Source organism: Tenrec ecaudatus, chromosome 7 (assembly GCF_050624435.1).
Source record: "Tenrec ecaudatus isolate mTenEca1 chromosome 7, mTenEca1.hap1, whole genome shotgun sequence".
NCBI lineage: Eukaryota > Metazoa > Chordata > Mammalia > Afrosoricida > Tenrecidae > Tenrec > Tenrec ecaudatus.
Window position 1 is genome coordinate 8,834,687 of NC_134536.1, and position 71,173 is coordinate 8,905,859.

Below are 71,173 nucleotides of genomic sequence, written 5' to 3' on the forward strand. Positions count from 1 at the left end.
TAACACCATATATAAATATATTTACATATGTATATGTCTGTATTTAGACCTCTATAAATGCCATTTGCCTCCTAGTTCTTTCCTCTGTTTCCTTTTACTTTCCTCTTGTCCCACTATCATGCTCAGCCTTCTTTGGGTTTCAGTAATTCCTCTTGGCTACATTGACCTTGATCAAGCCCTACCAACCCTCCTCACTATCAATTTTAGATCACTTGTTGTTCCCTTGTCCCTGGGTTTGTTAACACTCACTTCCTTTCCCCGGCCTCCCCTTCTCCCATGTACTCCCACCTCCCCATTGTTGTTTTCTCCTCCAGACTGTTTATCCTGCTTACCTTATCTAGATAGACATGCAGAGACAATAAACACCAAACCAAAAAAAAAAATGACAGAGCAAATCAAAGCAACAAAATAAAACAATAATAACAACAACAAAAATAAATATGACAGAAAAAGAAAAGCCTATAAATAGTTCAAGGTCTGTTTGTTGACCCACGGGAGTGTTTTCCAGTCTGATAGAGTGCCACGCCCTGGTCCCACAGTCTATTTTTGTTATTCTTTTGGGACTTCATTGCTCTGCTCCCCTTGCTGTTCTGTTGCACATCCTAATGTTTTGCCTCGGTGTGGTGGAGTCAGATCGGGAGCAATTCCCACACTGTCCCTCCAGTGTTGTCCCTGTAGCACTATGGGTCAGCAAGGGACGTCGTGTCTCATGGTGGGGCTGGCCCTATGGTCCTACCTGTGCACTGACTGCTCTGAGTAGGACTATCGTCCTCAGGGTTTGGTGGGCCAGGATGTGTTCCACTCTCTCTTCTTCCCCCTTCATTTGCTCCTGTGTGCTCTGATCAGATGTGTCCCTCTCCCTGAGCTGTAGCGTCAGTCCTGTCCTCTGAATTTTTCTGTGGGGAAGGGAGCTGTCCACGTAGTTGGGATTGGGGCTGACCTCTCAGACCTCTTGATTGATACCCTGCTTCATGCGGATATGTTAAGACAGAGCAATTTCAGTGTTGTCATTTTTAGTAGCAAAATTTAAATAGAGGAACACCTTGAGAAAAGTCAATCTTTGGGGAAAGTATTTCAAAAGGCACTCAAACTCACCATCGTGGAGTCAGCGCCAACTCACACGACCCTGTAGGACAGAGTCGATCCGGTCCTGCGGCTTTCTGAGGCAGCAACTCTATGTAGGAGGAGAAAGTTTCACCTCTGCCATAGGAGTTGGCTGGTGGTTTCAAACTGCTGACCTGGCAGTTAGCAGCCATCACATAAACCACTATGCCCCCAAGACACAAGTAAGGATGAAGGATGAAGAGTCAATCTGCTTCCTGGAGGCTCCCAGACCAGGGTGTGCAGCTGCGCAAGCAACACCAGGGAGGGGGCGTTATTTCCCCTGGAAGAGTCTCCGGGAACCTTGTGAGAGGACCTGCAAATCCGAGGAAGGGTGGGATTTTGAAAGGCAAACGGGGCGAGCAGCATTGCAGGAGGCAGGACCAGCCTTATGAAGGATCCGGAGATCAGACGTGCATTTTGATTTCCTGCCTAAAACATCTGACACGCGGCGGGAGAGCTCGTATGACCCGAGAAAAGGCTGGATCCTTCTTTTCCAAAAGATCATCCCATCGGTTCATCATTAGGCAGCCAGGCTCACCTCCTGCTCGTCTGTTTGTCATCTTTGGTGACCTGCATGCTGCTGTGGTGGTGAAAGCCAGACCACCATGATTTCAAACCTTGGCACGGTCACCCATGACGGGTAGGCTTCAGTGGAGCTTCTCGACTTAGACTGGGGCAAAAAGCATGGCACCCTACTTCTGAAGGCGGCTGCTGCTATTGTTGGTGGTGGTGGCTGGCTCGGAGTTGATTCTGACTCAGAGCCATGAAAGCCATGGCTCAGAAGAGAGCACTGTCTGACTCACTCCGGACACATCAGGAGGCATCCATCACTGGGGGACATCAATAGATAACGTCATGACGATCGAAGAAAGGATTGACGTTGTCAAGCATTTTTGTCTCACGGGGATATACCAACAATGCTCAGGAAAGCCGAAATCAAGAAATCAAAAGAGGTTTTGCATTGGCTAAATCTGCTCTATGAGACTTCTTTAAAGTGTCCAAGAGCAAGATGTGGCATTGAGGCCTAAGACGCACCTGACCAAAGCCATCGTGTTTTCAATTGCCACATGCACAAATGGTGGTTGGGCATTGAATAAGGAAGCCAAAGGGAAAATGATGGATTTGAATTACGAGGCTGGCGAAGAACCTTGGCCACACATGGACTATCAGAAGAACGGACGAATCTGTCTTGGAAAAGGTGCCATCAGAATGCTCCTTAGAGGCAAGGATGGCACGACTTTGTCCCGCGTACTTCAGAGAGACGAGTTCTGGAGGAGGACCTCATGCTTGGTGAAGCGGAGGGGCAACGACAAAGAGGAAGACCCTCGAGGAGATGGGCTGATTCCGTGGCTGTAAACCACGGCCTCGAGCATAAGAACAATTGGGAAGACGGTGCAGGACCGGGCAGTGTTTCGTTCTGTCGTGCGCAGGTTCACTTTGACAACGGCGTCAACCATCAAATTTTACTGAAACCTTCAAGAAGTCTTAGAACTACGTACCACAAGGGTGATGGCCCTTTGCTCCCCAGCCACTTGCCGGTTCTGTTTCCCTGCCATCTGGCAATGACTGAGCTGGTGAGGAGAGGCGGTTTGTCCAGAGAGGAACTGAGAAGTCGTGGACTCATGTGACCACTAAAAGGTCCCAAGACAGAGAAGTGGAGGAAAGAGGTGAGGTGTCCCGGGCAGGGCCCTCGTGATCAAGCCTAGTAGGAAGTCACAGTGCAGCAGTTGGACGTGGCCAAGGAGGGGCTCCTCCTTGTCTCTCAGGCTTGTCCACATAATTGTAGTGAAGCAATTAGAAAGGGTGGCGAGATGCAGTATTAGACATGTCCCTGAATAAGAATTCCAATCGAAACTGGTTACGTACGAGGAGGCCTCAAAAAGTTCGTGGAACCGTGGGATTGAAAGATACTGGGATTTTCCCACAAACTTTTTGAAGCTCCCTCATAGATCAGGATGAAAATATCGGTAAATAGCGCATGACCAGGACGTGGAGTGTTCTCACAAGCAAAGATGTGTGGCAGGTAGGTCAGCAGCTCTCAAACATTTTGGTCTCAGGTGCATTTAAACTCTTATTTTTTTTAAATCGCATAAAGAGCTGAAGCTTGCACGCCTGCCTGCCATCGATATTTACCACATGAGAAATTAAAACTGAGAGCATCCTAAGCCCAAGAATACACAAGGTGCAGTCTGTAGGCAGCAGAGCATCATGGGAGCTTGAGAAAGCACTGTGCATGCTGAGAGAACAAAGCTAAGAAGGCTCGACTGGTGTCACTGGCTGGTGGGTCGTTCTGGCTCATGGTGAGCCCACAGACAAGGGAAGGAAATGCTACCCGGTCCAACGCCATCCTCACTGCCGTGAGAATGTTCAAGTCCATGATCACAGCCATTGTGTGTTTTGAATGTTGTCCATCCTGGAGAGGAGCCCCGGCGGTGTAGTGGTTATCTGGTGGGCTTCTAACTGCGAGGTCGGCTGTTCAAAACCACCAGCCACTCCACAAGGGAAAGGCTTTTCACTCCCATGAAGAGTGACAGTCTCAGAAACACCCAGGGGCAGTTCCACTCTGCCGGATAAGGTCCCTGAGTTTGAGTGCTGTTCTGTCCAGCCTCAGGGGTCATCTCCCAGCAGTCTTGAGAGCACTGCTCCGTTGTGACCTGTGAGGATCTCAGTGGCTGAATTTGGGAAGGAGACCGGCAGGCCATTCTTCCTAGTTCTCTCTTAGTCTGGAAGCTCTACCGAGACCTGTTGGCAACAGGTGCCCTTGCTGTAACACCAGCACCATAGCGGCATGCAAGGGGGCGCGCATGTCAACTGACAAGCTCGTGGTGGAGAAAAGCAATTGCACTCCCTGCCAGTGAGTCGATTCTGACTCATAGCGACTGTGGCGGAGTGATATTTCTTAACATGGCTCTTCCATCTAGGTTACTTTAAGGACTAAGATGCACCTGACCCAAGCGCTGGTATTTTTGCCTCATGTGCATGTGAAAGTTGGACACTGAATAAGAAAGATTGAAAAAGAATTGATGCATTTGAATTGTGGTGCTGGAGAATACTACAAATATTGTGGACTGCTAAAAGGACACGCCAATCTATACTGGGAAAGTACAGGCAGAGACAAGAATGGTGAGACTTCGTCTTACGTGCTTTGGATATGCCGTGAGGAGAAACCAGTCCCTGGAGAAGGACATCATGTTTGGTAAAGTCAAGGGGCAGCAACAAATAGGAGGGCCCTCAACGAGATGGATGGACACAATGGCCGCATAGGAACAATTGTGAGGATGGCACAGGACCGTGCGGTGTTCCGTTCTGTTGTGCTGTGGATCAGAACCACTATGGCACACAACGACAGCAGTATCCATTTCTCTGAGGCTACAAGGACGGGCTCAAACACAAGAACAACTGTGACGATGGCAGGACTGGGCAGTGCTTCTTTCTGTAGGCCATGGGGCCACTGTGAATTGGAAGCAACTCAATAGCATCTAAGAACAGCATCCGTATCTCTGTCACTCCCACCAAATGGCTGAATGAGACCATGCAAAGATGGTGTGTGAAACACTACCCGAGGGGGTTGGCTATAAGAATGAGGCATTTCAGAAACAGGAACAGAGGGAGCAAACCTGTGGCCACCAGCAAAGCACATTGGAGATCCCCGTCTTAAAGTGGTAGAGGCCAAGACCAGAGGCACCGGAGGCTGCTGCACAAAGACCATGAGACAGAGCAGAGGGCCTGCATCCCTGAGACCAGGCAGCAATCAGGCGGAGCGGCAGGCCAGCTCCTGGCCCACAGAGGCCAAAGCCAATGGACTTCATGGCTGAGAGTCTGATGTTCAGAGAGCGAGATCTGGCTGCTGGCTGAGAAGAGGCTGCGCTGTTGGCCAGTGACTGTGTCCTTGCTGAAGGATCCTACCTCGGGCCAACCTACTAACGTCCCTAATAAACCTCCACAATGGGTAGTTGTGTCTGGGAGCCTGGTGTGGCCACTGAAAGGAATTCTGGAACCCAGCAGAAAAATAGACTGCAATAGGAGGAGGGGTTGGTGTCAGAGCAGGACAAAAGAGAGATGGCGGACGAAGGCATGTCTGACCTCTGCCTGGGCTGGGGTGGACGGATTACCTTTCTCCCTGCCGTCTTTTCCCTAGCGACCCTCTTGCACAGAGCAGAACTGTCTCTCTGGGTTTCTGAGGCTTGTAAATCTTTGCAGGAGCAAAACGTCTCATCCTTCTCCAATTTCAACGGCTGACCTTGGGGTTCCCAGCCCAATGTGTGACCCACTATGCCTCCAGGGCCCCGGAAAGACAAATAGCAAGCTAGTATTATTACAAAAGCTATCTTGATTCGCTGGCCCCCTTAAAGAGTCTCAGGGATTCCCAGGCCTCTGAACATACTTGGAAAACCACTGCTGTCAACCAAATCTATGTGCGTTTAGACTTCCCAAGGACTCTCAACTTAGGCTGGTCAGGAGAAGAAGCAGAATGGTTTCTCCACCCTTCTTCCACCCGAGAACACATTTAACTATTTGGGCTTACATTTTGGGATATAGCTGTGCCTTGTTTTAGCCAACAAGTCTGTCTCAGAAGAAGTACTTACCAGAATGTTCCTGAGAGGCATGGATGGCAAGGCTTTGTCCCCCATATTTGGACCTGTTGCCGGGAGCGACCAGTTCTGAAGAAGGTAGGGCATCGTTCTTGGTAAAGCGGAGGGGCAGTGAAGAAAAGGAAGACCCTCGACACGATGGACTGACACTGTGGCTGCCACGATGGTCTCCAACATGAGGACCGTTGTGAGGATGTGCAGGACGGGGCAGTGCGTCATTCTCTCGTGCACACGGTCGCTAGGTCGATGGCACCGAACAACCATCACCACCTTGTTCCATCGCGCTTTGCGTCATGGTGATGGTTTGCTTTGGTTTGTTCTTTAGAAACTGAAGGTTTGCGTCCTCCCTGCGTGCAGTGCGTGCTCAGGGATCTCTCTGTGCCCCATCTTGCCCATTCTCCCCAAATTGCAACCTTTTCCAGGAGGCGATTGCACACAGAACAGGTGGCAGGATGATGTCACCACAATCTTGCTGTGCCCTGGCAGAGTAAAACAAGCCTTACACCCCTCGACGAGCAGACCCGCTTTACCTCTGTGGTCTGGACAAAACGCTCTCCATCGCTAAAGTGTGTTTAGTCTGGGATTCCGAGTTTATGTCCCTTTGCATCTAGAACCCCATGGGGAGGAGGAAGTTGTTTACATCACCGGTGTATTGGGTATCGTGCTAAGACAGGGACTTTCAGATAGAAGGTGGGAGACTAGGATCTTTCCTCACTCACCAGCTAGGCACCAAATAACCGGGGAAATGCTGCTTCCCAAAGAGCCTCTCATAAATCATGTCCGTCCTTAGAGAGACATCTATCCGTCTGAGAAAGTCTTGGAATTGAAGGTGCAGGATTAATGAATCCCGTGGAGGCACTTCCTAACTCCTTATCCAAACAAAACCTATTTGCAGATATGCATAGTAGCACCCAGATCAAGAAGCGGACAATGCACCCCAAGACCTCACGCTTGCCCTTCTAGCCTCCCCCTTAGGGTAACCAGGGTGCGGACACGGAAGGTGAGAATCCCACAGCTTCCCCCTGCAGGTTTTGTACTTCCTATCAGGGAGAGGAGCATACACGGCACACTCTTGGTGCCTGGTTTCTTGCTTTCAGCATCACACTGTGAGAGGCAGTCTTGCACTGCATGAGGCTGCTGAGCGCAGATGCTGACTTCTCCGTGCTCCGGGCTGTGCCGGCGTGTGAACCTAGCACAGTGTATCCATTCTCCACTGTTTGCATGGCAAAGGGTATCAAAATCTCTATTTGGATGGCAAGTGTAGTACAACATGTCTATTCTCTGTTTAGGTTGACGCACACGTTCGGGCCATTTAGCACATAGCCTTTTAGCCTTAGAGAAGAGCAGTGATTTTTATTTAGAAGGATCAGTGACATTCACCATCTCCTCCCTTCTTTAGGGAGCCCTGGTGGTGCTGTAGGATAGGCTTTGGGCTCCTAAAGCCACAAAGGTCAGCGGTTCAAGCCTGCCAGCCCCTCCATGGGAGAGAGGTGTGGCTACCTGCTCCTGGGAAGGTGCAGGATCTCAGACATCCTCAATAGGGTCACAGTGAGTTGGGATGCACTTGATGGCAGTGGGCTTGGCTTCCTTCTTTAAAGTTGTCGTTTTTTTCTTCTTTTCCCTCCGTGTCTGAACCAGAGATGACCTGACTCTAAGTAGGGAGAAAGATGAGGCTTTCTCCTCCCATAAAGAGCTACTGTCACGATGAAAAACACAACTTTCCTCCAGTTCCTAAATGCTTCCTCCCCCCACCAACCCCCACTATCATGATCCCAATTCTACCTTGCAAGTCTCACTAGACCAGAGGATAGACACTGGTGCAAATAAGAGCTGGAGGCACAGGGAATCCAGGGTGGATGACACCTTCAGGACCAGTGGTGTGAGTGGCGATATTGGGAGGATAGAGGGAGAGCGGGTTGGAAAGGGAACCAATTACAAGGATCTACATGTGACCTCCTCCCTGGGGGACGGACAACAGAAAAGTGGGTGAAGGGAGACGTTGGACAGGGAAGGATATGACAAAATAATTTATACATTATCAAGGGTTCATGAGGGAGGGGGTAGTGGGGAGGGAGGGGAAAAATGAGGACCTGATGCCAGGGGCTTAAATGGAGAGCAAATGTTTTGAGAATGATGAGGGCAATGAATGTACAGATGTGCTTTACACAATTGATGTATGTATGGATTGTGAGAAGAGTTGTATGAGCCCCTAATAAAACGATTAAGGAAAAAATAGTTGCTGTCTTGGAAATTCACAGGGGCTGTTCTGCTATGTCCTGTGGGGTTGCTATGAGTTAGCATTGACTCAATGGCATTGACTTTATTTGTTTGTTTGTTTGTCTGGCTTTTGGCATTGAGACTTTGGCCAAGAGTTTGGGGCACAAGGAGGGGCGAGTTCATATGTGCTTGTGTCAGGTCATTTCTTCCAGGAAGGGGCTGTGTGTTTCGTGCTGGGTCTCTGAGTGCCCTGGACCACAGGACCCATCCGAGTCTGGTGGCTCCCGGGCAGAGCAGATGGTGGGTGGACAAGGGAACAGCACCCAAGCAGGCTAAAAGTGGGGGAAAGTGACCATTTCAGAAAATAAAGTGTTGTTTACGTCACCTCAAAGGACACTGTTCGGTCTTCACACATCCCACCTGTGACATGAATCAGAGCCCTTACCTGAGGCCGTCATTTTTTCCAGCCCCAGAAATTCTTTTCCACCCCTTGTCTTTCACAGCCTTCTGACTTTGAAGTGGAAGACAGAGCAGAGAGAGAGAGAGAGAAATTGAAAAAGCCTGTTAGCTGCCCTAAAAGGAAAGAGGAAGTAAGGGCTCCCAGGGTCCCGTTGGCTGTTTGGGTGACAGCTGGTGACGCGCTTTCCGGGCTCTTTATAGTCTGTGTTTCCACCTGCCCCTCCTGCCTGTAAGGCATTCTGTCCACGTGAAGCCCACGGCCTCCCTGCACCCGACTCCACTCCAGCTCCCGCCCAGCCCTGTGTCATGCTGCTTCGCCGCCGGCCCACAGCTGGCAGGCAGTAGGAGTCCGCCCGGCCCCAGCGAGGGTGAGTACTGTAAACTGAAGTGCGTATTAGAAACTGCCTCTCAGATCACAGCCCAAGAAGCGCTTCTTCAATACAAAGGTGCTGTCAATGGAGTCGGGGGGCAGGAGAGGTCTGGCCGGGGCGTGGGGGGCCTGGAGATGTGGTCTTTGCTTTCTGTGAATTCTAAACAGTATCTTGGAAATACGTTCTGTTCTGTTTTTGTGAAGTCGATGAGAAAAACCCGTACTTCCCAAACCAAACAAAAAGCTAGTTGTCATTGTAACAGCTACTCAGATAAGCCCCTGACGGACGGCAAAGCGATACATGAATAACACATTTGGGACTAGGAACGAGATCGGGTCGAAATAATGATTCAGCAGCGAAGGTGCTCAGACTGAAGCCACCTGGCAGTCTCCCTGACTTGACTCGGGGTGCTTTCTAAGAGCTGGAGGGTTTGTGTTTGGACGAAATGATGCTGGAATTGACCGGCTTCTTTACTGAGGGCATCCTGACTCTCCCTTGCACTGATCTGTTGCAGACGAAGCCGAGGTCCCCGCCAAAGGACAGAGTGGAACGGAGCTCGCCGCCAGTCAGCCCGCCCGCCCGGCCTCTCATGAAGGTGACAAGCAGCTGCAACCTAGTGCGTGCCCTCGGCCCCCAAGGCAGTCCCACTTTCCAGAAGGAAGAGTCAAGGGCACTCGTCTAAGTATATCTTTTCTCTTTCAGTCCAAAACACTAAATGCCCAAGACATGGACACGGTCATCGGCTGTCAATCAGAGGTGAGAAAGCAATTGTGCAAACCTCTCTATGGGGCCTGGGACGGAGACCTTTTTACCTGCTGGGAAGCTGTTTTCCATCCTAATGGAAGCAGGGATTGTTTAATGATAAGAGGAGAAATTTTGCATCAGAAATGTAGCAGATTAAACATGGTCATTGGAATCTGATAGGATAACCATCGAGACTTAATATTAATCCTAGAGGCTAGGCGTGGGGGAATTTAATGTATCGCACTGCCTTGATCTTGGAAATGAATACGATGCTATTGGTGTTTCATGGACAAGCCTGCGGGTTCATTCCATTCTTGTTTTTAAGGAAATAAATGTATTTTCAGGGCAATATCAAGGAGCATCCTCTCCTGGCATCGTCTGAGAGCGAAGACAGTATTTGCCAGCTGATTGGTGAGTTTGGAAAACCTATCCATTGTTTATATAAGCGCCACCAGCCAGTGTTCTCGGTTGACAAAGCCCCGGTACATTACTGGGCTCTTCTTGGTCTTTTAACTCTGACGGGGCAGGCATACGCCTGCTTGCTCGCTCCAACTATGGAGTGAGCTGAGAGCAAAGAGACTGCGGTCAGTCTCCCAGCTCTCCGATGGCTTCTTTGTGTGACAAGAAAACTTCTGGCCACTTGGTGGATGACAATTAAAGTATGGCTGTGTAATATAAATACACAAATACTTTCTCAGGGGATCTTTCTTCCCTTACAAATGGAGCGTGTGTCTGAGAGACCACAAAGTACTTGTTGCTCATATCAGATGCCCAAGAACCTACCCTCTGCCCTGAATATTTGGATATCTATGTAATTCATTTCATCCCAAGGTACCCCTGACCCCGGTACCCCTGAAAGATAAGAACAAGCCGTTTCTTTCTCTGTCCTCTTCCCATTCGGCAGGGGTTGGCCTGGGAGCAGCCACTGGGGAAGCCTGGGCAGTGGGTGACTGCAGATGGAGGGAATGCTGGGCTTGCTCCCTCTAGGGGCTGGTTCGTGCCAGCGCGGTGGCAGAGGTGCCGGGGGCAAAGGGCCTCCAACGTGATCTTTCTTGCGCAAGTCACTTCCTCTCTTGCTGACCAGTGTCTCTTTCTTCAACTGCCCAAGGCAGAGGGGCAGGGGGCAGAGGGGAGCACTGACATGCTCTTCTCGCGGCAGAAAAGCCCACCTGCCTTAGAAAGGCCGGTGCGGCCATGGTGGTTAGTGTGCGGCCTGCACCCTTGGGTTTGGTAGCAGAGGAGAAATAACAGGAAAGGCGGAGGCTTTGAGGAACCTCCGTGTTGGTGTTTAGAGGCTGGTTGCCCTGGTAATGGTGGGGTTGTTGTTGGGTTTTTTGTTTTTTTTTTCAAATTGCTTTTAGATAAAGACTCACACCCTCTGCTTTCTCAGTTTTTCAAATGTTGGATTCCTCACCCCCCACCAATGACATGGAGGCTCCTGGTGGCGGCGTGGCTATGTGTTGGGCTGCTCCCCATAAGGTCAGCAGTTCGAATCCACCAGCTTCTCCACGAAAGAGTGAGAGAGACTGGGCTTTCTACTCTTCTGGTCACGGTCTCAGAAACTCACAGAGGCAGTTCGACCCTGTCCTACAAGCTTGCTAAGAGTTAGCATCGACTCAAGGGCAATGACTTTGTTTGGGTTTTTGTATCACGTAGGGAGAAAGGCCTGGGCTTTCTACTCCCATGAAGGGTTACAGTCTCAGAAAACCACAGGGGCAGCTCGACCCTGTCCTGTAGGGTCGCTGTGAGTCAGAACTGACTCGATGGCACTGAGTTTGGCCTTGGTTCTGAATAGCGCACGTGTAGCTGACGATAACCGTTTTCTTCTCTGGGTCGTGCCTGACTGACCTGCTCTTCTCATCCCTCTCTTTGTCCTGCCGGGGTGCCTGCAGAAGTCAAGAAGAGGAAGGTGCTGTCCTGGCCCTTTCTCATCAAGAGGCTGACATCTTTGTCAGACTTCACTGGGCCTTTGGAGCCAGAATCGAAAGCGACGTTGTTTGACCAGCCTTTGTCAGCTATCTGTGGCGAGGACCACACACTGCCCCAGCCCATTCAGGTAGGTGGACCTTCATGCAGCAACCAACTTCAGTGTTTTGTCGTTGTTGAAAATCCAAGACAAATCTTAATGTAATTCCAGACCCAACGTGTTAGGGTTGACCTTTGTTTTGTCTTCTGATTTTAGAAAGAATGTTCCCACTACAGAGACTAGCTAGCTGGCCTTTAGAAATGAGTTACATTTGCCACTGAGCTCAGGACAGTCCCTCCCAAGGAGCTCTTCCACATCCGGTTTCAGAGAGTCAGGACTACTGACAATGTATGGTTTCTGAAAAGCTAACAGACATACAGTCGATTCTTAGAAAGTCGGTGCTTCTGCAGAAGGACTTGAAGGGAGGAGAGGCTCAAGTCATTCTGGAATGAGAATTTCCCACAGACAGCTTTCACCGTGTGGCTCCTCACCAGAAAGTGCAGCGAGAGAGGGGGTGGGTCACACCCTGAAGACAGCAACATTGGCGTGCTGATTCTTGTTGGGGTTCTTAGTAAAGTGGAAAGTCAGCCTTGACGGGCAGGATACTTCATGACAGGGAAGTTGGCTACCCCTCCTGAACAGGACTCTCAGGCATAGTCTCCAAGCTAAATGTATGCATAGCAGTCAAGGGTGTGCCTCTAAGCCAAGGGTAACCATCTCCTGCCCCTATCCCTATGTCCTGTAGGAAATTCTCACTATTCTGTGCCGTAAGGGCCCTTCGACAGAAGGAATATTCCGGAAAGGGGCCAATGAGAAAGCCCGCAAAGAGCTCAAGGAGGAGCTAAACTCGGGAAGTGCGGTGGACTTGGAAGGCTGCCCTGTGCACCTGCTGGCTGCAGTCTTTAAGGTGAGTTCCCTGTGTTCCTTTCAAGAAATGGGGCATCGAGTTCCCCGCATTCCTTTCAGGAATAGCATTCTCAGGAAATAGGAAATGGACTTCTCTTCCCAGTGGTCAAAGTCTAACTTTTTCTTAATTAAGCCATTTATGTAGTTGTAATCAATTAAGCATGCATATAGAAGCTTTGTTGGCATTCAGGAACTAACTACAAGGTCAGCGGTGGTTCAAACCCACCAGCTGCCCCATGGAACAAAGATGAGGCTACTGGCTGCCCCAAAGGTTTCCAATCTCAGAAACCAAAACGGCAGTTCTACTCTGCCCTATAGGTAGGAATTGAGCTGCTAACCACAAGGTTAGTGGTTCAAACGCACCAGCAGCTCCTTGGTAGGAAGATGAGGCTTTCTGCTCCCATCATGATTGACAGCCTCCCAAACCCTAAATAGGGTTGCAATGTGTGTTATAAATTCATATATACACCTACATTGTTTATCATTTGCATACACCTGTAAATCTAGCTTATTTATCCTCTCTGTGAGCTGAGATTCCAACTGAAAGTGATGCTTTAAGCTGCCACACCCAAAAAATCGATGAGCAAAGGCAATTTGTCCTGTGCACTCCCTAGAACTCCCACACCAGGGAGAGTGTCCTTCTGCGCCTGTTGGTAGCAAGTTGCTGAAAGGCACTGGGGGAGGGTGCCATAGGGGTGACGAGGATTGATCTGTATCATGAGGGGGCCCCCGAGGTCCTGGGCCCGACAAAGGTCAGGGCCCGGGGTCCCACCAGCAGACTACACAGTGCTCTTCTCCCTCCCCGCCCTGCAGGACTTCCTGCGGAGCATACCCCAGAAGCTGCTCGACAGCGACCTGTTCGAAGACTGGATGGACGCCCTGGGCCGCCAGTGTGAGGAGGACAGAGTGGAGGCCCTCAAGCAGTAAGTGTCCGAGTGGCTCCCATTCTGTTTCCAACAGAACCCCATCCACAGGCCTTCCAACATGTACTCAAGGTTGGGGGTGCAGGATTCAATCCCTAACACTCCCAAAATCTATCTACGCATTATGATTGCCCCACGTGACTAAATAGCATCCGTGAGACACTGAGCGGATTGAAGCCATTGACGTGTCTCTCCCAAAATGAACATCCCAGATGATCCCCTAAATCTCTGACTGAAACCATGAAAGAAAGCTCTTCCTTCACCATCCCTTCCTAAAGGAAGTGGAAATGCACCATGGGCTCAAATGTGAGGATGGTGCCGGATGGGAGCTTCCTTCAGCTGTGCAGACGGAGGGAACTGACTGGCCCGCTGGCAACAGCAACTACAATGTCTCAGCATCACCAGTCCAGCTTTGGAAAGGGGGAGGCGGGAAAGCCGCCTCTGTCATTGTTAGCTAGTGTTGTCTGGGCCAGGTTTATGAATGTGTGTTTGTAAGCTGATTTATGCCCCTCTGCCAGCAGCTCAGCGGAGGGCTGGTGGAGCTGAGCAGTTAAGAGTTCAGCAGCTAATCAAATATGCCATCTTCCTTGGGTGGGGCAGGGAGCGGAGGGGGGCAGGGGTGGAGGGGCGGGTGCACAATTTCCAAACCACCAAGTGGTTGGAGTCTAAGAAAGCCAGACGACAGTCTTCCTAGCTGGGGGACAAACTCAGCAAAAGGATTTTCAAATGTTAGAGACAAGCCCGGGGGCTCGGTGCAGGTTCCACTGAGGGATTTGAGGTTGGTGTTGTAATGATACGGACCCATCTCTCGGGTTTTCCTAGCCTGTGGTCAACTCTTTTGGTGTCCGTTACAGCTGGAAGTGTCTGAAGGTCTGAACGTTGCACAATGTTCACTTCAGAAAAAGCGCCTTCCTCATTTGAAAGGAAGTCTGCTTTCAAGCAGGAACCACTGCCGTCCACGGCCTGAATGCCTCTTAAATTCACGGTCCCCCCTTTGTGCCAGGGTTGCAGATCAACTCCCCCGGGCCAACCTGGCGCTGCTCAAGCAGTTGGTCTACGTGCTCTTCCTGATCAGCAAGAACGCCGGCACCAACAAGATGGACTCGAGCAACCTGGCCATCTGCATCGGGCCCAATGTGCTGGCCCCGGACAGCGGCCAGAGCCTGTCGCTGGAAGCCCAGAGAGACTTGAACTATAAGGTTTGTTCTGGGCACTTTTAAAGAAACCCCCAACTTAGGGTCTCACCATCTGTGGGCAAAAACCAAGCAATGAAAGGCTTCTTTCTGAGTCTCCCCAACTGGAGAGAGAAAAGGGTGGAACACCGTGGTCAGAGTCCCACTTTCTTGCTGTGGAGCCAGCCACGCAATTCTGTGGCATGCCGCTCAGTCTCAAGCCCGCCCCAGGTTTGGTTTGGGATGGGCTCATTGGGTCGCATAGACTTCCATTGGCTGATTTCCTGAAGTAGTGCACCAGGCCTTTCTTCCTCGTCTGTCTTAGTCTGTGGCTCCACGGAAGCCCACTCAGCATCAGAGAAACACAAAGGCCTCCCTCGGCAGGGGATGGTGGCTGCGCCGGGGTGCTTTGGTCAGCAATGGACCCAAGCCTCCACGTGGACAATGGGAAGTCTACCAGTGGCCCACCACTGCCTGTCTCTGACCAGACACAATGACTCAGAAGCAACCTCAGCCCATGTCCTCTGTCATCCTACCAACAGGTGACAGGCTTACAGATTGTCACATCCCTCTGTCTCCCCAGCTAGAAAAGCATTTTTTATTTTTTTTCTTGTTTGTGCCTCATACTGTTACCACAACTATCACGTGTAGCACCCCCTAGGGGGGCAATGGACCAATCCAGGGGGTGGTGAAAGCAGGCACCGATCTATACTTCATCCTGCTTCATGGGTGACAGGAGGCAATGAGTAATATTTTTTCCCTGAAAGGGAGAGTTGGGGAACCAAGTAAGTTTGGGGACCCACAGAAACAATTTTCTAAATGAGAACTTGACAAATTTAAAGTAAAGTACTTTTTAAAAATATTTGGAGGGGGTGGGGAATGCATGTCCCAAGAAGAGTTTGTTTAAAAAAAGAAGAAGAAGAAACAATGACCTCTAATGTTTGCTTGTTTGTCTCTAGCAAACATCTGTATATTTCAAACTTGAGAAACGTGTCCACATCTCTCTTGGGCCTTTCCCTGAAAGCTGGCCCCACACGGTCCCATTCTTCACCCTGACCTTCCCAGAAAGAAGCAGGTCTCCAGACTGACGCTGCTCCTTTTCCTCACAGGTGAAGACACTGGTGGAATTCCTCATTGACCACTGCTTCCAGGTCTTCGGGGAGAACATTCCGGCACCTTCCAGCATCACCTCTGATGAGTCCCTGGAGCACACGGACAGTTCAGGTACGCCATGTGCCAGCGGTGCTTGGGATCTTGGAGGAGCGTTCCTGCCAGGGACGTAAAATAGCGCTGATATGAGAACCAGGAAGGGCCTTCACAAATCAACTCCGTGGGCATCCTCAGACACTGCCTGAGCATCCGTGGAACGCCTCCTGCAGCTGCAGGCTGGCTCTTTCCACTTTCCCTTCTGAATTGTGACTAATTGCTAAAAAAAATTTTTTAAGTACAATAAATCCAAACCTGTTGCCAAACCAATTCCAACTCAGAGCAACCGTTTAGGGTGGAGCAGCCTTCCGTGCCAATGTCCTGGAATATGGGTCAATAAAGGAGCCATCCAGGAATCTGCTGTCAATATTCAGATGTGTAAATGATCAGTGAGATCCTTGTTCTCCCTCTCTCTCACTCATCTTCCCTCTTTATACTTCTCTCCGTGTTAAAATCATGGATTTGGAAATAAATCCATTTCCACATGGCACATGTCTGATCAGAGCATTTCCGTCCTGGGTAAGAGGAGGGTCAGAGATTGTGAAGTGTATTTCTAAAATAAATGGGACCAAAAGTTCACCTCTTCCTTATCTCTCCCCAGATGGGTCAACCCTGCAGAACGACTCAGCCTATGACAGCACAGACCCGGATGTGGAGCCCAGCGGTATCACCTGCTCTCAGAGCGGGCAGCCCCAGGCGCCCACCAAGCGGCCCACCAGTGTGGGCAATGGCGGGCCACAGGACCTGTGTGAGCAGGGCCTAAAGCCCATTGCCAGCGTGGTGGCCAGGCTGAAAGGCTCTCTGGTTCAACCAGACAGGAGGTATTCTGAACCCAGCGTGGCGTCCTCCAAAGAGTGCCTTGAGGGCCGGATCACAAGCCAAAAGCTAACCAAGAGCGAGGACAACTTCCCGCGGGCCCGGGCAGGCTCTCGTTTTGACAGTGAGGATGCTGGAGACCCATTTCCAGAGGAGGTTTTCCCTGCAGCAGAAGCCAAACCTCAAAGACCCATGGGCCTGAAGGCGAAGAGTGGGACTCAGAGCCCGGCATTCCCTCGGGGACTGTTACCGAAGGCCAGCTCCTCTGGCTCCCTGGACAGCTCCTCCGACGGCTCCCCTGTGGTTTCTCCCTCCAGTCCCAAGAGGCACTTCTTCACCCGGCACCAGTCCTTCACCACCAAGCCGGACAAAGGGAAGGCCACCAGAGAGATCCGAAAGCACTCCATGTCCTTCTCCTTTGCCCCGCACAAACGAGCACAGGCCAAGGGCGCCGGCGGTGCGTCTGGGAAGCACAAAGACCTTCCCGGGAGTCACGGAAAGAAGAGTGGGAAGAAAGATAGCCAGCTCACTGGCCGCGTCATCCAGGCGAGTTGGCCTGAACCCCACAGCCACGCAGCTCTGGAGCTGGACTCACGAACCCAGGGCTTCTCCGTGGACGATGTGTTTCAACAAGTGGATCGGAGACTCCCTGGAAGGCCGCCGTCTTACGAAGAGGCAGTTCAGGGCCAGCCGTTGGAACTCAGGGCTTACACGAGCCAAACGGTGGGAAGCATGAGGGCACGAATGCTTAGTCAAGACTCCACGCGGCCAGCTCTCTACCCAACTCACCACGGAGGGGACTCAGGAAACCCATGCTGCCCAGGGCCACTGAGTGGGCACAGGCTCTCTCCCATCAGTGGCCATTGGAAAGGGGGCAGGACTGTGTGTGCTTCTGGGGAAACTGAGGCAGAAGTGGCTGTGCCTGGGAGCCCTTTCCTGCACCGGCTGAGAACTGTGTCTGAGTCCTTGGAAAAGAGCAGGCGGGACTACTTGGTCCGGCGCTGTAGTCAGCCGGTGCTTGAGGCTGACCGGTTCCCGTCTGCTAGAGAGTCCTACATTTAGAGGGGGTAGGGTCATCCCCCGGGATAGAGCTTGGGGTGTCTCTGTAAATATGTGACTGTGCGGAGACTTACGTTTAGGTCCTTGGTTCAACGAAGTCAGGAATAAGCTCCTTTAGCAAAAGTCCTCGATGGGGACACGTGTGTGCGCAGTGGTGCTCGGGTCCCGTCTACATGCCCCCGAAATGTGCAATATGTGATGTCATTGACAAGGTGGGAGATGCCAAGAATGTGGGCAGGCCCACGCGTCTGTACTTGCTGGTGGACTTGAGGTGGATTACGTGGCTGCCCGCCCTCCCAGCGCACGTTGTCATTGGTGGTCTCACCTGGCACACTGATTTCCTCAGCTCTGCTCAGGGACGGATGTTTAAAGCTCTATGAGTAGTTGAGGCTGAAGAGCAGCCCCCGGATTCCTAATCACCACGGTCCAAGAAAGATGCTGGCAGCCAGGAATCCCAGCTCCCTGTTGGAAGCGCTCACCACCATCGCCAAGGCCGATGAAGGAAGAGGCCACCATGGATGTTCTCCAACATGTCTTTTCATCCTCAAATTACGTTTGGGTCAATCCATGAACGTGCCTTCCATTACAATGAACCCACTTATAGCTGTGGGTTCCTCTGCAGGTCAGTGACGCCAGACCTAACCGTGTGAAGATGGGCAGTATCTGTGCATTGGGGGTCGTGTAAAACTTCCATGTGATGGCACTACAATAAAGCGTCTTCCTGATGTGAAAGTATAAATCTTCGTTCTTCACTGACACACTGCCCTCCCTTCAGTTAATAGGCGCTGTCCACCAGGAAAATGGTTGTTTGCACATTCGTCCATCAGCATTGATGGATTCTGTGTTCCTTGTTTTGAGTTTCAATAAAACTGGGGATCTTGGCCTTCGTGAGAGATGATCCTTGTTCTGCAGAAATTTGTAAAACCATTAGAAATATTATATCTCTATAATATAACTGACATATAACATATATTATATATACTTGAAGCCATTTCTTCAGCAAGCAATCACTCAGAGACCCGGCAATATTTTGTATGAACATGTAATCAAATAATACAACAAATATATGCACTATTTTGTATGCAGAGATGAGCAAATAATACAGGTAAAACAGCAAAACAATATATTGGAATTTTTAGTGAATTCAACTTTTCAGTTCTTTCATGGGTATTTCTTATTTGAATGATGCCTCGGTTTGCTTGATTATTAGCAAACTTAATGGTAAAATGTAGGTGAATTTTATAGCTTTACATTAGAGGTCTAGTACTCAGCAATTGAGACATTTACCCAGTATTTTAGAAACTTCATTTCTCCTTCTTTTGTCAACATTTTCCACAAAACTATATACATGCTATTGATCTGCTAGAGAATTATTCTAGGGTTGACTAGCTACCAGATGGTGAAGACCTGTTCTTTCCAGAGGTCACTAATTAATAATGCTGAAATATGTTGCATGTTATACAGCGAACAATGTTGAAAAGCCTTCATGATGCTGGAAAGCAAATTGCTCGAGGCAGCATGATTGCATCTACTAATATCATTAACAGCACTTTATGAGGCAGACTCCCCACCTGACCACTGGTTTATGAAGAGTGAACCCTTTCTAGAGCTGCTACTAATGGTCTCTGCAGGTTTTAGCATCGGCCTGGGGCCAGGCCCATCACTAAGTTAGTTCAGAGTTCTAAAGAAAAGGAAAGAGAAATCCTCCACCATGTTTATAGCCACTTCTTCCTGAGAATCAGCAAATTCTCATTGGGCGACCTAGGGATGCAGTGGTTAAAGCGTTTGACTGCTCATCATTAAGCTAGTGATGATCACAGTGACCTCACGGCCTTGGTCACCCAATGGAGCAGTTCTACCCCATCTTTCAGGGTTACTCTGAGGGACCTAGGACTTGAAGGCAGTAGGTTTTGTTCTGGAACACTAAGACCAGAGTGCATACGCAAACCAACCCCTCTGCCTTTGAATGAGTCGGACTCAGGCCAACATGGTGTGGACACTTAGTGGAACTGGGCCCCAGGAGTTCTCTCATGCGATATTTTTTGAAGTAGACCAACAGGTCTTCCCTCTGGGCCATCTCTAGGTAGACTTGAACTGCCAGACTTTCAGTTAGTAGACAAGCACCTAATCATTTGTGCTACCCTGCTATCCCAGACTACAGCCAGGTCTAGTCCTGTTTTGGGTCCATCCCAAGTCTATTCCTATCTCACCACCACTCTGACCTCCATGTGACCCTGCTCAAGTCACGGAACCTTCTCAAATTTCCTTATTTTTTAAAAAGTGGGAAAGAGATGAGATATCCTCTATCCAAGTCAGTTTGGGGAAGTGCAACTTGCTGGCTAACATATAGCAGCTTCTGGTCCTCAAGCAATTGCCACTGTTGTTACTGTTTGCAAAAATGGAAGCAAATGAGGACTATCCTGCGCAGTGTGGTAGACTCACTCGCACCCGAGGTGGCCTTCAAATAGCAGGTGTTCCCATACAGGACTTGGCAACAATATTGAGCACATCACCATAACCAGAGCGAAGACCAGCTGTGAGATTTGGAGGATTTCAGAGTGAGACTTCAGTCAAAAGCCAGGCACACCAGAGTCCTGTCCTCAAAGGACTTCCCAAGGGGCAGATATCGACAAATGGGAGAGCCACACTGTGCCATTCAGCCAAGCACACGATCTAGGGTAAAACCAGGTGGGACATCAACCAGTAAGCCCTCCACCCACTCAAACCAAACTCACTGCCATCAAGTCAATGCTGACTCGTAGCAGCCAAGACTGTCACTGTTGATGAGAGGAGAAAGCCCAGTCTTTCTCCTGAGGAGCTGCTAGTGCTTTTGAACCACTGACCATGCAGATCACAGCCCAACATGTAACCATTGCACTACCAGAGCTCCAATCCTCAGCACCCTGAATTACTAGGCCTGAGTTGAACTGTAAGAGGACCTGGCCCTCTTACCAACTCTGTGACCGGGAGCAAGTCTCTGATGACAAGACTTTGCACTCTGACGAGTCAATAGCCATCCGGTTAGTGGATAATGTATTCCTCTTGGAAGGTGGGAAATCTCTTCCTCTAAAGAAGGGCAAGACAGGGTTGACACAGCCCATACCCAATTTTGTTCATGGCCTACTTTGATGAACCGCCACGACACGCTGCCCCTGAGCACCCCCTGCAGCTCTTACTGCCGCTGAATTGGTCCTGAATCACGATGGCCCCATGTGTGTGGGACAGAGCTGCTCCACAGTGTTTCCAAGGCTGCGATCTTCGCAAAGCAGTTTGTAGGTCTGCTTCCTCGAGGCACCTCCAGGTTGGCTCGAACCAGCAACCTTTCAGTAAGTGGTCCAGCATTTAACCATATGGAGGAATTGTTTCCCAAATACTACAAGGGCTCAAATAAATGAAAATTTAGTCTATAGAGAATTTAACTGAGGGGATTTAACCAAGGGTGGGTGCCTTTTGTAGAGCAGGGCAAAACTGCAGTTGCCCGAGAGCTTGAACCTGACAAAGACGTGACTTTGCTAGCTGGGGCCCTTTACCAGTTGAAGCAGCAGCGCTGGTGTGTAGCACTCAGCTCCCAGAGCCGCAATCACTAACTGTTGGTCCCAACGCACTGGTCAAAGAGTGGCTCTCCCTGCTGATAGCTGGCTGCGCGGATCACCTTCTTCCTGAAGGGCCCAGCACACAGGCACCGCACCACAAGGGAGCTTATATTTGGAGGTTGCCTTTTTTAATTGAGTTGTGTAAGATCTTAACTCTTCATCTGCCAGAGGAGGAGGCTGCGCTATCAGATGCATAGACGTTTGACTAGAGAGAGGATTGAGTCATAGTGGAGCGGTATTTCAAAGCGTGGCCTGGGCCGCTGCATCCTGCGGTGAGACTTGGAATCCCAGCAGCCTCTGGAGCACAAGTGAGGAAGCCCCAGAGGGAAGGAGAGGAGACGCTGTGGGAAAGCTCGCACACAGGATGCAGAAAGCTGGCCAGAAAAAGGAAACACAGAGCGATAGGATCTCTGCAGGCAAAGAAAGTCGCCGTGTTGACAGGGCCGGAGGGCGTGCCTCAGACCACGCAGCTAAGTTCGTGTCACCCCAAACAAGCTATGAACCCCACAAGCACCAGTTTGTCCAAAAAGGCAAGGGCCGTTCCCATGGCTGGGCCGCCAAGGACAAAGGATGGGAACAGAACATGCAGCCTGGAAGCAAAATGTGGGCCTCACAATCCGGAAGCACCTCCATCCGTTAGATTTGCAACCAAGGCGAATATGGATGGAATCAATCATTCCAGGGGAACAGGTTTCATACATAGCAGCCTTCTTGCCTTCGAGGCGTCTGCTGAGAAAAGAGAACTTAGTTTTATTGTCTTCTCTTTGTAGATGCACAAGGTGGACCAGGATTAGCAAAACGGTACAATTCCTAGAGCATTAAAGTATACTTCAAGAGGTGAGATGACTAAGGCGTCCAAAGAAAATATGAAGCGCCCACAGTCACCAGGAGGACAAACATGCACCAATTAACTTTAGTGGATCTCAAACTTGTCTTAAACCAACGACCTTCTACTCGTGTTGATAGCCTGATTAGATATCACAATGCAAAAAACCTACACATTAATTCAAAGAATTCTCGTGCGTAAACATGACCCCTGGGGAAGAACGCACTTGATAGATGCACACCTGTTATGTTTCCAAGCCACAGAAGGGAAACCGCAGCACCTCTCCCTCATCAAAGGACCGTCGCTTACGCATGAACCTGGAATACTGAAAGCAAATCAGGTGTACAAGCTGAAAGCTTGCTGGAGAAGTGTCAGCAGAAGATCTGAAACCAGTCTCCGGGAGGAGACACCCCAGGGCGTGCTCAAGGAAAGGGTTGTGGTTAAAATTGCTTAAAGTAGCAGGTTCACTGAATGTTGTTGCAATCGTGGTCCCTTCTGAAGGGGTGTGGCTGCTGACTCCTATTGATTTCAAAAAATATGTTCAGGATCATTTTGGTACCTGGATTTGTACATTTGAAAAGTGGGGGAGTTGGTGAATGTCTAGTAGAAGCTGTTTCTCTGTATCACAATTAACACACCTGGTAAACACTTGTTTAGAGTCTTCATTCAGCAAATCGTGCCTTTACGTGAAACCAACACAAAAAGAAATGGGTGGATGGATACATGATTTTGAAATGGAAGTCTTAAAAATGTAAATAAAATGTGGAAAGAATCTCCCAAAAATCTATTTAAATAAATAATGCAAGAAGAAGAAAATGATAAAGAGTTCACAAAGCCAAAATACAATCGAGTATATTCCACCTGAGTTTAGAAACTGGCTCAGGAGCAGATTTCATGCACTGAACACGATTGATCCAAAATCAAATGAATGTGTGATGACATCAAGGACATCATACATGAAGAAAGAAGATGACATTAAAAAGACAAGAGGAAAATTAAAAGGCAGATGGATGTCAGAAAGACTCCAAAACTTGCTCATGCAAGTAGAGTAACTAAACTCAGTAGAAGAAATGAAGTCAAAGAACAGAAAATTTAAAGGGCACCTAGACAAGATAAAATTAAGCATTATAATGGGTAAAAACATAAAATTATAAAACCAAAAGAGGGGAAAAGTATACTCAGCCTATCTTAAATTAAAGAACTGAAGAAAATATTCAAGCTCCAAGATGAACTATTGGAGGATTCTGTGGGCAAAATATTGAACGATACAGGAAATATCCAAAGAAGATGAACCAAAAATAATTCATTGACCCTCAACTATTTCAAGAAATAGAACATGATTAAGAACCAAAGGTGCTAAAAGAAGAAACCAAGATTATATTGGAGGTATTAGTGAAAACAAGGCTTCAAGAGTTGATGGCATAGCAGATGGAATGTGCCAACAAACTGATCTAGCACCGGAAGTATTCACTACTTTATGGCAAGACATTGGGAAGATTATCACCTGGTCAACCAGCTAGAAGAGATCCCAGTGAGTGCCCACGACAAGGAAAAGTGACAGGGTGTGAAAATGGTCTAATAGCATCACTAGTGTCATGCAAGTTCATAAACAGAAATCCAAGCCAGATTCAGAAGAGGCCATGAAGCAAGGAATAGCACTGCTGATGTCAGATGGATCTCAGCAGAAGGCACAGAATACCAGAAAGAGGTTTGCTTGCTCATGTGTGTGTGTGTGTGTGTGTGTGTAAGAGAGAGCTTTATAGCAATAAGTAGCTATATATCAGGGAAACATCCCAGCCCAGTCCAGAAGTCTGATACCAGTCCATAAATCCCTCTTCAGACTCATGCAACCACACGCAATGACGCAGAATGCAGGAAGATCACAGGCCTCGAGGTGCAAAGTCGTGTGGATCTGCGTGCAAAGACACTCGACGGTGTGGACTCTAATAATTGATGGATAAGGCCGAGAAGGATGGGTGCACAGAACACTTCATTGTGCTCGTGTGGAACCTGGGCACAGACCAAGTGACAACTGTTCAAACAGAACAAGAGAGTCATGAATGGTTTAAAATCGGGAAAGGTAAGCATCGTGGCCGTATCCCCTCACCATACTTTATCAACGAGCGTGCTAAGGAAATCATCTTAAGCATGAAGAAGACTGTGGCTTCAGGATTGGAGGAAGGCTCGTTAACAACCTGTGATGTGCAGATGACACAGCTTGCTGAGCACAAGAAGGACTTGAATGATCCACTGATGAGGATCGAAGACGGTGACCTTCAGTATGGATGGCAGCTCAGTGGAAAGACAACAAAACTCTTCTCAACTGGACTGGTAGATAGAATCGTGGGAAACCGAGCAAGGATTGCAACCGCCAGGGATCTCGTTTTACTTGGACCCACAATCAACACGCACAAAGCAGCAGTCAAGAAATCAACAGGCATAGCGCACTGGGCAAACCCACTGCCCAAGACCTTTATAAAGTATTAAAACTGGAAGACATCACCTTGACGCAAAGGTGTGCCTGACCCGAGCCATGGTATTTTCAGTAGTCTCACCTGCATGTGAAAGAAGAACAATGACTGAGGAAACTGGAGAAGAATTGAGGCATTTGAATGACGGTGTAAAGAAGACTGAAAATATTGTGGAGTGCCAGAAGAACAAACAATCTGTCTGGGGGGAAGTACAAGCAGAATGCTCCTTAGCAGCAGGGGGCCGCCTTATCTGTGCTGTAAATCAGCCTGGCTACAATTACAGATGGGAAAGGGAAAGGGGGAAGTAATTTTAAAGATTAAAACGTTTTTCACAGTTAAAAGTAAGATACATCTTAACTACTCTAAGGAAGTGTTCTGAAGTCCCCTAAACTGTAAACGGTACTAGTCACTCAAAGTGTCTAGCTTAATATGTGTCTGTCTCACTCTTTCTCTAAAATTCAGAGCAATCCTGGCTCCAATTAGGGAAGGGAAAGTAAAATGAGGAAATCATTTTAAAACATCTTCTTGGTTAAAAGGAAAGCCTGTCTTAACGACTTGGAGGAAGTGTTTTGACGTCACTGTTTGGGGGGAAACTGAGGGTCTGGATTACAAGAGAGCAATTCTCAGGACACCTGTTTCCCCGCTGGTTTCTTCCTCTCCTTAATCCAGCATTCTCGGCAGAGCAGCTTCAACCTGAACTTCCTTATAAGCAATTGGCGCCCTGCCCCACAATTGATCCCTGGCCTGGCTTTTAGCTGTTTTGTATTGAGCTTCTCCAGTCTCTCCCCACAGGTGTGGTTGATTTCTGTGTGCTCCATCTGGACAAGTCCACGTGAATAGTCACCTTAGGTGTTAACAAAAAAAAAAAAGGAGGGGCAGGTGTGAGGGGGGGGTGATATGCAATGAAGAAGTTCTTGGTCTTGCAAAATTCTGTCATGCAATCTCCAGTTTCATTTCTATCAACCAAGACCAGGTTTTCCAAAAACTGTCCTTTCCTCTTTGTGTTTGCCTTTTGCATTTGAATCACCAATGATTATCAATGCATCTGGATTGCATGTTTGATCAACTTCACACTGAAGGCATTCGTAAAATTGAGAGTGCCACGGACTGCCAACAGAACCAACAAACCCATTTGGGACGAAGTGCAGCAAGAGTGCTCCTTAGAAACAAGGATGGTGAGATTTTGTCTCACATACTTCGGACATGTTACCAGGAGAGACCACTCCCGGGTAAAGAACGTCGTGCTTGGTAAAGCAGAGGGGCAGCAAAAAGAGAGGGAGGCCATCGGCAAATAGATCGACACAGTGGCTGCAACAATGGAATCAAACACACGAGCAATTGCGAGGCTGGCACCGGACCTGGCAGTGCTTTGTTCTGTGGTGTGTCGGGTCACTGTGGCTCGGAACCAACTCTGTGGCATCTAACCGCAACACTGTGATCTCGCAGAGAGAGAAAATTATCTGGGCTGACACTGGAGTCTGCACCTCAGCCCATAATCATGTAAATATGACCTTGAACAAACACTTACTCCTCTCTCCCTGGTACCCCACAAGCTAGTGGTGAGGAAATTAAAGAATTCGACCAATGTCTCCAGTCTGAAATTGATCAAACACATGGCTCAGATGCATTGATAATTATTGGCCATTGGAATGCAAAAGTTGGAAACAAAGAGGAAGGAATAGTAGTTGGGACATATGGTCTTGGGATAGAAATGAAGCCAGAGAGCACAGGAGAGGATTTGGTAAGACCAATGGCCTTTTCACAACAAGTACCCTTTCCCAACAATACAGCAGCTATGCACGTGAACGTCTCTGGATAGAACGCGCAGAAATCAAATGGGCCGCCTCTGTGGGAAGAGAGGAAGAAGACGCTCAATGTCCGCAGCAAAAATCCAGCCAGGGGCTGCCTGGGGACAGACCTACCTAGCAATCCTAAGTAAGTTCAGATCAAAATGAAAACATAAAAAACTAAAACAAGCCCACAAGAGCGTCATTCATGAAGAAAGCCCAAAGGTCACTGAAAAGACTCGGGGGTGGAGGGAGGAAAGAAAAGATCAAGGTGGGTATCAGCAGAGACTCTAAAACCGGCTCTGACTGTAGAGCAGCTACGGCAGGTGGAAGGAATGATGAAGTCAAAGGGCTAGCAGAGATGGTCAAAGGGCAGCTTGAAAAGACAGCAAAATATGATGAAACGTACAAAAACCTAGAGCTAGAAAACACAAAGGGAAGAACCCCCTCCGCGTATCTTAAGCTGAAAGAACTCAATGAAACATCCAAACCCCAAAGTTGTAATGGCGATCCTTCCTTCGTCATTCACTCATAGACTCAGACCCTTTCAATGGGGCCACTCCATGCCAAAGGCTCTGTGATTGAACCCATGCCTTCTGAGCCTTCTTTTAGGCTACAGTCTACATTTTTAAGGCATTGTCTTGATTGATGGTTACTCCGAAATGAACTTGTATGTAGCTGAAAAATCTAGGTCCGCTTCAGTTTCACTTGTCCTCCTTTTGTAACCCACCAGACCAATGTTTAAATCTGAGCAGTAAGGAGTGTGGAGGGTTCTGAAGACTCTCTCTCTCTCTCTCTCTCTCTCTCTCTCTCTCTCTCTCTCTCTCTCTCTCTCTCTCTCTCAACCTTAACTATTTATTCATTTATGTAGGTGTGTGTTCATTCATGGACAGATTCCCTTTTGTTTGTGGGATGTAATAGCTATAAATAAATTCAGAGTTGATGTAGTTTCACAGCCCATCGCATCAAATCGAATCAGAACCAACATCCCATTAGACCCTCACCAATAGCTGTGGGCTTTGTCCTTTCCAGCCGGCCGCCTTCCTCCCATAGTTTTCTGTCCTTCCCCACCCACTACCTTCACCCCTGGCCTCCTCTTATCCTTTGGTGTGAAAACCATGTTTCTTTTTCTTTATCATAATGATGTCATAAGATATTTATCTTTGGGAGCTTGATTAACTCTGCTAAGCCTCATATTCTCTAGCGTTGTCAATATCTTAAGGTGTTTAGCAGATGCATCATTGTTTTTTGCTGGTGCATAATATTCCATTGTATAAATGTACCAGAGGTCACTTATCCGCTGACTCCTCAGTAGTTTGGGATCTTGATTGTGTCCATCTGTTTGATATTGTAGAAATTGCTGCAATAAGCATAGGTGGGCTTGTATAGGTCCATTTGTGTTTTGTTCTTTATTCTTTAGAGTGTGTACTAAGTAATGAGATTACAGGATCATAAAGTATTTGTAATTAAGGCATTTATCTTTAATATTTTACTTTAGGCTTTCAGTTAGTGTCTTCTTGTGCCACATGCTGAATGTATTGGGGATTTTTAACGTCCACCATGATCTCATTTGCTTCTCAGAACTTTGTGATATGAGTGTCAATAGCCGTGTTTTCAGAGGTGAGAAAATCAAGTCGATTGCAGCCAGTGAACGAGAGATGGGGTCGGTATTTGAACACGGGTCTACCATACTCTTCTGAAAGTGAAGAGGGCCTGAAGCACTTACTGATGAAGATCAAAGCCTGCAGCCTTCGGGGGGGGGGGGGGGCTTACACCTCAGCCTAAAGGAAGCAGAAATCTTCACAGTTGGATTGAGTCTCTAATCAATATCATGATCAATGGAGAAAAGATCAACATTGTCAGGGATTTCATTTTATTTGGATCTGTAATCAATGCTTGTAGAAGTCAAAATATCATTGAGCAAAATGCTGTCAAAGACTTATTTTAGGGTTTGTGGAGGGGGGGGCGGTTACTCAGAGAACTAAGGTGTGCCTGACCCAAGCCATGGTATTTCCAATAGTCTCACGTGTGTGTTAAAACTGGACAATGGAGAAGGCAGGCGGAAGAAGAATTTATGCATTTGAATTGGTGTTGGTGAAGAAAATTCAATATCTCACGGACTGCCAGAAGAGCAAATGTGTCTGAGAAGTGCCATCTGGGGTGCCCCTTAGAAGCAAGGGTGGCAAGACTTTGTCACATCCACTTTGGACATCTTATCAGGAGGGACCAGCGCCTGGAAACGATCATTACGCCTGGTGAATTAGAGAGCCAGCAAAAAAGAGAGAAAGACTCTTCCTGAGATGGCCTGGCCCAGTGGCTGCAACCATGGGCTGAAACAGCAGCATCAGGAGGACGGTGCAGGATGGAGCGAGGTTCTGTTCTGCTGGGTGTGGCGTCTCCAGGAGCTGGAGCCACCTAGCTGGCACCCCACACCAGCTACTACCATATTCCAAATCCATACTTTTTTCTGCATCCCAAATCTGGCCGTTAGAGGGCATGTCTCTTGACTGGATACTGGGTTTATGTTCTTCCTGTTATCGATTTACGGGCTTAATTTTTTTTCTTTTTCAAATCCCAGAGTAGTTCCATCCAAATGGGTAAAGCTGGAATATCTGGGTGGTGCGCATGGGTACGCTTATGCAAAAGGTTGGTGGTTCGAACCCACCCAGAGGAGCCTCAGAAGAGAGGCCTGGTGATCTGCCCCCAAACATTTGCAGCCTTGGCTCCAATTCCTGTGTTCTCCTCTGCCGCACCAACAGGGGGCACCATGATTCAATAAACGTCAATGGACAGCGACAGGAGGGTGAAGATGATCTTGGATCAAAGAGAAGGGCAAAGAAATTCCTGATTCCCATGAAAACCACGCACATCCAGAAATAGCTCACAACTCTGGGCCCGTGTCTTCCTGTACTTCTAAATGATTGAGACCAAAGACCCAGCAGGCCCAGCAGGCAGGCATCAAAAGAGCTCACCAAGGGATGGAACTGTCGAACCTCAGCCCTTATCTCAATCTGCCATGTCCGTGGCCAAACATGGGCTCAGTTCCCCTCTGACAAAAACAACTCTTATTTTTCAGACGGCGAAGGGCCGGTGGGGGGGTGGGGGGTTTAAATTTTTTCTTACCGGAAATTTCCATCCTTTGGCCTTAACCGGTGCCCTGTCTTCAAAAGCTCAGCCTGTTTTTCTGTGGCAAGCTTCCTAGGAAAATGGCCCGCGCCCCAGAGTGCCTGGTATTCTGAGTCACAGTCTGCCTCTGACTAGAAGCCGGGCCCCCAGACTCTAGCCGCCAACACTTCTTAGTTCAAAGGGAAGTGAGCCGGAAATCTCCATACTCATTCATAAAGCAGTTCTGTTGACATATAATTCACATACCGTACAATATCATTTGATCATCCTGAAGAGAGTTGTGCCATCGTCAGCACAAACGATTTTAGAACACTTTCTTCTGTTTGTGCTCATTGTTGTTGGCTCCCCACGTCCCCCCAACTTCCCCTGCCACACTTCTAAGAAATGATTCATCCAGTCACTTCTATTTATAGATTTTACTATCATGGATTTCATACACAGAAAAACATATTCCCAAAAAACTAACTAAACAGATAAAACCAAGAAAAAGCCCAATTTAAAAGAAAATATTAAAAACCAGAGCAAATTGTAAAGGGGGTCCAAAGGGAGACCCAAGGCTAAGATGTTCAACTTTAACTTAACTACGTCTGCAGCAACCCACTCTCCAGTGCCCTCTGTCTGCACATCGCTGGTTCATGGTCAGAGGGGATTCAGGGGAGACAATCCACATGGGGACCCTGCAAATGGGTTGGGGGCTTTCACTGTAACCCGTAGCCTTCTGCATCCGCACTCATTTTCATTTTGAGTTCTTCAGGAAACGGAATATCATATCGGAGAGTCTCCACTCCTGTGCATTAGCATCAAGGTCAAGTATGACTGCAGAAAAACAAGGGTGGATTTGAAAGTGAGGAGCCTTTGTTTTGAGGGGCTAAGTACTCCTAAAATGTGGGAAAGCTTCTAGAACAAAAAAGGTCCCCAGCAGCACAGGGGACTAAGCATTATGGGGCTGCTAACCAAAAGGTTGGCAGTTCAAACCCACCAGCCTCTCCACAGGAGAAAGGTGGGGGCAGCCTGCTTCCATAAGGATTTACAGAAAATCTATACAGCAGCAGTTCCACTGTGTCCGGGAGGATCACTGTGAGTCGGAATCAACTTGACAGCAGTGGGTTGGTTGTGTTTCCTTCTCTGAAAGAAAAGGTCTCTGAGAGGTGTAAGCAATTTGTTCTCGGCTGTTAACACAAAGGTTGGTAGTTTGAATCCGCCCAGCAGCACTGTGGAAGCAAGACCTGGTAATCAGATCCCATAAAGATTGCAGCCAAGAAAACCCTGCAGTCTGTGCCACGGGGACAATATCAACCACATCTGACACAGCAGCAGTGGGTTTTCTACAAGAAAAGTCAGGCAGCTGGCAAACGCGAATTCAAGAATGCTCGCACCTGTTTGTACAGAGAAATGCACGTTATGATTCTTAACACTTTTTCTTGCTGAAGTGAGTCATTGTAACCTGGATCAGAAGGAAATGCTAATTAGCTCCTCTGGTTCTGAGATTTCCTTTAAGGAAGAAGGAAACAGATGAGGTACTGTTGTTCTAACTGTTAGCATTGAACATACAAGCTGGACATGCTGATTTCCATCAGCGGCAACGCAGGGACCTTCGCAAGTCAGAAAGGGAAGAGGAGATTAATGACTTAGTTCTAAGAGACGGTGGACTAGCCTTGGTCCATTCAAAGTGCCACAAATCAGGTCCATTTCTGGGTTTTTAAGATGCAAAATGGGTCTCAGGCTCCCGGGAGAAAAGTGATCACTGGTCTGCACTACGCAGCTCTAGTACTGAGAAGGAGGAAGTGTTTCGGTCTCAGCATTGTGCCTGCCTCGTTTAAAGAGGCATGCTGGTATCAACAACTCATGGGAGCAAATACACGGTAAGGGCCATCAAAGGTGCCCTCACATCTGAAGCATGGGGTGGACTGTCTGGTGCAGGGCAGTCGTCTTCTGAGAAAAGACAGTGACCTCGAGATGTAGCTTAGGTACATTCTGCACGTCAAGCTTCCCCGAGGGCACACGACTATCCAGAACGCACAGAATCCACTTGGATTCTTCCTTCTGGGCCCAAAATCAGTATGGTTGGTCTTCCAAGTCTGGGTGGATCATGTTTTCCTCGCTACTGACTTCTTCAGCTTGATTGGCCTTGTAGGTCGCTAACATCTTCAGGTGTTCTTAATGAACGTATACCACTACCTTGAAGGATAATAGACTTAGTTGGGTTTTAGGTTGTTCCCAAGGTTTCCTGCCCTGGAAGCTCCAGGAGCTGCTTCTGCTCTTGGGTGAACCCTGAAGCCAGTGGGAATTTTATTCCTGCAGGAGTGACTTGGGTCTTTCTATCTCCATGTTCCTAAGGTAATATAAGGACCTGGCCATTCATTCTCTTGAAAGGTGGCGCCTACATATTCAAGTAGTTTTTCAGCTCAGGAAATCCTTGTGTAATTGGCTCTGTAGTTACTGCTTTCATTTTCCATAGGTGTAGCTTTCATTCCTAAGTGGAATCACCACCCCTTCTCCTACAGATCTTCTCCCCGTACTCTAACCCGTTTCTCTCCATTCCAGGAACAGTCTCAAGATTGTTCGTGACATCGCTAATTTGATGTCCAGCAACATCCTGCTATTGTGGATTTGAATTCTGTGATTGAATCATTAAGGAGCCACGGTGGGGCCGTGGGTGAGTGCGCTGCTAACTGTAAGGTCAGCAGTTTGAATCCAATAGAAGCAGCTCTGCAGGAGAAAACCCTCTCACTGCCATCGAGTTGATTCTGACTCACAGCGACCCTCTAGGACAGGGTAGAACTGCCCCTGTGGGTTTCCGAGACTGTCACTCTTTACAGGAGTAGAAAGCCCCACCTTTTTCCTGAGGAGCGGCTTGGTGGTTTCAAACTACTGACCTGTCGGATCGCAGCCCAGCGTGTAACCTCTGTGCTACCAGGGCTCCTTTGCAGCAGAGCAGACAAGACAATCTTCCCCTGTGAAGATCGAAGGCTGGGAACCCCTCTGGGTGATGAATCTCTGTCCTATAAGGTCCCTGTGAGTTAGGATCAGTTCATCAGTCACTAACAACACCATTGCACCTTCGCCCCCCGCCCCTTCTCTCTTGGTATTTTTTAAACTTTTTATTGAAATTTAGGTGAAACTTTATAGAGAAGACAATAGGTTTTACCTTCACCAATTCACACGTGCTTTGTTTCGGCTCATCCATTGCCATCTCCTCCGTGTGCCCGCCCCCTTATCCCACTTCCTCCCTGTGCTTCGAGTTCCTTCCTTTCCTAGACCTGTCCACTGTGTCCTTGCGTGAATGCTGCCTCTGTGATGTTACAGGGCTGACCAAAGTTCCAGACCCGAAGGGTGATTGCGGGCTATCGTCTTGGGGTCCCCTCGGTCTCTGTAGGCCCAGGGAGCCTGGTGTCGTGATTTTGAATTCTGTCCCACATTTTTCTCCGTGCTATCCTGAACCTTCTAATGCCATGCTAATATTGCGTCTTTAATTCCTCTTCCTCTCTTGCAACGCCCCGCCTCAGACTCTGATTCAGACACCTTGAACTTCGCTCAGTTCCCCGAGATCCTGGTCTCCTTTTCTCTCAGCTCTAGGGCTGCACACTCGTATCTTTTCCCCCGATACATCCCCTTCCCTCTTCATTGGGCAAAGGCCTGCAGTCCCAGGGTCCTTTTGTACAGGGGGTGTGCCCCCGTCCTGGGCTTCGATGGCCCCCTGGCCGCCCTTCTGTGCTGTCATTGTCTGTGGCTCCGTCAGGGTCCCCACTAGACTCTGTGAGGACATGAGCCATGTCAACTTTGTCCATCCCTATCCCCTCACCCCCAGCACACGCAACATGTCTGTTCCCCGACAACCCCACTCCCTTTTGATCATACCCAGCTGTCTCTTTCTACCTCGAGAATTCTTCTCCTGCTGGCTGGCGGCTCTTACCCCTAGGTGCTGCCTGACCGATTTGCTTTTGGGTCTGTGTTCCCTCTGCTGCTCTAGGGCACCCTGCCTTCCTCCGGCATGATAGCCTGGTCCCCTGTCACACACGTCTCCTTTCTGGCTGTCCCGGCTCCTACCCACCTCCTCGTCCTCCCCTGACCTCACATTTTGTCTTCTTGTCATTATTAACTAGAGTCGGCTCCTACCGATGACAGCCCCACATGCCGTGGACAAAACACTGCCCGGCGCCATCTTACCATCTTCATAGTCATTGGTAGGGTCCAGTCTGCTGTGTACTGTGAGTCCCTTCTAACCAGGGGCCCATCATCCAGCCCTTCAATACGGGGCAGTATTCTTTTTTCATTGGATACTTTTCTGAAATAGACCATTGGGCCTTTCTTTATAGTCAGTCTTGGTTCTGGAGGCTCTGCCGATACCCATCCACCAGGGGTGGCCTTGGTGGTATTTGAAATACACCAGCCACCAATGCACTCACAGAAGGGGTGGTGTCAATCACAGCACCATCACTGCCTCCTTGTCTCCCAGTTCTCAAGCTAAAAAACAGACTGTTTGGTACAACCCTTGTCCCCACACCCTTTTTGTGGCTACTGAACTCTTTGAGTTAGTCCAGGTAGGCTAGAGAGACAAATTCATGAACACACTCCATCTGTGTAAGAGAGAACTTCATAGCAAAGGGAAATTATACATTAAGAAAACATCTCAGTCCTGGTCAAGTTCATAAGTCCAATATTACCCTATATGTCCAGTACCAGTCTATAAAGTCCTCTTCAGACTCACACAGCACATGCAATGAAGCCGAATGCAGGAAGATCACAGGCCAGTGGGTGGAAAGTCTTGTGGATCCAGTGGTGGAAGCATCTCAGTGCTGGCGTGGGTCTCCACGTGGCCCTTCCAGCTCCAGGGGTCCAGCTACATCAGTGTAGTTCCATGTGGCCTGTCAGCAGGAAGACCAAGCAGAGAGTGTGTGTGTCCCACCTCCAGTGAGCTATTTATCTCCTTCAAGCCTCCAAATCAGGTCATCAAGCTGTGACCTGATTGACAGGCTAGACACCACCTCTCCACAAGTTAACAGGAGATTATGTAACTACCGTACGCTTGCAGGCACAAATGGGGCATAAATACCCTACCCCTGTGGTCATGGGTGTTTCGTTAGAATTTGGTATGTCTTCCAACTTCAACCAGATACCATTTTGAAACCAGGAGTCCTGGGCCCTGCCTTTTTCAAACAAGCCCAGGAACCAAAATATCAGTTAGATATTTTCAGGAAGTATCCTTGAACATCCTTTTGAACCTCAGTTATGTCCTAAATATTGTATTGGGGCTTATTATCAAAGACATCTAAATAGGTAAGCCTATCCGCAACCAGCTGAGGCATGTAGACAATACAACAGAATCCTTCCACTGTTGCCGGCATTTCCAGGTAGCGCATGAGGTGTGAGACGAGTGTAGGCAGAGGAGATAGCGGCCACCCGCTCCCCCCCCCCCCCCGCCAGACCAGGAAATGGCTTCCACTTGAGAGATGAGAGATGACCCCTTATGGAAACAGCTGGTTAACGGCTGCAGTGCCTCATTCCCGGGCAGACAGAACCCACCCAGTTAAGAGACACCTGCTTCTGCTGTCCTGTCCAGGGAATCCAGATTAGGAGAGAAATTATTTTCAGATGAGTTCTCGCAGATAACTCAAGTGGCTTGTCATGCATCCCTGCATATGCAGGAAAGAGATATTGATCAACAGTTCTGTTGAAGGTATTTTTTGTTTAAAGCAATTAGTATATTTGTTGGGGTTTCAAAGTGGGATCGCCAGATCTGTCCCACCTGCGTGGGGAAACAGAATCCAAGAAGCTGGGCTCCCTGGAGAAGAGCCGGCATGAGGCTTGGAGGAAGACTCAGTTACAACTTCGAAATGCAGGTGACAGCCTGGCTTATGAAGGCCTTGCTTACCAATCCTCTTCAGGATTCAGAACATTTGCTGATGAAGATCCAGGAGGAGTCTTTCCATCTTTGCCTGTTTGCTGGTGGTGTAGTGGGTTACAGGTTGGGCTGTGAACCATGAGGTCAGCAGTTCCAACCCACCAACCACTCCATGGGTGGAAAATGAAACTTCCAACTCCTGTAAAGATTTACAGTCTAGAAGAAACTGCACAAAGACAGATCTATTCTGTCCAATCAGGTTGCTATGAGTCAGAATCAGCCCACTGGCACTGAGGGAGACTAAAAGGTATACTTGCATACTTGCACCCTTTTTTTTTTTAACTGTCTAAAAGTGAATAATCAGTGACACCTTGTGGCTAATTTGTGTATTACCATCTTCCCTTGGGAAGCTTGCCCACAGATCCTCAGGCGCCTCACTGAGACAGCAGACCGTCTGGAGAGCATGCTCTGTGTTTGCAGATTTTACTTCTTGGAACTGGATTTGCCCATCAGCTCTAATTGGCCTTCTGGTCCCACTCCTTCACAGAAGCGGCAGTGATGGTGAAGGTCAAGGGGGCTTCCACATTGACCAACTCAACCGTTATTTCTCCATTCACCTCTTCCTTCCCCTCTCAGTAATTTTAGACCAGGTTAACCACATTGTTCCTGAAACCCTTGCTTGCAGCAAGACCGCTTGCTCTTCGGCCTCATCACCTGCTCCTGTTCTTCTGCCTGGCTTTACCATCTGCAAGGTCTTCAGCTCCAGGCTTCCTCGGCCGATCCTAAGACTTTAAAGCCATGTTGCGGATTGAATTGTGTCTGTCCGTTCCCCACCTCCCCCGACCTCATAATAACAGGACCACAATCCTCAGTATTATGTAATGAGTCTCCATTGCGTGCTCTGCTAAGTGTTGTGAATCTTATCCGCTATGACGGCAGTGAGGCGGGACACATTCTTTAGGATCAGTCTGCGTCTTTGGAGGGAAGGTTAAAATGGACATTTTATCGTTTTTAGTGAGAATTAACACAATGGGGTTTCCATTTGGCAATTTCTACACAAATTGTTCAGTGACGTCGGTTATATTTTCCCAGCTTGTCTGTACTCTCGGTCACTGTGTTCTGTTTGTTCTGATTGTTGTGCTCTAGTTTCACTGCCCCCACCCCCATTTCGACTCCTCTTTGCTTTGCAGCAAATGTTAAACTTTTGGTCTCAGATCCCCCAAGCCAAAGCCATGGGCCTCAAGTCCGTCTCAACTCATAGCGGACCGTATACAGGGCTCCCGAGGCGGTAAATCTTTATAGGAACAGACAAGCTCATCTTTCCCCCGAAGGACAGCGCCACCGGCCGCCTTTGAACTCACACAGATGGTGGTTTTCTTGGCTGGCTTGTTGGGCTTTTTAAAAGCTTTACATTTGGCATAGTTGTACATACTGACATGCAACTCACAATTCACATGGCTTCACTCACATTAACAAGAGGTGAGCAGTCACCGCCACAAGCCATTTTAGAACATTTTATTTTCGTGTTCCTTGGTGTTAGCTCCCCACCTCCCACAACGTCCATGCCACAACCCTTGGTAATTATTAACCCAGCAACTGTCTATAGATTTATCTCTGCTGGATTTTATATACAGAAAATCATACAAAACATAAACAGGAAGCAAACCAAATAACGAGCAGCAATGACAAAACAAAACAGAGAAACCACAATCGAAAGGAGAAAATTTTAAAAACTGAAACAACTTTAACAGTTCCAGATGGAGATCAGATGATAAGCTGTTACATTTTAATCTAACTACCTCTGCCATAATCAACTTTACAATGCTCTCTGACTGAAAGCAAGGCTGTTCGTACCCCTGGACTATGGTCAGAGGGTTCCCCTGAAGCTTAATGCATGTGGGGACCCTGAAATGGGTTTGGGGCTTCCACTGTCATCCATAGCCTTCTGCAAATCAAATGTTCAGAATTTAATCTCTGAAAGCATTCCCTCCTTCAGATTTGGATTTTATAATTATAGCCCTTGGATCATACAGGCTGGTATGCTTCTTCCATGTGGACTTAGTTGACTCCTCACTTGGACGGCTGCTTGTTTGAAGACAAACTTTTAAGACCCTGGGTGCTATTCTTTCTGATAGCTGGGAACCATGTTATTTCTTCACAAAACTTTACTAAAACACCAGTGTCTCAGTGATCTCTTCAAGAGAGCAAGTATAGAATAGGGCCATGTCATAAGAACAAACTGCCTTTGGGGATAGAATCCATTCACCTATCGATGGCTTCTATATGTCTCTGGTTCACTTAAAAGACAGCATTATCATTTTATACCAGAGAACGTTTAAATCATCTCCCTGAGGCACAAAGTAATTCTATTGATAGTCATCAAATGAGCTAATAGTATAGAATTCAAAACACTGTTGAGTAAAGGAAATTGTACAGGTTTAGGCTGGTTTTCCAGACCACAATGCATGACTTGTACAGATTAAATGCTTAGGTGACTGGACACTATTTATATGATCAATGGAAGTTGTTTTAGGGCAAAGCTTTCAATAACACTGATTCACAAAGGCAGAGCCATGCCTATCAGATGAATACATATAAGAAAGCAAGGAGAGCATTAAAACAGGAAATATATGGTAGTCCCAGGCCACCATGCACTGGGTACCCTCAAAGCAAGAGATCTGAACCAAAGCCCAACAACCACCAATTCCATATGTTTGGGATAGCAGACATCTGCTTCGTCTCACACTACGCTATCTCAGCCTTAAGTCCAAGAGACTTCAGTCCTGAGTTTCTTCAATCTGTTACAACTGAAGTAAAGGCCAATTCACTTAGTGGGGTTCCCATGTCAAGTCCTTCTGGTTTGGCCTATGAAAGACACTGGGTGCCTCAAAAGGACAGAGTCTAAAGTCTCAGGAGTCTATGCTGATATCTGGGCACTGTGTTATTTCTTCACCAAACTCTCCCACGGCACCCAGACCTTCAATGATCTGAGTAGTCACTGTCACTGCGGGCTGTAGAGAAATTAGGTCAAAAGTGTCCAATAAGAACAGAGTACAGGCACATTGTCCCCTTGGTTCTATATAAGTCATGATGAGCATTCTTCCCCAAAGGGAAATTATCACACCTGGTTTACCCAAGGATTAGGTTGCATCTTGAGTCAATCACCTTGGGGACATAAAAGGGATCAAACTGAGCAGAGAGGAGAGGGGTTGCAGTACCACCAAGAAGAGGTAGGAGTGGACTGCAACCTTAGAATCCAGAATCACTGCAGTGAAGGTCCTTGACCCAGGAGAAGACTGAGGCCAAGGCCACAGGAACAAGGGATTGCCGGGCCACAGGTGTTGACAGAAGACCAAGATCTTTCCTCAGAGCTGACAGAGACAGCCTCCCCCTAGAGCTACCGCCCTGGATTTGGACTTCTAACCCCTGAAGCATGATGTAGTTGTGGTAGTTACATGATTTCATGTCAACTTGATAAATAAGGACAGGGGTGGAGTCTAGCCTGTCAATCAGGTCACAGCCTGATGAGGCCTCCTTGTGGGCATGGCCTTCTCATGAGGATTCTGGAAACTTCCTTTCTCCCTGGAGGTGAACCACACTCTTTCTTTGCTTCACTTTCCTATGGAGGAGACACTCTAAGAACTGGAGGAGCAAAAAAAAAAAGAACTGGATGAGTCACATAGAGACCCAAGACAGCGTTGAGATGCTTCCACCACCACTGGATCCACAAGACTTTCCACCCACCAGCCTATGATCTTTCTGCGTTCAGCATCACTGCATGTACTGTTTGAATTAAAAGAGGGATTTATGGACTAGTATTGTACATATGGGCTAATATCAGACTCATGACCTGATCTGGACTGGGCTGGGATGTTTTCACAATAAGCAATTGCTCTTTTATATAAAGCTCTCTTACACGCAATATGCATGACCTTGAATTTGTTTCTCTAGTCAGACCAGAGTAACACAGTAGTAAATTGGTTTCTTTAAGGTCATCCATTCATGGTAATTGTTATAGTAGCACTCCAAACCAGAAAACCATATTCACTGCCATCGAGCCATTGTTAACTCATGGAGACCCTCTGTTGGTTTCCAAGGCTGTCTCCAAGTCCAGTGGTGGTTTAGCAGTTCATAGCAGCACTAGGTAACTAATCTAGTTATCTAGTTAAAAAACAAAACACTAAACTCTGTCACTGTCAATTCTGACTCAGGGTGACCCTATGGACAGAGTAGAACTGCCTTTGTTTCTGGGGCTGTAAATCTTTATAGAACAGAAAGTTACATCGTTCTCCCTCAGAGTAGCTGGCGGGTTTGAACGGCCAACCTTGTGATTAGCAGCCCAACTCATGACACACTAAGTTATCAGGGATTCTAAAACCACCTAAAGGCTCATAAGAACCAAAATATAGTTACAGCCCTATTCTTCTACAGAATTCCACACTTATCTGTAACCTGCCAACTGGACTCATGTCATTTTTATGTGACATTAACAGCATTACAAAATGAACATGTCCCAAACAGAACTCTTGTCTCCCTCCTCTTCCCAACCTGTCGCCAACATCACAGTAACTGACATGATTGGCATGGCATTTTGCTCACATCAAAAACCTTAGACCAAACCAAACTCACTGTCACAGTCAATGCTGTCTCAGAGCGATCCTCTGCAGGTTTCCTAGACTGTAACTGTTCACGGGGGAAGAGAGCCCAGTCTCAGTCATGGAGGATTCCCCTGGTTTTCACGCGCCCTTTACCAAGCATGATTTTGGTTCTAGTGATTGGCCTTTTCCTAATGATGTGTCTATACAAAGTAAGCAAATCCAAGCCTCGCCATCCTTTCTAAGCATCCATTCTGATTTATTTCTTTTAAGGTTGATGACAGTTCTCCAAATCCACGTCAGGTGGTGGACTTTTGATCAAGCCATATCCTCCGTTCTGAATGTTCTTCCCTCAAGATTTTCACCAAGGCTTTTCTACTAACGACAATCAGGTGGACAGATAAATATAACCATACATGAAATGGTATTAATAATGGACTGATGTAAATACTGTAGTGCCAATGTTTCTAAAAGTGGGTGCTACTACCCCAAAAGAGGTGCTAGAAAGATGGGGGGCAACTGCAAAAGCAGAAACCGACACTTCATCCTACACTGTGGGCTACAGTACAAACATTTTTCAGAGGGGCAGCTGGTGGGTACTTTTTCTTCTGAAAAGAGGGTGGTAGGGCAAATAGGTTTGGGAAAATGTTAGCAGATAGAACCTTGACAGAATTGTATTCAGTGAAATAAGCCAAACAGAAAAGTCTCCCCCCTACCCTTGTATGTATAATTCCATTTCGTGAAGTATTCAGAATCAGCAAACACAGAGAAAGAGAAAAGCGCATTGCTGTGGGTTGCCAGGGGCTGGGGAAGCAGGAATGGAGAGTGCCGGCGATGGGATTTCTTAGTCCTCAGAGTGCTATTCTTCAACACTTTGAAGAGGTCTTGTGCAGCTGATTTGCCAAAGCAGCACAGCATTTGATTGATCGGGTGCTTCCCTGAATGAACACTGATTGTGGATCCAAACAAAATGAAGTCTGACAACTTCAGTCTTTTCTCTTTTTATCATGTTGTCTACCGGTCCGATGTGAGGAAATTGGTTTTCTTTCCATTGACTTGCAATCCATGCTAAAGCCTGCAGCCTTCTATTTTCATCGGCAAGCGCTTAGCAGGTGGTTGCGATGCCGCTTCTGCAATGCTTTGCCGCGTTCTTTTTCATACAGTCTGGGTTCTCTGGTTAGCTGCTCAACGTCTGGGTTAAGTAAGTATGGTGAGGGCACAACCATCACGCACAACTTTTTCAAACAATATTTGAAGAGTGGCTCTGGGGTGGCCCTTATAGATCTGTGAACCCAGAGGTCCCCCCCACACACACACACACACACCCTACCCCACCCCCAAAAAAGCGCTGACAAGAACGGTAGGCAGAGCAGGACGCAGGACGAGTACAGGAAGCTGCAGGGGGCGGGCGGTGGCCCCAGTCGGCGCGTGGAGGCCCCTGGAGCCCGGGAAGCCCTGCCCGGACTGCGAGCAGCAGAGCTGGCGCCCGGCGTGCGTGATCGCAGGGCAGCTCGGGTGCGGCCCGGCGGCGGCGGTGGCGGGAAGAGAACCCTCGCAGGCCGTCGGGGCGCCCAGGAACACCTGGTCCGGGAAGATGACGCCAGCACCACCTAGCGCCGCCCGGACGGAGACCTCGGGACACACTCGCTCCTACGGCGCAGGCGCGAGTGGGCTAGGACCGGAAGTACCGCCTCCCTGGCCGGAACTCCATAGAAGTCCCGCCCTTAGACCGAGTTCCGCGTTGCCCGGCAACCGTAGGGAACGCCCCGGGCTGGCTGTGTGCGGGTCCCAGCGAGCTCCCGCGTCGCGCCCACCGCCTACCCTGTCAGCCTCCCGTCACGCCGGCCTCTCCCCTCGGAGCCCCATCGTGCCTCGCGGAGCCTCTGCGCCTGGCGCCACCTTCACCCAGCCGCTTCCCTCGACGCCGGAGCGCCCACCTGCCTCAAGGCCGAGCTCCACGCGAAGACCCGCCTCAGCGGCCACGCCATGGGCACCTACACCTACACCAGCCAGCCGCGGGCCCTGCCCTGCCAGCGCCGCCGCTACCGGGACAACCTGATGCAGCCGTGAGTGCCCGAACCCGCGCCGGCGCCCGGCCTGTCCGCGCCCGAAATAAAGGCTCTGCCCGCCCGGCTCGCTCCGCGGCTGATGGCCTAGTGTCCGTCACGGAGTTTGGGGCAAACCGATGTTTATTGCAGGGTGTGTGTGTGTGTGTGTGGATGTGTGTGTGTGTGGATGTGTGTGCAAATGCGATGTTTATCACTTTAAAAAAAAAAGGAACGTTTACATATGAGGAAGGAGTATTAATAGTACGAAAGGATTAGGTTTAAAGTGGCCCCTTTCTGGTCACTTCAAATACATGAAAAGCTGTGGAATCTGGAACCTGTGGGAGGCGGCAGGAACACTGGCATACTTCCCACTGAAGGAGGGTGGTGTCCCCATCCCGCCCCAGAGGCCACCCTGGCTTGCAAGGGCGGGACACACAATGGAAGCCCATCGAGTTCAGGCTCTCACAGTACTTGCTTCCAAATCATTATTCAATCAGACCAGCAGATAAGATAAGCAAGGACCAGTGGTGCTTCACAAGGAACAAATACCTTGCCAGTCAGAAGAGGGCACCAAAACACACAAACTCACAGCCATCAAATGAATTCCGTCTCCTAGAGGCACCATAGGAAGGGGTGGAACGGCTAAGCTGGCAAACTAGAGCAGAAAGCCTCAATGTCTCTCCCAAGGTGCACCTGGTGCCTTGGAACTGCTAACTTTGAAGCTCACAGCCCAATGGGGAGCCCAACCTACCCACCAGACAGGACTGACTGATGAGTGTTGAAGTTGTTCCTTGAGCAGTATGTTGTGGTAGTGCTGAAAATATAACAACATTGCAAGAAAGCAGTTGAGACTACTTCACATGGTAGACGGCCTCAGTGATATGGAACTGTCCCCAGAGAATACCCACTGCTGTCCAGCAACAAATCCCTATAGGACAGAGTAGACCAGCTCCACAGGGTTCCTCAGGCTGTAATGTTTATGGAAAGGTGCCCTGGTGACACAGTGGTTAAAGCACTTGGCCGCTAACTAAAAAGTCAGCAGTTCAAACCCACCCTCCACCCTGGGGGAGAAGGAGGTGGCTGCTTGGTAAAGATTCGAGTCTTATAAGCCCCACGGGGCAGTTCTCTGAGTTGGAAATAACTCAAACACCAGTTTGTTTTCGTTCTTTATTTTTTATCTTTATGGCAGGAGCTTATATCATTTTCCCACATGGCCACTGACTCAATGGCGAAAACTTACAGATGGCACACCACAAGAATGGATAACGCATTATGATCAGGGAGAGTTGGGTTACCAAACTCTTTTTTTTTTTACCAAACTATTTTGATGGAAAATCTAAGCGGGCTGAAACCAGAAGATGAACTTTAACTGAACGATAGTAAAATTCTATATTTGCATATGGAAAATCAGGCACAGAAATACAGAGACAGGAACCTGATTTTTGGCATGGAAACGATCTAGAAATATAAGTTTAACCAAGCTGGACCTGGTTTAAGTGGTTTAAAGCCTGTGGTCTACTTCTGAAGATTAGCCAAGACTCCACCATTTCTTAGAGCTAAACATCTTACATGCCAGTCTTAGTGTTTTATAAGCAAGAGAATATGATATGTCTTTTAAATACTTGTTGGTAGTTAAGTGTCAGAAAACCTTGTTAAATTCACCATTAGGCTTGTCTTCGTAATCTAGTACTGCTGTAACACAAATACCACAGCAGATGGCTGTAACAAATCGAAATTTGTTTTCTTAGAGTTTTCAAGAAGCTCATGTACTCACTGCCCTTGAATCAGTCCCAGGTCCTCTTCTCCCCTCTCATCTTTTCCTCCCCACTCCCTCCCTTCTGATGGGAAGCCCTGGTCTCCTCAGCCTGATCCCTCAGTGCTCTGATTCCTTGGAGACCTCCATGTGGCTTACCCTCTGTCTTCACCCATCTCCATTCCTTAATCTGTCCCTTTTATAGCTTCTAAAATATTAACTCAGAACACATCACGCCCACTTCCTGCAGCATTAACAAAAAGACAATGGTATTATAGCCACAGGCATAGAGGTAAGCGTTTACAACACCTGTTTTAGAGGGACGCCTTCAAACTGGGCTGACATCCTTATGATGGCAGATCCTTTGGTAAAGGAGGCAGAGCCCTTCTGACGAAATAACAAGGTTCTGAAAGTCAAAAAAGAGGGGGTTTCAAAAGGTCTCATGGAAAATCCTCTTATCTTTTCATGCCATTTTTTCAGAAACCTTTTGAAGCCCCCTTGTAAATGGAAAAAATTACCTTAAAACCTAGTTTTTATGTGACCGGACCCCATTGAATCATTGTGGTAGGAATGGTACCCTCAAGAATGATGGCCCTAACCCAGTCCCAGGAACTTATGACCATGTGAACTTTAATGGCAAAAGGAGTTTTACAGGTGTGCATGAGGATCCTGAGAGGGGATGGTTGTCCTGGGTTATCAGGTGGGTGCATTGTCATCACAGGAGTCTGCATAAAAGGGAGCAGGAACTGTGTTTCATACAGTGGATGTATGGATTGTTCTAAGAGCTATAAGAGCCCCAATAAAATTATTTTTTTTAAGAAGGAGCCAGAATGTCAGAGAAGGAGCTGTAATGATTCAAGCAGTTTGGAAAGATGCAAGGATTGGGGAGGCCACAAGTCAAGGAATGTGGGCAGCCTCTTGAACAGGTGGGGGACACTTAGCCCACAGGCCATATAAAGCCTGAGAAACTATGATTACCAGCTAACACCATAGGCCTCACCAAAGAGAAGCAGCTCCAGCCATCACATTAGGAGTGAATTAATTCAATGTTTGACCAAATATAGCAGGCTCATTTTTTTAAGTTGATAATTTTGCATGGCCCACAAATTATGTTATACATATAAAAATGACCCTTGACATTAAAAAAGTTTCCCACCCCTGCTCTGAATACTTGAAAAGGTAAAGAAACAGATTCTCCCTGAAGGAGCCCAGTCGTGTTCATACCTGGATTCTAACAAAAAGATCCCTTTAGTACTTCTGACCTCCAAGCATGAAACATAGCAGTAAATTTGGGTGGGTTTAAGCTACTAAGTTGGTGGCCATTTGTTACAATAGCAATGGCCTTCTGTGACAACAGCAAATTGTCTTCTGTGATGTTTGTCATTGCTTTGTCCAGATTCCTGTTGACCTACCCAATGAATGCATTATTTTCTTTCCCTCTTAGCCATTTCCACATCAAGACCGGAGTTTCATTCAGTGGTTATGATTCGGGCAAATGAGTTAGAGAGTTTTACTATGTTGATAGCCTTGTCCACTATCCGTCTATTAGTTTGTCAAGCAGGAGTGGCTGTGTGTGTTGCTGGAAGCTGGGTGTATGGTCTTTCAAAGACCAACAGGGCTACCCATGTGGAACAGGTTTCATGGAACTGCCAGACTAAACAGACTAGGAAGAAAGACCTGACAATTTTCATCCGAAGATTTGCTGATGAAAACCTATGGATCACACCAGAACCCTGTCCACCATGTTTGGGTTGGACACAATATCAGGACGGAGCAATTGATAAAGGCATCGTGTTTGGTAACGTAGAGGGCCAGTGAAGGTGAGCGAGCCACACACACCCCTACCCCACCTCCCGTGAGATGGATCAGCACGGTAGCCACAACAGTGGGTTTTCACATGCTGGCAATCCCGAGGATGGTGCAGAAGTGGGCACGACTTTATTAGCACACAAGGTCACCGTGCGTCAGAGTCAACCATGGACCTCTGATTCTAGAAGAACTTTGAGACATGTGCAGGTAGGCCGCAAAAAGGCCCAGCTTATAAGAAAAGCTTTAGAGGCAGATGTTCCTGGTGGTGGTTTAGGGAGTGGGCCTGTGAAAGTCCCTCTCCTGGCTCAGGTGGCTTGGCTGCCCCAGGCCAACAAGCAGTGCATGGGAAGCACCGCTGGGCTCACCAACAGGGATTCTCCTCCTCTTGTGAACCTAGGGGCTCTTGGCACCACCGGCGCCCACAGGGAAAGTACAGGAAGTAGAGAGACTTTCAGCCCCCAGCGCTCCCCCAGCACATCGATTCTCCTGCATGGTGCCACCTTCATCCCTGTGGCCCTGCGTAGCGGACTTAGCCCCATCGGCACCACGCACGGACTGTTCACTAGACCTCTCCTCCGGTTCCTCACCAGCAATAGGCTGTGGGTTTGGAACTTCTCTTTTATGATCGTGTGGATCCACAGCTACTCTTCATTATTCCTCTAACGGGCACTATTGCTCGTCTTGGGTGCCATAAGTTGGTCTTGACCCATTGTACCCCCCACATAAAACCAAGGACCGTCTAGCACTGTACCCTCCTCTCTTGGTTGAGCCCATTGCTGGGGCATTGGACGAAACGCTGTTCTACCCCTCGCCATCAGGTTTTCACTGGTTCGTTTGTTTTCCGGAAACTGATCATCAGGCCCTTCCTCCGCATCAGTCTTGGTCTGAAAGCACCACTGAAACCCTTGTGCTGCTGAAATGCCAGTGGCATCCTTGGAAAAGAACACGGGCTGCCACCCAGAGAGCAGATTGAGGGAGAGAGGCTCTAGCAGCTCAGAGACAGTGCAGTGGCCCAAGGTAAAGGCCATGCTGCCTGTGAGTGATGGGGCCACTAGGGAGAGATGGTGGCAGAGTCAGTGGTACTTGCTGGATGTACAAGTGGGGAAGGGGGAGGAATCGGAGATGACGACCAGCTTCCTATATCAGCCAGTGGTGGTCAGTGGTACCGTTTTCAAAAATAGAGAACTAAAGATGCCACGAGATGCAGTGGCAAGTGATAACAACTTGAATTTTGAGGCTGCCTCCGAGACATCCTAGTGAGACAGACCTCACGGGCAATTGGATCCACTTGAGGGGCTCAGAGACACAGTGGCACAGTTTTAGGTAGTGGAATCCATCCTAAGGGCAGCCTGGAGAAGGGGGAGATCCACTGAGGACAAAAGAAGGCTGAGCCCTGAGGAAAGCCATGCAGGAGCGGCCAGCCAAGCAACAGGAAACCAATCGAAAGACCGCAGTGGAGTGAAGTGTCCCTCAGGAATGCTTCAGGAAGGTGTGCTCAGCTGAGCTGGACACTTCACAGAGGGCCAGCAAGACAGGAGAGAAGTCCTCCTGGGCCTTCAATAATATGAAGTCAGGCCATTCACTAGTGGGTCCAGGATATGAGAAGTAAGCAACTCCCTGCCTCCCCCCCCCAAAGTCTTTGCTGATAGAGAACTAAAGTTGGTGTAGAGTCAGTGTTTCCGTTTCTCAGCTAGAAGCAGGAAAACATATGACAGTTTCTAGTGAAATACTGATTGCATATTCACTATCATTCCATTCTGGGCCTTGAAAATAAAATTCTGTAAACATTTAAAACAATCACTTTTTTAAACTACCCGTGATTTTAAAGAGCAAGCCGAACTTCTATTGCTAAGCCAGAGTTGTTCTATTAAATGTAACTTTCCAGTCCTTGAGGGCCCTTTGAGAGGGGCTGTTTTCACACTTGCACTCGACTATAGATTGATAGTCTCCCCTCAGCTCTGCCACTCACCAGGTGACCTCAGACCTCAGCCCATCAATCTCTGTCCTCTTCTGTCAGATGGGATCCCAGTGCCTGACTTGAAGAAGCGTGGTGAGCCAGGAGCAGAAGGGTGTGTGTGAAGGGCCTGGCTTGTAATAAGTGTTCCACACGTGGTGGCCATCTGTCCCCTGTGACAAATCGTGCTAAAATAATGATCATTTTCATCTTTATCTAAATCAGTAGTTCTCAACATGTGGGTTGTGACCCCTTTGGGGGGGTGAACGACCCTTTCACAGGGGTCACCCGATTTATAACAACAGCAAAATAGCAGTGATGAGCAGCAGTGAAAATAATTTTATGGTTGGGGGATCACCACCACATGAGGAACGGTATTAAAGGGTGGTGGCATTAGGAAGCTTGAGAACCACTGATCTAAATCATACTGAAAGTGTGTTCGGTTTACAGACACCGGGACTTAAAGCAATTATTGAAATGGTGCTATCTTGCAGAGATGACGAACCTGTGCGTTTCGGGAACATCATGTATGACAGACGGGTGATCCGAGGCAACACGTACGCGCTGCAGACGCTGCCACTGGTCAGTACAATGGACACCCTCCAGCACAGCTTCCCTGTGGAGAAGGGCCAGTTGTTTCGCTGGTGTGGGGGGGTTGTTTGTTGCAGACCAAAACCTTTCTAAAACACAATGAATGACTAGGAAGGAGTGACTAGGGGAGATATGGTGGGGGTGGGGGAGCACATACTACAAGGCTCAAGTTTTATTATTCGATTCCAAAAATTCAAATCACTGGGGAAATTGGTCTGAAGGTTTCAAAATATTGACTCTCAATTTCTGTACTTAAAGTGTTACAGAGTAGCAGCCAGAGTCCACAGCTGGCCCCAGCTGAGAAGCACATTTTGAGTCGGTTTGACTTATTGAGGTCACTGCTGAAAGTTTGGCTAGACAGCCTCATACTCTAGCACTGTGTGCTTATCTCAGCAAGGAGTTATAGAGGTTCCGAACAAAAAGTAAACCAAATCCACAGCCATCAAGTCAATACTGACTCTGTTTATGGGAGTAGAATGTCCATGGAGCTGCTGGTGGTTTCAAACTGCCAACCATGCGGATCACAGCCCAACACATAACCACAATTATAGGGGTTGAGTTAGGAAAATGGTTCAAAGCACAGGCGATACCATCAGAACTTCAGAAACTCTCTGACGTATAAGTGGCAATAGCCACAGTATTGGGGAGAAGGGATTACGGGTGATTTTTACCACTTCAATGAAAACATTTTCAGAATTCTAGTTTTTCATATTGACAACATTTTGCACGAAGAGAGACAGATTCAACGTGATGGGTTGACAGTGGCTGCAACCCAGGACTCAAACCTAACAATTGGGAGACTGGCACCGGGCCAGGCAGTGTTTCATTGCGCTGTTTAAAAGGTCGATGACACAGTGGAACTGACATGCGGGCACCCTACACCAGCTCATTCCCTCTTTCCTCTTTTTCCCCAGTGGCCCTAGTCGATAAGACTGGGCCAGCCAGGGGATGGCGTCATCAGTCCCTTAGCCAGCCATTGGTTTCGTTCTGTGCGCTTAGGCTTCGTGTACACTGAGGATATTTTCCTTGTGAGCTCATAACTTGTTTAAGGCAATTCTTTCCAAATTAAATTTAGATTTAAAAGAAAGAAAAATTCTAGTGCTTTCCAATTGAACTACACATTAAGGTTTGTTAATATTGAATGTGATTGCTAGTTTCTGTAGGCACCAGAGGAATTCATGGTAAAACTGCTTGCACAGGGAGAGGGTGTTCTTAGGTAGCACTCTGTACCCCTTACAGGCAGTAGCAACCCCAGCCTCCCACTGAAGATCCCTGGAGCTATGTCAGCCATCTTTGTAATTAACACACACACACACACACACACACACACCACCACCACCATCCCCACCCCCAGGAACCTGGAGTCCCTCTCCACAAGGAGGCATTATCATGGTGAAAGCTTTGGTTGTCTGTGGTCAGTATGCTAAGAGTGAAGCCCTCTCTGTGGCACTCAGGCGGGGCAGCAGGACCCACTGGAACTGCAGAGGTTACAGCAGGCGAAGAGGAGGGCCCTGGCCAGGAAGCGCGCCCGAGAGCAGTTCCGGCCTCGCACGCCCGAGCCCGTGGAAGGCAGGAAGCATGTGGACGTGCAAACAGGTATGTCCCCAGTCGGCGTCAGTGTTCATTTGGGCCCGGCCCTTCTCTCCTATCTGTGCAGCCCGCATGCTCTCAGCCCTTGCCAGTCCCACAGGGCGGGCAGTGTCGGTGACTGCATTGGATGTGGCCAGCAGAGTGAGATGGTCACATATTCTCTTCACAAACTAGGATCATTTTCTCCCTAGGGGGATCATTACCCCAACCTGAGTCTCTGTTTCCCATCAGGACCTTCAGGCAGGCAGGGTGGTATGAAATGGGCCCTAGCTGATGGGGGCATTATCTTTGCCTGTTGGGAGGAAGACACCCACCCACTGGGTTCTGAGGCCCATCCGCCTCTCACCAGTCTCCTCTGTTCTCTGTGGATGGCACACATTCCCCAGTCCCACACAGCTCCACTGAGGTCACTGCCAGCCTTCATCCTACACGTCTGACTGTTCTGAATGCTGTGGAAGCTTGCCTAGATCCCGCTGGTCTAGCTTTGTTATCAGCAGAATCCTAGCAAGCAGACAATACTTGGGGTTTTCCTTGGGCGATGAACTACTCAAGATCCCCCTGGTACCCTGGCAGGATAGTACCTTAAGGCCAAGTCTAGAATCTGTATATATGTGTGATTAACTAGTTACAACTATTAGGTTTCTGTGCATGTTAATGTGTTAGGCTGGGTTGTCTAGAGAAACAAAGCCAGTGTCTTCTATCAGGAAGGCATCCCAGCCCCAGTCAACTCAAGTCCATGGGTCCAAGGCTAGCCAGAGCCTTCTTCAGACTCACATAGCCATAGGCCAATGAAGCAGAAAGGTGAAGGAGGAAGCAGATGCAAGATCACAGGTCGGTGGGTGCAGAGTCACATGGATCCAACGTTGGTGGCACATGGCAGGGCACCATATGGGACTGTCCTTGGAGCCAGCACAGAATTCAAGCAATCAGGAAGGTAAAGAGCAAGAGAAAGAGGTTCCTAGTGTGTCTCTTACAAAAATGCCACCCCTAAGGAGGTATCACCAGGCTGAGACCTAATTGATAGGTTGGACTTCACTACTGCCCTTTCATGCAGGTACAGGTTGACATAAAACCTAACCACACAGTTAGACGATGAGAGTAATAAATGGCTTAAACAGAGCCAGCTTTGGGGAATGGTTCCTCCATCTCAGACCACCGTGTACTTTACCTGTGCTCTTTGTTTCATAACTACAAAGAGTCCAAGAGATGGGTCTTCACAGTCCCTGCTACAACTGAAGATACGGAGGCCCAGCGAGGACATAATTTGGCTAAGCCCTATGTTCAACTTCAGACTCCAGTGCTCCTGTTCTTGGCTTGAGACCACATTGCCCCCTAGGAGAGTAGTCATTGGTGGGTGAAACTTGGTTTCACAAGCACTTATAATCTACAGGTACAGGGAGAATCAGATAACAGTGATTTGATGCCTGGTTTTTAAAACCACCCCAGATTTTTCATATTGTTATTCACAATCATCTTAGAACCCGTTCATCCATTACTAGCCCCATCTCCTACTGTGCGTAACATCTCATATGCAGCCCCACTTGTATACTCTTATTCAGCTCTGTCTCTCTAGGCATTCAACAGATGTTCTGTGGTCTTCCAGATGTGTAAAAACATTTGACTCAACGTGTGATGGGGCCTTTACATTTGAGCACTCTCCTTCTACGACTAGTTTTCTGATGTGTTTAGTTCTGTTACAAGAGCTGAGGTTCCAGAAACACATGCATGCTTGAAATGGACGAGAACTCCAAGCTCAACGTGTATGGCCTTTTTCTTAGAACTATACCTTGAAGAAATCGCTGACCGCATAATAGAAGTTGATATGGAATGCCAAACCGATGCATTTTTGGACAGACCACCGACACCACTCTTTATTCCTGCCAAAACTGGCAAGGATGTGGCCACTGAAATTCTGGAAGGAGAGGTACGCCACAGCCTGTAGGCTCCCTGTGTCTTCTTGTATACATGGGGTAGAGTTCGGCTTAGTTACAAATAGTAGGAGCTAGAGCTACTTCAGAAGCAAAATGTTTCTACTTAGTGAATTTCATCTAGGTAGGACCTGTAATCATTTTCTCCCCTGCAGCAGTAATAGAAATATTTTTAAATAGCACCTTCTGATTTCTCCTCTTTGCGGATCCAGAACAAAGGCATAAGACCCACATGTAAAAGACATAAGCCCCAGGCTGGGTGGGTGGATGGTTTGCATACTGCTGAGGTACATGTGTTAGGAGTCCTAGTGGGGTAGGTGTTAGGCTTCTAATTGTGAAGTTCACAGTTCGAATGCACCAGCCACTCCACAGGAGAAAAGTGAGGTATTCTGCTCCCATGAAGATTTGTAGTCCCCGAAACCCCATGTCGGATTGCAGTGAGTTGGGATGAGCTCAGTGGCAGAGGACTGGGTTTTTGGTTTTATTAGTTGCTTGTGGAACACCCAGACTTCTATGAAGACAATCTTTCTGTGTTAAAAAAAAATTACCTTAAAATAAGGGCAGTTTGATCCGTGGAAGAAATGCAGTGATTTGTGAAACTGAAGAATGGAGGGAACGGCTGCTGTGCACAATGGCTTCTGTCACTGAAGCACAATGTCTTCAGAAGCCACATAGCCAAACCCCTTGCCCCAACGTGGACTCAGACTCACAGCCACCCTGTAGCGCTCCGCAGAATGATTCCATGGGGTTGCTAAGGCTGTACATCCCGATGGAAACAGACTGACTCCATTTCCTCCTACAGAGTACCTGATGGATTCAAACCACTGGCCCTTCAGTTAGCAGCCCAGTGCTTAACCCTCTGCACCACCACAAGCCACACCACCAACCAACCAACCCCGCCGTCCAGTCAGTCCCGACTCACAGCACTCCTGTGGGACAGAGGAGAGCTGCTCCCTAGGGTCTCAGTGCCTGGAGCTCTTGGTAGCAGCAAACAGCCCATCTTCCTCCCGAGGGATGGCTGGTGAGCTTGTGGTTAGCAGCCCCATTCATAACCCGTGGCACCGCCGGGCTCTTTAGGAGAGGATATTTGCTTCAGGAAGGCTCTATTGCCCTTGTTTCTTACTTAGTCAGATTATCATCAACAACTAGTAAAAATTGAGTGGAAAAGCAGTAACAAGAAAATCAGGAGGTTTCTCAGGTTTCAGAGTTTGATCTTAAAATGGCTGAGCACCCAAAGCCATGGGAGAGACCAGGTTTACGGTGCAGATAGAGACAGGCGGGGCCCCTGTCACCTGTAAATCTTCAGTGTAACACTCTCCCAACTGAGCTATTTTGGCTCCGCTTTCAGTCACCTTTATGTAGAACAAAAGTCGTTGAAGATCCAAAGGGCAGCACTGACCCAAGGACCAGGTAGACCAGAAGGAATGCTGGGAGTGGGAAGCACAGGGTTGAGTAGAAGTGAGGGTGCGTGGAGTGGAGGGCACTGAAGTGGAGGGTTGAAACCAAAGGTGTAGGGATTGTTGAATGGAAAGCCCATGGTCTGTCTAAACCTTTGCCCAATTGACAAGAAAAGGTGTTTTAAATGTTGAGTATCAGAGTTCATCTTGCTGAATCTTATTACCCCTTTGACTTCATGGAGTCAAACATTTTGCCTGTAAACAGAATGTTCTAGGGTTTAAACCTGGGGACCACAGAAGTGAAGCCCCAGATTAAGTCAGGTCCACAGCAGGTGCTCAGGCCACACCCCATGTTGCTGCTGCTGTTCTTACCGCCGCACCTCTCTTTAACCAGATACTCAGTTCATCATGACCACGGTCCATGTGCTTTGTCTGTTTAAGCTCTTCGACTTTGATCTGGAAGTTAAGCCAATGCTGGAAGTGCTGGTGGGGAAGACCATCGAGCAGTCCCTCCTGGAAGTCATGGAGGAGGAGGAGCTGGCCAACCTGCAGGCCAGTCAGAACGCCTACGAGGAGCTGCGTAACATCGAGCTGGCTGAAGTGCAGCGCCTGGAAGAGCAGGAGAGGCGACACCGGGAAGAAAAGGTACACACCCCGACTTTCTCCTTCTGGGGAACCTTGGGCGGAGTAACACATCCTGTTCATGCATGTAGGTGCTGTGTCTTAGAGCCAGAGGTCTTTGGCAGAGGCAGAAAAGTTCCTCTCATGTGAGTGTGCCCACCCCTCTTCTCTGAAGAGACCCTTTGTGGACTGAGTGCCCGTGTCAGTTTCCAAGAGTTCCCAGACGGAGCCACGCATGTGACATATCCTGGTGCAGAAGGGTCTCCGAGATGTGAGGAGGACCCCAGATAAAGAAAGGCGAGGGGGATTTGTGGAGATGCAGTTGAAAGGTGGTGGGATTTGTCCACATGCTTCAGAAGCTCCCTCGGACGTTGATCTGCCAAAGTCAGTGGCAGAAAAGGTGGAAGCAAGGACCAGGTGGGATGTAGCGGGGCCAGTAGAGAATGAGAAGCAGGGGGTCAAAGCAACTAACGTTCTGCTGTTGGCAATAGCCAGTGGTTTATAATCATTAAGCACACATGTAACCATCTCTATGCTTTTGATATTACCCCCGTAGTCAGACTGGTAGTCCTTGAAATTATTTTACTTGAAAATGGAAGAGATGAGTTTTACTTCAAGCCCCCTCTTTCATACTAGTCTTAATTCAGTATCCATTCGTGTCCATTGAAAACCATGAAGATCTTGCTTTCTTTTAAAAAAAACACTATCCTTTAACTGTTGTTGTTAGGTGCCCTCATCAGCCCCAACTCCTGGCGCCCTTACAACGGAACAAACCACCGCCTGGTCCTGCGCCATGCTCACAACGGCTATGTTGGAGCCCAGTGTTGGCAGCCATGGTGTCAATCCAGCATTGTCACTTCCCTTCTTTTCCGAGCATGATAGTCTTTTCCAGGGACTGGTCTCTCCAGTCCACAGTACGAGCAACGAAGTCTTACTACCTTCAAATTACCAGTGTCCCCTTCTGTTGTACTTGTGGCCGCTATTCCATGTGGGCTGGGTGGCAGCTAGCAACAGCAGCAGCAGTTTGAGGCTCAGACGGTGCCAGACTCTGTGCTGGGTGTTGGAGATGAAGTAATAAGGCCAGGATGGTGAGCTGTACCCTCTTCCAAGAGAGATTTGCTTGTCCTAGCTGTCTGTCATACGCTCAGTGTCCTTCGCCAGCACCCTAATCCAGAAGAATGGTGCACTTGAATTGTGTTGTCAGGGAAGAACCTTTCGTAGCGGTCTTCTGCGGATACCAGGCACCTATTCCAGCTCCTCCGCGCGTTCGCTTCCCTGGGTTCAGCTTTGGGAAGGGCCCGGCAGCGACACAGCTTCTCTCCTGCAGGAGCGCCGGAAGCAGCAGCAGTGGGAGGTCATCCACAAGCACCATGAGACTGAGCAAAAGATCGCTGCCCAGGCCTTTGCCCAGCGCTACCTGGCCGACCTCCTCCCATCGGTGTTCGGCAGTCTTCGAGACGGTGGCTACTTCTTCGACCCCATCCAAAGAGGTGTGTGGTGGTTTGGCTGGAGCCCCTGTTGTAGCAAGCTCCCCAGAACAGTGCACACTCAGTGTCTGCCCTATGGTCACCCTGTCCTGTAGGGTTGCAAGAAGGTGAGCTGTGTGCCCCCGACTGGGTTTGGGCCCGGCCACACCATTAAGGTGGCACCTTCCTCATCTGTGAAGTAAGACACGTAGAGAAAGCTTGGAATAAGCTGCAAAGCACTGTCTGTGTAAGCAGTGCTGGGTCTTTTTCGCAGCCCTTGGGAGACAGCTGTTGATGTCTTTCATTCATTTAACAGATGCTAACTAGGTGTGAAGGATCCCTAATGGCACCATGGGTTAGGTGTTGGGCTGCTAACCTCAAGGTTGGTGGTTCAAGCCCACCATCTGATCTACAGGAGAAAGAGAAAACTGTCTGTTCCCATAAAGATCCATTGTGTTGGAAACCCGAGAAGAAGGGTCACTATGAGTCAGAGTTGACTTGATGGCGGTGAGGTTGGGTTTTAATGTGGGTTAATAGTAGAAGGAATGGCGCTGGGCTGCTAGCCACTAGGTCAGCAGTTTGAAACCACCAGCCACTCTGAGAAAGAGACATGAGGCCCCCTGCTCCCATAAAGATTTACAGCCTCAGAATCCACAGGAGTGGTTGTACGCTTGTCCTGTGGGTCACTGTGAGCCAGAACCCACTCCCGGACAGTGAGAGAACAGTCGAAGGCAGGAGGAAGATCCTCAGCAGGATGGACTGCACGGTGGCTGCAACAATGGGCGCCAATGCAGCAGTGTTTTGTTCTGTTACCCAATGGGCGGAACAGACTCGATGACACCTACCAACAGCAACAGCAGTTCAGGGCTCAGACTGGGTCAGGCTCTATGTTAGGCACAGGGGATGAAACCAGAAAGAGGGGACGACCTGTCAGCTGTCGTTTGACACCCGTTCAAGGCAGCCGTCCTGGGCTTGCCTGGCCACAGGAGAGGCAAGTGTCAGCCTCTGCTCATACTGCCACCTCCTTCCTGAGGCGAGACACAGGCGTCCATCCGCAGGGCTTGGCAATAAGCCCTGTTTCCTTTCATAGCTGGGGGCAGACATCGATCATGTTCGTCGCCAGGGGTGGCAGAGCCCTGTCCCTGTGGACACATCACAGAGAGTCCTCCGAATGCCTGTTCTCCTGGGTAGGGAGAGCAGTGGCAATTCCCATTTTTCAGACGTAGAAACAAAAACTCAGAGGAACCACGCACTTTGTTCCCAAAAGGCTCATCTGGCCAATGAGCATGTTTAGACCTCACACTCATCTTGAATTCTGACTCAGCAGGGCCATTGTGCTTCCTCCCTCCATGAGCCACAGCCTGTCCTCTCCTATAGCCTGTCCCTGAGGGCACAGAACTCAACTATAGATCCCTTCACAGCCAGGGAAACCCAGGAGGCCCTGCTAACTACAAGGCCAGTAGTTCAAAACCGCCAATGCTCCAAGAGAGAAAGATGAGGATTTCTACTCCTATAAAGAGTTGCAGTTTCAGAAACCCATAGGAACAGTTCTGCCCTGTCCTGAAAGAATCAGTACGTTTTAATGAGGTATAGTCATGAAGACAATAATCTCTCATTCTCTCGATTGTTAACCTATTAAAAATAATAACTGGATGCCTGCCACCTCCAAACCAAACCAAAACTCAATGCCATTGAGTCAGTGATGACTCAGTAACTACAGGATAGGGTAAAGCTGCTCCTGAGTGTTCGAGCCTGTCAGTCTTTAGGGAAGTACAAAGTCCCGTCTCCCACAGAGTGGCCGGTGGTTTCAAACTGCTGACCTTGATGTTAGCAGCCCAATGAGTACCCAGTATGCCACTAGGGCTCCCTGTTTGCCACCCTCATGACCCCCCAAAACAGAAAAAGTTCTTATCAGCTTCCTTCAGGCCCGAGACCTCAGGTGGGAGCCCTCTTTGGACAAGCATGGCCCAATCCCAATCTGCGCTGCTTGCATTGAAGTTCTACTCCCACTGCATCTTCGCCTGCCTCCTGGCGACCTCCAAAGTCAGCGTTGACTCCGAAGAAGGTCTCTAGTTCTGCAAATGCTTTTCTACTACAATAGAGAGGAAACAACCAGACCACCCAAGCAAACCCTCTCACCCACAGCAACCCTTAGAGGGCACAGGAGAACTGCTCCGTAGGGTTTCTGAGACTGTAAACCTTTACAGGATCTGACGGCCTCATCTTTCTCCTGTAGGGCAGCTGCTGGGTTTGAACCACCGACCTTGCAGTTGGCAGCCTAGTGCCTGTCTCCTCAAAAACCAGCCAAGGAACTCAGCTCAGTTGTACTCTGGCTTTGCTAATGAGTCCGTTTCTCATTTCATATCAAGAAAACTAATCTGGAAAAATAGATATTTTTGCGTTTATAATAATTTGTATGATTTGTCTAAAAATTGCACCAACGAAAGTAATTGTGTGTATGTGTGTTACAGATATCGAGATCGGATTTATTCCTTGGCTGCTGAATGAAGTTGACAAAACCATGGAACACAGCATGTTGGGCAGGACGGTGCTTGACAGTAAGTCCTTCTGATTTCTTTAAAAGACCTTTTCAGCCACATTGCATCAGATATCAACAGTACGGTTGTAGTATTTAAACACTCAGGATGTTGACTACTTGAACAAACGTTGTGCATTCTTACCCTCAGTATTCTTTTTCATCATTCTATAATTGGTCAGCATGTGTGTCTTGTCACCTCCCTTCAGAAAGAATATTCTGTGAGAACAGACTGGGAGTGCAGCTCATGCTGCATGTAGTAAGTGCTGGCCTTGAAGAAAGGGTTCTAACCGAGGGGAGCTTGTTCCATGGTGGCTGCATCCAGAGGTGAAGACTGACAGTGATCTCTGTTCGTGTCAACCTTTCAGTGCTGATCCGCGAGGTGGTTGAGAGGAGACTGGACATGTTCGAGCATAAGTACCCGACCCCAGGAAACAGGAGCTGGCAGGGCAGCTCTGGAGCCATGGCAGGGTCTGTGGGACCGTACGAGGCTCAAGCACCAGGCACCTCACCAGCCCAGAACTCCTTCCTGACCAAAGACTACCTGCCTACACCAACTCCCGACAAAAGGTCCCTGGAAAGAGGGCTGTCTCAGGATGGGAGAGGGGTAGAGGAAGGAGACCCCACGGTGCAGAGCACCGAGGCAGGCATGAAGCAGACGGCAGAACTGCCAGACGTCTGGAACTCTGCACGGCCATGAAGCCTGTCAGCAGCCAAGTGGACGGTGCGAAAAGTCAGAGGATGGCACATGAGCCCCCTCCCCACAGGGAAATTATGTCGTATTTAGTCAGCATGGACGGGGCAAGTTGGATGTGATGAAACCCTAAAACTAATAATAAAACAAAACCTTCAAGTAAACACTGACTTATGCTTCGTTATGAGTGTCCTGTTGCCCTTCTTCCCACCCCCACCCCACATATCTGGCGCACCTCCCTCCTCTCCCTTCTCTGATGTTGGGGGTCTGTTCGTTTTTTGGACAGTTAAATCCAGTAAGGCCTGTGGTAGCTGGAAACTGGGTAAGGCACAAACCTGTGAAAGACAGAAGCTACAGTATTTTCTACTGACAGCGACGGAGCACCCTGCACCCCGTCAGCAATGGAAAATATGTGAGACCAGGAAAAACAAGGCCGTCCCACCAGGTCCCGGGTCCCATTGGTGCCCCTGGACACCTGCTCCTCAAGTATCAACTGTCTTCATTGACCCAGCAATTCACATTTACAACCAGAGCAAAAGGGATCCACCCCAGACAAGCCGTGTGCTGCTGCTGCTATCAGGTGCCATCCAGTGGGTTTTGACTCGGCGGCCCTGTGAGCCACAAAAGAACACCTCGGGGGCTGTGCCATCCTCACAACCGTTCTGAAGTTGAGCCCATTCTTGCAGCCCATCATGTCCATGCGTCCAGTCAGTGTAAGCCAAACACGTACTTAACAGGCTGTCAGCTGAGGAAGCAGCTGTTTCTAGCCTTATGCTACTGGCTGTGCGCTACATTGCCCTGGGTGTCGATGTGAATCTGCCGTCTGGCTGCCTGTAGCCCCGAGAAAGCACGTTGCCTCTGGTTGCAGCTGTGTGACATGGAGTTCATTCCAAACTCCCAGGGGAGGGCTGGCTGCTCCACGGGGTTTCCTAGCTGCAATCTTCATGGGAGCAGATCACCAGGCCTTTTCTCCTGCGACTTCAACCCACCCACCTTCTAGGTCAGGGCCGAGGACTTTGCCCCGTTCCCGGAGGCCTAGTCTCAGTCAGGAAATGTGACTCCTCACATTCCCAGTCTCCTCTGTCCAGGGAGGAGTATTGCTGCTATGCAGGAAAAACGCTACTTCTGGGGGAAGCTTCATGGGAAGGACAGAGTCAGCATTTGGGGACCAGATGCTCTCTGGTACAACTATTCTCAACCCCACCTGTGTAGTGCTGGAGAGGCCATTGACAAGAAACAAACGAAAGAGTGTCTTTGTTCTAATATGTTGTTGTCAGGTGCTGGCAAATCAATTCTGGCTCACAGCTACCCTATGTACAACAGAACAAAACGCCACTCAGTCCTGCACCATCCTCGCCATTGCTCTTATATTTGAGCCCATTATTGCAACTCTGGATCAATCCATCTGCTCGAGGGCCTTCCTCTTTTGCACTGGGCTCTCCTAATAAGGTGCCTCAAGTACATGAGATGAAGTCTCACCATCCTTGCCTCAAAGGAGCTGCTAAGATTCCTCAGGTGGCAAATACCTCGGTCCTTGGCTTCCCGTGAGGAAGCATTCACCCTGATGCCTGGTTTGTGATCCAAGTGAGGTTTTACGACGCACGGAAGCTTCAGGTTTTACACAGGCCCCCTCATGGCACGTCACACCCTCATGTGACCTGAAGCCAAAGAAACCACAGCACAGCCAGGGAGCAGCTGGAAAAGAGGGGGGTGGGCTTAAAGTTTCAGCCTGGATCGGCTTCCTACTTCCTGTGAAGGGGGGAGAGGGGCCTTGCCATGTAGAGGGACAACCCCTGGTTTCTGCCTCTGACCGCCTCACAGAGCCTCCTAGTTGTACTTCTTGTGTATCAATGATGTACCTCTGGCGGCAGGCTCACAGAACCTCCTGGTTGTACTTCTTCTTGTGTATCAATGATGTACCTCTAGCCGAGGTGTGAATGAGTAGCAGCTGATGATGCAATGAGGCAAGTATGTAATGGCGTAGTTTGGCTATACTCCGTTTGATGACCTAATGTGGTCATCCTCCAGTTTCATACAATGTTGCTTTCCCCTACAACTTGGTCTTTGGAACACAGCCATGTGAATAAGTGTGTGTTCTCAGTGCTGTTGGCCACGGCGCCTGTTCTTGTCTTTGGTGAACTCTCACTCTAAGGAGGAGCACCTACAGTTCTGGTGCGGCAGGCCTCCTCCCACCAGGGACCAAGAATCGGCACCTATGTGTGTAGGATTAAACCAATCATTGTCTCTTCGCTCTTCAGTATGCAAGTAAGAACTTAGGGATTCTATGATTTAGTAATGGCATTTCATTTCTTTTTGCACAGCCCTACTATAAAACATTTTCAGACGATACCAGGAAAATACCATTCTCTCCTGGCCCTCAGACTGCTGGCCATTTGATCGGTGGCCTCAAGGCCTTGTTCAAGGTGTTGACACACAAAGATTGAAACACCTAGAGAGGTGTCGCCTGGTATTTTTCTGTATGAATGTAAAGTCGTTATTTGCATATCTCAATTTAGACCCAATAGTTTCATCTATATCAATTTCTCCCATCTTTTAAAAAATGCTAAGGTATTAGATAGTGTGGCTATGTTTAGAGCATGGGGAATTCACCTCTGACTTCTTCATCTGACCTTATATGGAGATTTACCTCTGCTACTGAAAACCACAGATTGTTTCCAAAGTCATGGTAATGTTGAGCAATGAACTTTGGCTTCTGAGCTTGGAGGTAAGTGTAGCCTACTTTACCCGGACTATTTGTAGGCTGTGAGATTTGAAATAACTTACAATTGCCCAACTCTTCTCCTTAGTTTCTTTGTACCTTAGATAACAGGAGTGTGTCTATCTTACAAACTGAGAAAGAACACCTTTCTCCATTGGTCAGAAACTAATATGTGATATGTTTACATAAAGCAGCAGCAGTATATGGTTTACAAAGCACACTCGTCCGTGGATCATGTCATCGCTTAACCCTCACGGCAACCTTCGAGGCACATTTCCTATGCAATCACTAGTGCAGGCAAACAGCGAAACCACAACTGAGTGCCCACTGAGGGCAGTGGGGGTTCAGGGTAGGTCCTCCCCTGCCGCAGGGCAGACCCAGCTTCAATTCCCAGCCAGTGCACCTCGTGCCTGGCTACCATGTGTCTGTCCACAGAGGCTTGCGTGTTGCTCTGATGCTGAAGGTTTTCCGCAGGGCTTCCTTACTGAACACTGGGTTTACAAGACCCACCATCTTGAAGGGTTTTGATTTCCTCAACGAAAATTACAGTAACCATTTACCTTTACCTCCTGCCATCTATGTTGACTTTTATTCACTTAATGAGGCAAATATACATCCAGATTATTCATTTTCTTCTAAGCCTTCTGTGTTAGACCAGGTTGACTAGAGAAACAAATTCAGTGACACTCATATGTATAAGAAAGTTTTATATCAATAACTAATTATACATCAAGAGAATACCCCAGTCCAGTCCAACTCAAGTCCATAGATCCTATACTAGTACATAAGTCGCTCATCAGACTCACGCAGCCCATGCAATGAGGCAGAATGCAGGAAGATCACTGGCCGGTGGGTGCAAGGTTGCATAAATTCAATGGCCACATCACAGGGCTTGCGCAAGTCTCCATGTGGCATCAACAGGAAGGTGAAAGCAGAGAGAGAGGAGAAGTTCCCAGGACCCTCCTTATGAGGTCACGCCCACAAAAAGGTACCATCAGGCTTTGCCCTGATTGACAGGCCAGACTCCACCCCTACACTTTTATACCTTCAAGTTGACACGAAATTATGTAACTACCATACCTTCGAATCTCAAAATTATCTGTGTGGTATACTGACTTCTTTGGATACGCATCAATTTGACACAAATGTAAATTAAGTATTAATCCCAGTAAATCAGTTTCATTCATAAAAGTATTTCTTCAGTAATAAATATAAGCATAGTCAAAAAGTTCTTAGAAAGTAAACATCAAATATAAAGACAGAAAATGCTTTCCTATTGACCTGCCCAAATGAGCCTTACAAGACGTCGAACGCACTATCTCAAATGTATAATGTTAAATATTATAAATTCTATATAAATATATAGTATCACACAATTTCACTTGTCAGTTAATATTGTGTGATTAGGTTATTTCAAAATAAGTTGACTTTTAAAGGAAATGTGCCATTTCGTTCACACGTCTATTTGACTCTTAGAGACAGGTATATAAGAAGTGCCCGTAAACCTGGTGTTGGGATGGACTAGGATGAAAGGTCAGGTGAGCTGCTGCCGAGAATTTACTAATAAAACCCCTGTGGATCACGACAGTCTCTTCCCACCATCCATAGGGCTCACTAGATAGCTGCCATCAGGCACAGCTGGGAGTCCGCAGACACAGCAGTGCACAAGATGCCCAGGAACACAGCTGTGTATTTGACAGCTTGGAGGCCCTGGTGACAGAGTAGAATTGCCCTAGCAGTTTTTCTAGACTGAAATCTTTGCAGGTGCAGATCACCAATCTGTTCTCCCACAGAGCCATGGGTGAGTTTGACCTTCTGACCTCTAATCTATAATAGAAGCAAACATGTTTATAGCAGCAGACAACTAAACTATAACAAACTCTTTGAACGTTATCAAGAGTGGGTGAAGGAGGAAGGAGAGTCACTAATTAGAGGGGTTGTTGTTTTGAAGCCTGTGGGAGTAAAGGCTTCTGGATCTTCACTTGCTGACAGGCACAACTTAACATGAGAACAAACAGCTGCAAAAATTCTAATAGCAACTTGGAGTTATGAAGCATGAATCTAGGAAGATAGAAGTGGTAAAAATTAAATAGAATGCACTCAGATCAATATCCTAGACATTAATGAGCTGAAATGGACTGGCATTAGCCATTTTGAATCACAAAATCGTACGGTTTACCATGCTGGGAATGATGCAATAAAGAGGAATGAGGTTGCATTACTACTCGTCAAAAAGGAATTTCAAGCTCTATCATGGAGTACAGTGCTGTTTGTGATAAGATTATATTTATCTGAATTTAAGGAAATCCAATCAAGGCAACTATTATTCAAATTTATGCAGCAACCACTAAAATTAGAGATGCAGAAATTGAATTTACCAACATCTTCAGTCTAAAATTGATCAAACATGCATTCAAGATACATTGATAATTATTGATTATTGGAATGCAGAAATTGAAAACAGGAAGGACAAGAGTTGGAAAATCTGCTTTGGTGATAGCAATGAAGCTGGTAACCACATGACAATTTTGAAAGACCAATGACTTGTTCATAGCAAATACCTTTTTTTCAACGACACTAAGAGCAAACTATACACATGGACTTTTACGAATGGAATACACAGAAATCAAATTGACTGCATCAGTAGAAAAACATGCTGGCGAAGCTCAATATCAGCAACTAAAACCAGACCAGGAGCTGAATGTGAAGCAGACCATCAGTTCCTTCTATGGAAGTTCAGATAGAACCTGAAGAGAATGAAAACAAGTCCACACGAGCCAAAACAGGACCTTGAGGCTAGTCCCCTAGTCTTAAGAACATCTCCAGAACGGATTTGTTGCACTGAGCACCAATGACCTGATGAGCTGTGGGATAAGCCAAAGAATATTCATGACGAAAGCAAAAGGCTTTTTATTTAAAAGACAGGAAAGAAAGAAAAGATCACAGTGGATGTCAGAAGGGACTCTGAAACTTTCTTTTAATTGTAGAGTAGCTAAGACAAATGGGAGAGAAGCTGAAGCCAAAGAGCAAGCAGAAAATTTCAAATGGCAGCTTGATAAGACAAAGTAAACTATATGAGAAAATAATAATAATTTATAAATTATCAAAGGTTCATGAGGGAGCAGGGATGGGCTGGGAGGAAAAAATGATGAGCTGATACCAATGGCTCAAGTAGAAAGCAAATGTTTTGAGAATGATGATGGCAATAAATGTATAAATGTGCTTGATACTCTCGATAAATGTATGGATGGTGATAAGAATTGTACAAGCCCCAATAAAATGATTTTTAAAAATAACATTCAAAAGAAAAAGTAAACTAGTATAATGAAATGTACAAAGACCTAGAGTTAATCAACCAAAATGGATGAACACATTCAGCATATCTTAAACTGAAAGAACTGAAGAAAAATCCAGGCCTTGAGTTGCAATATGGAAAGATTCTATAGGCCAAATATTGAATGATGCAGGAAGCATCAAGAGAAGATGGAGCTTATACCCAGAATCACTGGACCAAAAAGCACTAGTCGACATTCCATCGTTCCGGGAGGGAGCATATGAGGGAGAGCCAATGGTGCTGAAGGAAGAAGTTCAAGCTTCACTGAAAGCATTAGACAAAAACAAGTCTCCAGGACTTGACAGGATACCAATTGAAATATCCAACAAGCTGATAAAGCACTTGAAGCACTCACTGGTCTATGCCAAGAAATTTGGGAGACAGCTACCTGGCCAACTGACTGGAAGAGATCCATATCTGAAGAAGAAAAGAAAGAAAGATGACCCAACAGAAAGGTGATCCAGCAGAATGTTCAAATTATACAACCATTTCATTTCATCTCCTACACGTAATGGTCTTCCTGAAGATCATCCAACACAGTTGCAGCCACACATTGACAGGGAGCTGCCAGAGGTTCAGGCCAGATTCTGATTCAGAACAAGGGATATAATAGCTGATGTCAGATGGATCTCGACGGAAAGCAGAGACTACCAGAAAGATGTTTACTTGTGTGTGTCTGACTGTGCCTAGGCATGTGGCTGTGTGGACCGTAACAAATTGGACAGCCTTGAGAAGAACGGGAATTCCTGAAGAGGACACACTGTGTTCCTGCAGAAGCTGTACGTGGACTAAGAGTTGTGAGAACAGAACAAGGTAATACTGCCTGGTTTAAAATCAAGAAAAATGTACACCAGGGTTGTCTCCTCTCATCATACTTGTTCAATCTGTATGCTGAGCATCAGATAAGCTGGATCTTATGAAGAAGAATGTGGCATCTGGACTGGAGGAAGGCTTATAAACAGCTTGAAATATGCAGATGACACAACCTTGCTAGCTGCAAGTGACAGGACATAAGGCACTTGCTAATGGAGATCAAGAATTTCATCCTTCAGTATGGATTATGACTCAATGGAAGGAAGACCAAAATCCTCACCAGTAGATGACCAGACCAAAATATGATATCATGATAAATGGAGAAAAGATTGACAGTTTTTGTTTTGCTTGGATCCACATCAATGCTCACGGAAGCAGCATTCAAGAGATTAAAAGACAAGTTGCTTTGGCTAAATCTGCTGTATGAGACCTCTTTAGAGTGTGGAAAGGCAGGTACTTTGAGGACTAAGGTGCTCCTAACACAAACAATAGTGTTTTCAATCAACTCATATACGTGAAATTTGGACATTGAATAAGGGAGACAGACCAAGGAAGATTGATGTGTTTGAGTTATGGTGCTGGCAAAGAATATTGACTATCAAAAGAACAAACAAATCTGTCTTAGAAGAGGTACAGCTTCTTAAAGAGGAGGAGGATGAGATTTCATCTCATGTACTTTGAACATGTTGCCAGGAGAGACCAGTGCCTGGAGAAGAACATCAGGCTTGGTGAAGTAGAGGGGCAGCGACAGAAAGAGGAAGGCCCTCTACGTGATGGATGGGCACAGTGGCTGTAACAATGAGCTCAAACATAAGAACAGTGGTGAGGAGGGTGCAGGACTGGGCAGGGTTTCCTTCTGTTGTACGTGGGGCTGCTGTGGGTCTGAACTGGCTCAATGGCACCTAATAACAACAATAAGAGGGTAGATATATATGAACTAAAGTGAAGGGAAACACTGCATTGAAAAATCAGAATTCTTCCATGAACTTTCAGAAGCATCCATATACAGTAAGAGAGAGGGTAGCACAAAATGATCAGGACAGTGGAAGACTCTGGAAGGAGCATAAGAGGCACCAGAGGTAAACACTATCACACACACAATCCTGCAGGAGCCGTAATAGCAATAATCTATGATTAGATACATTAGAGATTTGGGGAGATGAATGGGACTACATCCACAAATATATATTGGTTTGACAAGCTATGTTTCCCCATATATATTATGTGCTGCAAATATCTCCATAAATATAGTAAGAGGGTACAGGGGCAACGTTATGAAAACTTCATTAATGCCTTGAAGAAATGAGTCACGGGCATGGGAGTTCAGGACCATAGACTCGGGGGACATGAAGGTCAATTGGCATAACAGTTCAAAAAGACAATGTGCTATGTCTTACTTTAATAGGTAGCACCTGTAGTCATAAAAGTTGGCACCTTATGAGGAGCCATCTAAGGTACAACTAGTGGCCTCTTCCTGCTCCAAGAAAAGAAAGAGTGAAGAAGATAGAAGACACATTGAAACAATTAGTCCAGCTGACTAGTGGACCATGGGAATCCCTGGCCTCCACAACCCTGATATCAGAACTAGACGCAGCCCGGCTACCATGGCTGGCTCCTCTGGAAGAGATAATAAAGGTCCCTGGTAGAGTGCGTGGAAGAGGAATGTGGCACAAAACGTAAGCTCATCAGAAAGGCCAGGCTTACTGGTATGATGGAAACTGTGGCCCCTAGACACCTTCCAAGTTTGACATTGAACTCACCCCTGGGGTTCACCTTCCAGTCACACACAGGTGAACAGGCACACCAGAGAGACACAGTCTTTAGCACCACAAACTGTGCAGATCAAATGGGAGCATTTGCCTAGGAATAAAGCCCAAAAGAAGAGGCCAGGCAAGGAGGACATATGGACATGACAAACAGGGTGGGGATGGGAAGAGTGCTATCCCACCATGGGGAATCCCATCGTTGTGACAAATCAAAAGGAATTTAAATTGTTGAGTGGAAAATCAACTTTCTCTGTAAACTCCATCCCCTGCCCCAAACCCAGCACCGCCACCCCTGACACACAGATCACAATAAAAACCTGGCATTCTGTGATGCTCACCTTCCCAACATGATCGCTGAAGGCAAAATTGGTGCATAAGCTAATATGATGAAGAAAGCTGATGGTTCCTGGATATTACAAGATGTAGTGTCTGGGGTTTGAAGATAAACAAGTGGCCATCTAGCAGGGAAGCAACAAAGCCCACATGGAAGAAGCACACCAACCCATGTGAGAGCGAGGTGTCAACGGGATCAGGTATCAGGCATCAGAAGACCCAAAACAAACAACCACTTCAATGCGAATCAGGGGGATCATAATGGAGACCCAAACTCCATCAGTAAACAATTAAACATCCCCTCACAGAAGAGTCACAAGGAAGGAACAAGCCAGCCAAGGTGTAGTACAGCACCTCCCCCACTATCATGATCCCAGTTCTATCTTACAAATCTGGTTAGACCAGAGCATATACAGAGGTACAGATAAGAGCTCTCAACACACAGAATCCAGGACAGAAAACCCCTAAGGACCAATGATGAGAGTAGCAATACCATGAGGGTAGGGGAGAAGTGAGGGGAGAAGGGAAAGAAAGGGGAAACCGATCACAATGATCAAAATACAATCCCACCCACCCTCATGGAGACAAAGAACAGAAGCAGGTGAAGGGAGACAGTGGACGGTGTAAAATATAAAACTAGAAATAATTTATAAATTATCAAGGGTTCACGAGGGTGGGAGGTTAGGGGAGGGAGGGGCAAATAGAGGAGCTGATACCAAGGGTTCAAGTAGAAAGAAAATGGTTTCTAAAGGATGATGGCAACATATGTACAAATGTGCTTGATACAATTGATATATGGATTGTTATAAGAGCTGTAAGACCCCCAGTGAAATGATTTATTAAAATTTTTCAAATAAAAATGGCAACAGTAATTTGAGAAGGATTTAATAAGGCATGTAGAGAAACTAGGGCTGGCAGAAGAATGTAAACATGAAATGTATTGCACTTCCTGCATATGTATAATACTCATATAAAAACCCTTAGAATAATTTTTAACTTTCTGTTTATTAATCATTTTATTGGGGGACTCTTACAAATCTTATAGCAATCCATCATTCAATTGTATTAAGCACACTTGTACATATGTTGCCATCAACATTTCCAAAACATTTTCTTTCTACTTGGGTCCTTGGTATCAGATCCTCTTTTTCCCCCTCCCTCCCCCACCCTCCCACCCTTTCACCCTCATGAATCCTTGATCAATTATATATTATTGTTGTTATTTCATGTCTTACACTGGCTGTTGTCTCCCTTCACCCACATTTCTATTATTCGTCCCCCTCAGGGTGGTGGGGGCTATATATCCAACCTTGTGATGGTTTCCCCTTTCTCCCCCTTCCCCACCCCCTGCCCTTACCATCCCCCTACCCTCATGAGGTAGTTGGTTTATTGTGCCAACCTGGCTGATAAACACATGTGGGGTTAATTGAAGTGCAGAGGGATAAATGTCTCACTGAGCCTCATCTTTCTAGTTCTCCGGTCTACTTGTGATGGTCAGACCAGGGTGCACCTGCCTTAGCCAGTTCCCTGCTTCAGCTGGCAAGGCTTACTTCCTGCAAAACATCCCTGAGGAGAAGCCACATGGACCTTCCCCGATGCAGCCCTGGGTGCTGGAGCACCTGTGTAGAAACAAACCCCTGCCAGAGCTGAGATGTTTACACACTCACTGACTCAGCTTTCCTCCTGCAGTCGGCGTCATTGCGTGTGTTTTGTGAGATGGAGGAGGACTTTGTGGATTGGTGTTGGACATATGGGTTAATGGGTTAATGTTGGACTTGTGGGCTTGGGCAGTCCTGGGTAGGGATATTTTCTTGATGCCCACTTTACCTTTATATAAAAGTCTCTTTTATACATGAGTTTCTGTGGATTTGTTTCTCTAAAGTACCCAGACTAACACACCTAATACCATTACTCCCACTACTGTTCCTGAGGGTTTTATCGGTCCTGAATTCCATGTGTTGAGAGCTCTTATCTGTACCAATGTGTGTACTCCACTATAGCCAGATTTATAAGGTAGAACTGGGTCATGGTAGTGGACAAGGAGGGGGTCCGGTGGGAAGCATTCAGGAACTAGAGGAATGATGTGTGTTTTGTCAGTGATATATTGCACCCTCGTTGAATTGTCCCTTCCTGTAACCCTTCTGTGGGGGAATGCCCAATTGTCTACAGATGGGCTTTAAGTCTTCAGTCTAACCACCCTCTTTTACATCAATATAATTGTTTGTTTGGGATCTTTTGATACCTGATACCTAATCCCATCAACACCTCATGATCATGTAAGCTGGTATGCTTCTTCCTTGTGGGCTTACTTGCTTTCCTGCTAGATGGTTGCTTTAACCTCAAGTCTTTAAGACCCCAGATGCTATAGCTTTTGATAGCCAAGCACCATCAGCTTTCTTCACCACATTTGCTTATGCATCCATTTTGTCTTCAGCGATCAAGTTGGGAAGGTGAGTATCAAAGAGTGCCAAGTTCTTAGAACAAAGTGTTCTTGTGTTTAGGGAGGCCTTGAGTAGAGGCCCAAAGTCCATTTGCTATCTTAACATCTAACATATAAATATGTACATTGGCACCTGTCCCTTTCATTATAAATGAATATATTTACATATATATGTGCCTATAGCTATACCTCTATAAATGTCTTTTGCCTCCTAGTTCTTTCCTCTATTTCCTTTCACCTTCCTCCTGCCCCACTGTCATGCTCACCCTCCATTCAGCTCTCAGTACTTCCTCTCGAATACATGGCACTTGATCAGACCTCACCAGGCATTAATGCCCTCCTTGAAAGCAATTGTAGATCTCTTGTCATTCCCTTATCCCTGAGTTTGTTGGCTCCCAGTTTCCCCTCCTGGCCCCCTCCTCTCCCATGTTCCCTGGGGACCGCTGATCCCATTGGTTTCTCCTCAGAATTGTTTGTCCTGCCCATCTTATATAGATAGATATAGGGTGAAAGAAAAACAAAACAGACACAACAATAGATAGTTCCAGGTCTGTCTTCTGAGCCTTATGGGTGTTTGCCAGTCGGGTCTAATGAGGTGCCAAGCCCTGTCCCCAGAGTCAGAAGTCTATTTTTAGGATTCCTCGGGGACTTTGTTACTTTGTTCGACTTGCTGCCTTGTTGCACTCTGTGTTAGACAGGGTTCTCTAGAGAGACAAAACCAGATTACTAGTAATTATAGATATAGATATATAAAGATAGATATATAGCACAAGAAATGAACTGTTAAATTGTATACAGATAGATAGATATATAATATAAGAAATAAACAGATAAATTATAAAGCAGTACAAATGACTCGGTGCAACTCACTCCCGTGAGAGAGTTGTGAGACACTGGCAGTCCTTCATGTCTTGAGGTAGTTCTCTGTAGAGAGAGAGCTAGGCTATCCCAGAACAGGCAGCAAACAGCAAGGCAGGTCACCAACCGACAGCCAGGTCACCAACCGTCAGTCCGCAGCTCCAGAGATATACATTCCAATTGTGTGGCCTTAAAGGGACCTCAACTTATAGTGACACAGTTCACAGGCTAGGCATCCCACAGGTAGTGTAGCCTGTAAATTAAGGCACAGAACAAGCAAGACAGCCACACATTGTTCCAATGATCAAAGAGTAAGAGACAAGAAAGGCAAGGCTCACTGAGCCATTTATCTCTCCACCCTTCAATTAATCCCACTTGTGTTTATTGGCCAGTCTGGCACAATAAACTATCTCAATCCACCCCTTGCCAACCTGGCACCTGCACACAATTCTTTAGCCACATATTCTTATATAATTTCCAGACATTGATGAAATCACACTTATACTTATCATTAATCATCTATCATACACATAAATGAAAACACACTGAGTCCAATTGTATCTGATATATCATACCTGAACAAAGGAAAGATATGCAATAAGCACATAAAAAGAAAATACATTGACAATTACAAACCTCGCTTTTGCAATTGATCACATGGTCGTAACTGATAGGTAGAACTACCTTCTTCTACTACCCATTCTGTATTACCTTTGCCCTCAGCAAGCACCTCAGCTGGCTGTGGTTT

At 47.6% G+C, this 71,173-nt stretch overlaps 2 protein-coding genes across 3 annotated transcripts; both read left to right on the forward strand.

Annotated features, from left to right (window-relative positions):
• Positions 1–9,332: 9,332 nt before the first annotated feature.
• Positions 9,333–17,822, forward strand: TAGAP (T cell activation RhoGTPase activating protein). 2 transcript variants are annotated; one of them, XM_075553871.1, is made up of 9 exons: positions 9,333–9,359; positions 9,446–9,499; positions 9,832–9,898; positions 11,380–11,543; positions 12,199–12,364; positions 13,135–13,282; positions 14,286–14,481; positions 15,564–15,678; positions 16,262–17,822. In XM_075553871.1, the coding sequence occupies exons 1-9, from the start codon at positions 9,333–9,335 to the stop codon at positions 17,536–17,538; spliced, it is 2,214 nt and encodes a 737-aa protein (XP_075409986.1). In that variant the 3' UTR covers positions 17,539–17,822. The 2 variants fall into 2 exon arrangements, with proteins under 2 accessions (XP_075409986.1, XP_075409987.1); XM_075553872.1 differs by having other exon boundaries at positions 12,199–12,360; positions 13,173–13,282.
• Positions 17,823–41,520: 23,698 nt separating this feature from the next.
• RSPH3 (radial spoke head 3) lies at positions 41,521–58,326 on the forward strand. Its single transcript, XM_075554309.1, has 8 exons — positions 41,521–41,841; positions 47,834–47,921; positions 49,385–49,526; positions 51,299–51,444; positions 53,287–53,490; positions 54,794–54,956; positions 57,404–57,490; positions 57,837–58,326. The coding sequence occupies exons 1-8, from the start codon at positions 41,762–41,764 to the stop codon at positions 58,166–58,168; spliced, it is 1,242 nt and encodes a 413-aa protein (XP_075410424.1). The 5' UTR covers positions 41,521–41,761; the 3' UTR covers positions 58,169–58,326.
• Positions 58,327–71,173: the final 12,847 nt, after the last annotated feature.

Coding starts and splice junctions, on each gene's coding strand:
- TAGAP (XM_075553871.1), top strand. CDS start 9,333: ATGAAGGTGACAAGCAGCTGCAACCTA. Junction 9,500..9,831: donor TCATCGGCTGTCAATCAGAG/GTGAGAAAGCAA, acceptor ATGTATTTTCAG/GGCAATATCAAGGAGCATCC. Junction 15,679..16,261: donor GGAGCACACGGACAGTTCAG/GTACGCCATGTG, acceptor ATCTCTCCCCAG/ATGGGTCAACCCTGCAGAAC.
- RSPH3 (XM_075554309.1), top strand. CDS start 41,762: ATGGGCACCTACACCTACACCAGCCAGCCGCGGGCCCTGCCCTGCCAG. Junction 41,842..47,833: donor CGGGACAACCTGATGCAGCC/GTGAGTGCCCGA, acceptor GCTATCTTGCAG/AGATGACGAACCTGTGCGTT. Junction 51,445..53,286: donor CTGAAATTCTGGAAGGAGAG/GTACGCCACAGC, acceptor TGTCTGTTTAAG/CTCTTCGACTTTGATCTGGA.